Consider the following 71,670-nt stretch of genomic DNA (forward strand, 5'->3'; position numbering starts at 1 on the left):
TGAAGCTGGAATAGAACAGAAAATAGGAATGTTTAGCTGAACTCTAAGACCCCTTCAGGAAGAATGAAGGTTTTTCAAGTTTGGGTAACATACAAATACCAAAATAAATCAGGAAATTAAGAAAATTGGACAAGGAACAGTTGGTACAAGAAATTCAGAAAATGCCATTTTACTAGATTTATAAAGTAGCTGGTCAAGGATGTGAGGAATTTTTTTGGAACACCAAAGATGTAGAAAGAGGAAATCCTGTAACATCCTGGAATGAATTAAAGTGCAAAAGGAAGGAGTATAAAATTGGACCATTTGATCAGGGATTATTAATTGTTTGTTTGAGATTTCTGGTAGCTTCTAATTGACCTTTTTCTGAACTAGGATTGAATAAGGATCTTCTCTAGCATTTTAAAAACATTTTTCTTACTATCCTTTTCTATTTCAGTTTGCTGTCAGGGTTCCAACCGATGCCCTAATAAAAGCAGGAGCCTCAAACCAAATTTCAAGGAAAATTCAGTTGTTTATTAGGAGCGCCATGTCGGCATGGACCAAGTGAAGCCAACCATGACTTCCCTCCATTCACGCCTTGCCTCTGACCCTGTTCCCCCCACCCAAAGTGTGTCATCAGTCACATTCCCCAACGAAGCAATTTTGCTGGTCCTAGAAATCACTCCCTCTGTCAGTTACTGGTTTCTGTGGAAATGGCCTTGACTTTGGCCAGCTAGGATGTGTTTTGTTTTGACTGAGGTGCAAATTCCTCAATGCAGCTGCGAGGCTCAATTCCCCATCTGCCTGCCTATGGCAACTCGGGAGCAGGTCAGGAAACCTTCGCGAGTTGACATTTAGTTTGCATTCGTGGTCATTATATAAATATTAAAAACATGAATAAAATATCATTTAAAAGAGAGATATTTTATCAACTGTTAATCTCCCAAGTAGTATGACAGATTCAGTCACAGGAGAGAACAAACAGTTTATGAAAGAAGGAACTCAAATCAACTCTTAATATACTAATGTGGAATTTTTGTTCCTGAGTCCCTTGTCTTAGCTTAGCTTAGTTTAGCTTAGCTTAGCTAAAGTGGTGTGGAGATAAAGCACAGACAAACTGATCTGCAACGTTGGCCCTTCATCCCTGGTACGTCAAATTCATTTCATTTCATTCATTTTTCATTCAAAATTTTTAATGAAATTTTTAAGGGGTGGGAATAATGATTTTTTAAGGGGAACCGGGAGGACGACCAAGGGGTTTGTGGGGATGAACCCACTAGGGTCAGAGCTGAGCCCGGCACAGGGGGACGGTTTGGAGGGTGCAGGTTGAGGGATTGGGGAGGGGCTGGAGGACTATCCGGAGGAGGAATTTTCCATCAGCACGGTGAATGGGAGGGGCAGATATGGCGGGAGCAGGGCACCATATCATGTGTCGGGGGCTCGCACTTGCTATCTGAGAGCAATTGCTTGCCCTGGTCCCCAAGGCTCCGCTCGGACACTAGGTGGCTTAGATACTCAGGATCCGGGCCTTCAGCTGATGCTGTGCAACGCCAGGTCCGTGGTAAATAAGGCCCCCCTCATCCACGATCTTATTCAAGAGGGAGGAGCGGACCTGGCGGGTATTACAGAGACCTGGTTGGGCCCGGAGGGCGGCGTCCCTCTGGTTGAAATGTGCCCACCAGGCTTCAGAGCACTCCATCAGCCGAGGGCCCAGGGGAGGGGCGGGGGGGTGGCAGTTATTATTAACGAGGATCTGGGTCTGAGGGAGACCACTGTGCCTCAGATAGCCGGATGTGAGTCCCTCCTTGTAAGGTGGGGTCATGGGGTTCAGATGGGCTTGTTGCTTACGTACCTGGCTCCCTGCCGTGTGGCAACAGCCCTACCTGAGCTACTTGACGTGATAGCCACGGTGGCAGTAGATACACCCAGGCTTTTAGTCATGGGTGATTTCAACTTGCCATCCGTTGGTGAAATGTCTGAGGTGGCTCGGGAGTTCATGGCTTCCATGACGGCCATGGACCTGACCCAGTTAGTTCATGGCCCTACTCACAGGGGAGGTCACACTCTGGACCTGATTTTTGTCTCTGGCCAGTGGTTGAGTGGTCTTGTTATTGGGGATATAGACATGGAACTCTTGTCATGGACAGACCACTCACTCCTTCGCCTGGATCTTCGAACCGCTGCCCCCTGCTGCAGGGAGGCGGATCCAATTAGATGGATCCGCTCCAGGCGCCTGATGGATCCTGAGAGGTTCCAGATGGAGCTTGGGCCATTTCCTGTGGTTCTAGCACATGACTCAGCCGAGGACCTGGTAGCCGCCTGGGATCGGGCGGCTGGTGGGGCCTTGGACTGAGTCGTGCCTTTGCTGCCTCTGACCCGGTGCTGATCCCGTGCGGCTCCTTGGTTCACCAAGGAGCTGAGGGAAATGAAGTGCCGGAAAAGACGCCTGGAGAGCGGTTGGAGGGCCAGTCTTGCTGAATCTGATCGAACACTGGTAAGGTCGCATATTAAGACCTACCTAGTGGCGATAAAGACGGCAAAGTTTAATTACTTTTCTGCCTCTATTGCGTCATCAGGGAATTGTCCGGCCGCCCTGTTTAGGGTGACCCGCTCCCTGCTCCATCCGGGAGTGCGGGAGGATCCCTTGGAAGGCAGGGCGGAGGATTTTGGACAATACCTGTATGACAAAATCGCTCAGATCCGGGGGGATTTGGACTCTGACTGGGTAGATCAGGGCAGAGTGACAAGGAATAGTCTTGAGAATGTTATCTGGGAGGAGTTTGACGCTGTGACTCCCGATGATGTGGACAAGATTTTGGGGAGACTTAGTGCGGCCATATGTTTACTGGACCCATGTCCCTCCTGGTTGGTACTGGCTTCCCGGGAGGTTACACAAGGCTGGCTCCAGGGTGTTATCAACGCTTCGCTGAGTGAGGGCCACTTCCCCGCTGCCTTGAAAGAGGCGGTGGTGAGGCCTCTCCTCAAGAAGCCGTCCCTGGATCTGGCAATATTGGCCAACTACCGTCCTGTCTCCAACCTTCGCTTCATGGCGAAGGTTGTTGAGAGTGTGGTCGCGCAACAGTTTCCACAATTCTTGGAGGAAACATCTTATCTAGATCCATTCCAGTCGGGTTTCAGGTCTGGGCACAGCACGGAAACGGCATTGGTCGCATTGGTTGATGATCTCTGGAGGGTTTGGGACAGGGGTTGCTCCTCTGTTCTGGTCCTGTTAGATCTCTCAGCGGCTTTTGATACCATCGACCATGGTATCATGCTGCACCGGCTGGAAGAGTTGGGGGTGGGAGACACTGTGTTGCGGTGGTTCTCCTCCTTTCTCTCCGACCGGTCGCAGTTTGTGTTGGCAGGGGGGCAGAGGTCGACCTCGAGGCCTCTCATCTGTGGAGTGCTGCAGGGATCGGTCCTCTCGCCCCTTCTGTTCAACATTTATGTAAAGCCGCTGGGCGAGATCATCAGTGGCTTCGGGGTGAGATACCACCAGTACGCTGATGACACCCAGCTGTACATCTCCACCCCAGGCCACCCCAATGATGCCCTTGAAGTGATGTCCCAGTGCTTGGAGGCTGTGCGGATCTGGATGGGGAGGAACAGGCTCAAGCTCAACCCTTCCAAGACTGAGTGGCTGTGGCTCCCAGCATCCCGATATAGTCAGTTGACTCCATCACTGACTATTGGGGGCGAGTCTTTGGCCCCAACAGAAAGGGCTCGCAATCTGGGAGTCCTCCTGGATATGCAGCTGTCCTTGGAGGAACATCTGACAGCTGTAACCAGGGGGAGGTTCGCCTGATTCGCCAGTTGCGGCCCTTTCTTGATCGGGATTCCCTGTGCACAGTCACTCATGCCCTCGTCACCTCTCGCCTTGACTACTGCAATGCTCTCTACATGGGGCTCCCCTTGAAGAGCACCCGGAGGCTCCAACTGGTCCAGAATGCAGCAGCGTGGGTAGTGATGGGAGCAGCATGGCGCTCCCATGTAACACCGCTTCTGCACGAGCTGCACTGGCTCCCAGTGGTCTTCCGGGTGCGCTTCAAGGTGCTGGTTATCACCTTTAAAGCGCTCCATGGCATCGGGCCTAGCTATCTTCGAGACTGCCTGCTGCTACCGACGACCTCCCATCGTCCCGTGCGCTCCCACAGAGAGGGCTTCCTCAGGGTGCCATCAGCCAATCAATGTAGGCTGGTGACCCCCAGGGGGAGGGCCTTCTCTGTGGGGGCACCTACCCTCTGGAATCAGTTGCCCCCAGAGATAAGGAGAATCCAAGACCTTAGTACCTTCTGCCGTGCCCTTAAAACCCACTTTTTCCAGCAAGCCGGGCTGGCTTAAGAAGAAATTTTAAATGTTTTAATTGGTTTGTATTTTTAATTTTGGGCCAAATTTATATATATTTTAATTGTTTTTTAATATTTGTATTTTATGTTTTTTAATTCTGGCTGTACACCGCCCTGAGTCCTTAGGGGGAAGGGCGGTATATAAATTTAAAATAAATTAAATTAAATTAAATAAATTTATAATTTCCTGCAGTGAAAAGATACATCCAGTTTCCCATTGATCCTTGCTTATGTGGGAATCCTCCCCCGCCCTTACAATTTCTTAACCAGAATAGCTCCACCTCCTTCTCAAATGGTGTATAGGAAGGAGTAGAGTAGAGTAGAACAAAATAAAAAATTTATTTTTATAATAATATATTATTATTTTATTATTTTAAATGTACACTAATCAGCATACGTTAAAATGAAATTTTGTTGCATTCAGCTCTAAAAAAAATACCAGTATGCATATACCCACATATATAAACATATATGACACAGAGAAACATCACAGTCTAGTTCGAATGTATACATGGCCAAAAGAAAAAAAAAAAGAATCCTGCAAATTTAAAAGAGGCCATTTAGGACTCAAGGTGCAAGTGGAAATGTTTGGAATACCAGAATTAATTAAAGGCTTTACTGGAATGAAAGAGATCCTGGAAAAAACTGCAACAGGAGTCAAGGCACTACTCCTTGTTCACAAATTTCACTTGCAGTTCAAATAAAATAAGTCATCCCGCACCATTGAAATGGGATTGGAAATCTCAAGATGAATATGCCATCTCTTGTTATTACTCAGAATACATTAGTTCTTTTTTTAATTCTTTTTCCCCCCAGAATTGCTATACTGTTCTTACAGTTCTAAAATGGATTCTTAGCTGCAGGAGCGATACATGTAACAGCAAAGAAATACCTGCCAAGCCTTCAGCTTTGGAGTTTCCAAGTCCTTCCCACCTTCCCTCTTGGTCCTCTTGAATCCTGACAAATAGGCTGCATGTAAGGCCCGGGCCACAGCCCAGATGGTGTCGTAAATGAAATAGTTATCTAGACACAGGATCCGATCCATCATTTCCAGGGACACAGCCTGCAGTTCTTCTCTCTCTCTGCAGCGTCTCCAAACTTTCACAGAAAAAGCATCTTTGGGGTAGAAGCACCTAAAGGCTTTCTCTGCAAAATTATTTATGGACCAATGAAAATGGTCATCCGCATCATATTTTGTCATTTGATTTGGCTTCAAAACAAAGGAAACCATGCTATGGAGGAATAGAGCAGAACTATCAATTCCATATGTTAAATAAAGGGTTAAGTCCCAGAGCACTGTTGTCATGAGAACTTTTCCTGCAACAGGTTCCTTAATTCTTTCAAGCACCAGATATAGAATTACTATTCCTGCACTGATTGAATTCAACTCTGCAGCATAAAGAAAAGTGTTCACTTGCTTCCAGTTATGATACTCGTGAAACTTTATGGAGATTTTTTGTCCAGTTGGTGAAAAGGTCTGTGATACAACTGGACAAATGCCATTTTTTATCAGCATTAAAGTCAACGTGTTCATGAATTTCTGCCCCTGGTCAGTGTCTGGAGCCAGCAGACCCACCAAGGTCCACTTGAAATGGAGGAGAAGCTTGACCATCCCTGAATACTGGAATCCTTCTGCAGGGAGCATCGGGTAGAAGAAAGGAAAGGCAGCTTTATCCCTCAGAATCTGAGAAACAAAATTGTAACTAATCTGAAAAGGAAGGAAAAGTGGCATTTCATCTGAGAAGCATTACAAATATAAGACATCAATTCTGTCTTTAGTGAAGGGTTAGTTCCACTTCTTGTAGCAAAGACTTCTGTATTCCCCCATTGATTTGTGCATTGTTTCTCTCCCATTTGCTCCTTGAGTGTAGAATATTTTATCCTAGAAAAAGCTTCCCAAATCTGAACTGGGAACATGGCATGAGCAGATATATTTGCTTTACTCCTTCCCTCCCTTTGGGTAACCTGAATCAACATCCTTAAGACCAATCATTTCCATAACAAACTCTGATCTTCATGTACCTCTGGTTGAAAGCTGCATGGTTAAAACGGTCCTTTCCAGCAAAGACTCACCTGTGGGATTTTGTAGGTGCCCAACATGGATGATATCTGGATGGAGAAGCCGGTTTCAGCCCCTTCCAGAACAGCCACTGTGTTTCTCTGTCTCCCACAAGTGTAGTTGGGGACATTGGCCTCCCCGACTGAAAGCAGGTCCAGCAAAGCATCCGAAGTCTTTCTTGAATCAAAATAATTTTCATAGATATTGTAACCCAGGGTGATGTTGGGTAAGATATGGGAATCCTGGTTGATGTTCTGGATAGCAAAAAAGAAGGATAGGATTTTCCAGTATTCTGTCAATTCCATCCTGCAAGGATAATACATTAATCATACAGTAAACAATGAAAAGAATATTTTATTTAAAGCCTTTTTAGAAATACCTTTCTAATCAGGATTTGTCCAAGAATCAATCTGAATTGATTATACCAATCCTGAAAAAAGTGGCATAAACACATAACTTAACATATATATCAATAAAACCTATATTTTATTTCAAAAGCACTACATGAATAAGTGACAGTTGAGCAAGATTTCAATCAGAATAGAGCTGGAAGGAACCCTGGAGGTTTTCTAGCCCAACCTCCTTGTCAGGGCGGTGATTAATCCCATTCTGCCTCTGGGAAACTGCACCCTGATTAGAGGAGACGGATCGAGACTTTTCCTTGCGAGCACATTTTAAGAAAACAAACCCGAAGAAATATCTTCTAAGAAAACTCATTTATTTGTTATAAAGAAAATTAAAAAAAAATCTCACTAGCTAAGTAATTACATCTTGGCAAACGAGGTCTCCTGCCGGTCCAGCCAGATCTCTCCTGGCAGGAGAACAAAGGAAGAAGTGTGTGAAGGAATGTGGGTGGATGGACATGCGTAGTAGCATCAGAGATAAGGATTCTTGGCAAACTATGGAAAGTCTTATAGTTCAAAAATAGAGCTCAGCTGGTAAATAAAAAAACGCAGTGACACTCCTGCTCAAGATGGACACCCTATACCATTTCACACAAGTGGCTGTGCAGTCATATTACCAATGAATGTAAGACCCCACGTCCCCAATAAAATAAATGATTCATTTTCAGTGAAGGGAAGAAATATATCATTCTTGCAATATTTGTGTTCGTGTTGACCCATTAATTGGGGGGAAGGCAGGCATCGAAGAGAGGGACCATCCTTTCCTCTCTATCCACAGTCCATCACTGCTTCTAATATGTCAAGGAGAGAATGGCTGTTTGTTCCTCATAGTCAAGAAAACCAGAAGATTCCTGCTGGAAGATTGTACTTGAGAATTTCAAAGGAGAATCATCAGCTGCAGGATCTAAAATAGATCCCCAAAGGTGACAATGAAAAATATCTGCTGGTACTTTGGAATAAATCAAAAACAAAGTAGCTCTAATGCAATGCTGGATGATTGACGTACCCGAATACTTGTGTCAAAGGAGAGTTTTTGAAACTGAGTCTTTCAAACTTAGCCTGAGTTGCAGAGATTATACCACCAATGGAAACCTCTCCTGGTCTGTAACGATTCTTTGGATCCAATAGATCCCTCTGTAGAGTCAGGGAGCATTTGTTCTTAAGCATCCCTGAGATTTCCTGGAACCACAGTAGTAGCTGAAATAGCAACATGATTTGTGTTCCTGGTGGAGTGTGTAGTCCTGTGTGTGGTTTAAGCAAAGAGCGAGAAGACGTTGTGGAAGAAAATGTTGTATTTCAGACAGAATTTAGCCAAGACTTCACTTCTGAAGTCTACAGGAAAAGACAACTCCCTGCCTTCCCTGAAGATGATCTCAGCCTCACTTTTTCTCTCTCATTTGTGCACCCATGGATTTCCAGTGCCATGGCCTCAGCCATCAATGCTTTTGTGTGAAACCAAGGTGAAAACATATATTTGATATATGTTTGTGTCAAATCTAAAAACTTTGAGAAAAGTCTTTGGAGAATTAGCACCAAGACAACAACTAAATCTGTATAATTTGGATAACAGCAACACGAAGAGACGTCCCAGAGGAGATCCATTCTTTGGAGATGAGCTACTGAGGAGAACTTGGCTCCAAATGTCCTTAAGAGAGTATCTTCATGGAAACCATTGTCAAAAGAGAATTTCGGGATGTATGTAAAGGGTCACACATTGATCTTAATATATTTTGGTCTCTATTTGAAGTGGACGTTAGTTTTATTATCAAATCAGCCAAGGATCTACTGATGGAGCTTGGGCCATTTCCTGAGACTCTAGCTCACAACTCGATTGAAGACCTGGTGGCAACCTGGGATAGGATGGCCGCTGGTGCCTTGGATCAGGTTGTGCCTTTGCGGCCTCTGACCCGGCATCGAAGTTGTCCGGCTCCGTGGTTTTCTGAGGAGTTGAGGGAAATGAAACGCCGGAAAAGACGCTTAGAGAGTAGTTGGAGAGCCAGTCATTCCGAATCTGACCGAACACTAGTGAGGTCGTATATTAACGACTTAGTGGCGATAGCAGTGGCAAAATATAACTATTTTTCCGCTATTATTGCATCGGCAGATAATCGCCCAGCTGCCTTGTTTAGGGTGACCCGCTCCCTCATCTGGGAGCACAGGAAGACCCCTTGCAAGGTCGAGCTGAGGATTTTGCACACAATATCTATACGATAAAATCGCTCACATTCGGGAAGACTTGGACTCTGACTGGGTAAGTTCAGACGAAGTGATGGAGGCGAGTCTTGAGGATGTGATCTGGGAGGAGTTTGACCCTGTGACCCCTGAAGACGTGGACAGGTTACTGGGGAAGTTGAATGCAACCACATGTTTATTAGACCCATGTCCCTCCTGGTTGGTACTGGCTTCCCGAGAGGTTACACGAGGCTGGCTCCAGAGGATTATAAATGCTTCTCTGTGTGAGGGTTTCTTGCCTTCTGCCTTGAAAGAGGCGGTGGTTAGGCCCCTCCTCAAGAAGCCCTCTCTTGACCTGGCTATTCTAGCAAACTACCATCCGGTCTCCAACCTTCGCTTTCTGGCAAAGGTTGTTGAGAGTGTGGTGGCACAGCAACTCCCGCAGTATCTGGATGAAATTGTCTACTTAGATCCATTCTAGTCCGGCTTCAGGCCTGGTTACAGCATTGAAATGGCATTGGTTGCATTGGCTGATGATCTGTGGAGAGCTCGAGATAGGGGTTGCTCCTCTATCCTGGTTCTATTACATCTCTCAGTGGCTTTTGACACCATTGACCATGGTATCTTGCTGCGCCGGCTGGGGGGCTAGGAGTGGGAGGCACTGTTCTACGGTGGTTCTCTTCCTATCTCTCTGACTGGTCGCAGTCTGTGTTGGCAGGAGGGCAGAGGTCGACTTCAAGACACCCTATTTGTGGGATGCCGCAGGGGTCGGTCCTCTCACCTCTTCTGTTCAACATTTATGTGAAGCCACTGGGTGAGCTCATCCGTGGTTTTGGGGTGCAGTGCCATCTTTACGCTGATGATACTCAGCTGTACATCTCCACCCCAGACCACCCCAATGATGCCCTTGCAGTGATGTCCCGGTGCCTCGAAGCCGTGCGGATCTGGATGGGGAGAAACAGGCTCCGACTCAACCCTTTCAAGACTGAGTGGCTGTGGCTGCCGGCGTCCCGATATAGCCAGCTGATACCATCGCTGACTATTGGGGCGAGTCATTGGCCCCCACGGAGAGGGCTCGCAACTTAGGTGTCCTCCTAGACATGTGGCTGTCTTTAGAAGAGCATATGACAGCGGTGGCCAGGGGAGCTTTCTATCAGGTTCGCCTGATTCACCAGTTGCGACCCTTTCTAGATCGGGACTCCTTACACACAGTCACTCATACCCTCATCACTTCCCGTCTGGACTACCGTAATGCTCTCTACATGGGGCTCCCCTTGAGGTGCACACGGAGGCTCCAACTGGTCCAGAATGCAGCTGCGCGGGTGATATTGGGAGCGACATGGCACTCACATGTAACACCTCTCCTATACGAGCTGCACTGGCTCCCGGTGGTCTTCCGAGTGCGCTTCAAGGTGCTGGATCTTATCTTTAAAGTGCTCCATGGCTTAGGACCTGGGTACCTAGGAGACCACCTTCTGCAACCAATAACCTCCCACCAACCAACACGCTCCCACAGGGTGGGCCTCCTCAGGGTGCCGTCACTAAAACAACGTCGACTGGTGGTTCCCAGAGAAAGAGTCTTTTCTGTGGGGGCACCTACCCTTTGGAACAGGTTACCCCCAGGGATATGAATGATCCCAGAACTTCGTACTTTCCGTCGTGCACTTAAGACCTTTCTATTTCACCAAGCCGGGCTGGCATAAATCTCTTCTAATTGTTCTAAATCTTTATACTGAAGATTCTTAACTGATGAACCAAATTGGCTTAATCATCTTATATTCACATTTTATATGTATGTTATTTTAACTGTTCACCGCCCTGAGTCCTTCAGGAGAAGGGCGCTATAAAAATTAAATAAATAAATAAACAAATAAATAAATAAATAAATAAATAAATGTTCCTCTTTTGAATAAAGATAATAAATGTAGTATGCAAAACATGTTCTCTTTTATTTCCTCGATGTAGCTTACCAAAACCATAGCAAATATCCCAAGGATGATGACTTATTTTGATTACTTTGGTCAATAGTTGACTTTAGGTCCTCCTATTTGATTACTGTCATTTTTTAGAATGACAGTTCTATATTGGAGTGAAAAAAGTTTTTCCTTGCTTATGAAGATTGAAGCAAATCATAGAGTATGTATTGATGTTTAAATATGACATTAGCCCCAATTTCAAACTGTGATTTAACCTGAGGGACTTCCTCCAACATAAGACTCTATACACTCATATTTTTATTTATTTTTTTAAAAAAGATAATACTTATTACATTTTCCAACATTTAAAACACAACACAAATTTACACTCGTTACAGCTTTTTCATATTGGTAACAATATCCTTCGTAACAATCGTATTTACATAAATTTTATTTCTATACCTCATTATCCTATTTTACATCATCATTTAAATTATAATAACATCTACTCACAAATCTTATTATCCTCACTATTATATATTTCTTATAGATTTTACATTATATATTAGACTTTTTACAACTTATACCTTAAGTTTTACGTTTATTCTCAAGCTAGATATACCATCTATTCCAAATTTGGTAGTACTCGGTTTCTTCTCTTTCCTTCATTTCCATAGACAGTCTATCCATTTCTGCACATTCATAGATTTTCCATATTATCATTTGATCTGAAGGAGTATCAGGCTGCTTCCAATTCTGTGCGAAGACGATTCTGCTTGCCTATAGAATAAGTAATATTATATATTATAGTTTTTTACCCATTTTCACATCAAAAATACCCCCCCAAAATACTTCCGGCTTCAATTCTATGTTCTGTTCATTTATCTCTTCCAACCATTTTCTTATCTTAAAGCAATATTTTCTAGCCTCGGGGAAGGTCGACCACATGTGGTAGAACGTTCCCTGCTTGTAGCCACATCTCTAGCATTCAGGCGATCGGTTTAAGAACATCTTGGCCAATCTAGCTGGTGGCAAATGCCACTGATAGAACATTTTACAGAGGTTCTCCTTATAAGCAGCTGACATCATTAGTTTATAGTTTTTCTCCCATAATTTATCCCAATGGTCTAATTCAATACTATGTCCGAAATTTCTAGCCAAACTTATCACCGTCTCCTTCACAATTTCTTCTTCCATTTTAAATCTTAATACGAAATTGTATATTTTAGTAATCTTTTTTTCCCGTTTCTAGTAATATTTTGTCAAGTTCCAATTGTTCTCCACAGATGCCATATTGTTCTCGATCTTTTTTATATTTTGTTCTAATTTGCAGGTACGGCCACCAATCCATTTTTATTCCTTGTTTTTTTAGATCCTGATCTGATTTTAAATTTCCTTGTTCATCCAATAATTCCGAATACCCTACCACTTTATTTATGTCTAATAAGTTTGGATAAATTATTGCCTCCATTGTTGATATCCAAATTGGAACTTTCATGTAATGGTTTTTCCTAATTTTGTCTCAAATATTTACTGTATCAAAGCATTTCACACTAGATGCCTCTGGAAATATGTATGGGTTTTGTTTTTCCCTTCCCACAGGAATGTGTGCTATCCCAGTTGGAGATTGTGGCCCTCTAGCGTTAATACCCTTTTGTTATTTAATTGGACCCAATCTTTAAGCCATGTCGCTGCTTCCGCTTGATAGTATAATTCCCAATTAGGGAGGCCAAAGCGTCCTTTAGTTCTAGAATCCTGCAAAAGTTTAAGTTTTATTCAGGCTTTTTTCCCTAACCAAATAAATTTACCTATTATTTTATTTAATTGTTCAAAAAATGTTTTCCCCAATCTTATTGGTATTGTTTGGAAGAGATATAACAATTCGGGTAGTACATTTTTTTTAATTGTGGTGATTCTGCCAATTAGAAATATTTGTAGTTTTGCCCAATTATCTAAACCTTATTGTATCTGTTGTACTAATTTATCGTAATTGTCCTCTTTTATCGAGGAGCATTTTGCCTCATATTTTTAATTATTGTATTTTGAAAGTAGGAAAAAAATGATTAATACAGAAATAAAATATCAGTATGTGAACAAAGCAGTTACAAAAGTTAGGGGAGTTTGTAGATGTACTTGGTAGTCACTAGAGTTTATTGCAAAAATTCAGACAGAAAGTAACACAAAAATGATTGTGAGCAGTTGGATTTGTTCAAAATCTCTCTTAGAATTAGGAGTGATTTTCTAACATGACTTGAAAAATTATTGACTTTCCTGGGCAGGGTTGATGGGAGGGAGATTAAAATGTGATTTCTTTTTGGGTCAGAATTACCAACTGATATTTTAGGACATACCTATCCAAAGTTGACTTTTCTATTTTATTTTGACATCACATGTTCTTTTGTATTCAGATGTGGCCTTAGCAAAATAATGAAACACTTGGGCAGGAAGATGCACCCCAGAAGTCCTGCATTGGAGGCCAAGATGGAGAAGACCTGCACAGCCACCATGTACTTCCCTTTGGTGCTCAAGTAGGTGGGCAGGAAGGAGACCCAGACACTGCAGAAGACCAGCATGCTGAAGGTAATCAATTTGGCTTCATTGAAAGACCCAGGCAGATTCCTGGCTAGGAAAGCCACTGTGAAGCAGACGGCAGCCAGGAAGGCCATGTAGCCAAGGGCACCATAGAACATGGCAACAGAGCCTTCATTGCACTGTAGAATGATTTCTGCAGATTGTGAGTGCGTGTCAGACTCAGGGAAGGGGGGGAAAGCAGCCAGCCAGATGCTGCAGAAGACAACTTGGAGACCAGAGCAACAAAGGATGATGGAGTTGGCCAATCTCTTTCCAAGCCATCTCTGAACATTATTCCCTGGTTTTGTGGCCCAGAAGGCCAGCACCACTGTGATGGTTTTGGCCAAGACAGCAGAAATGGCAGCAGAGAAGATGATGCTGAAAGCCGTTTGACGCAGAAGACAGGTGACTCTCTTTGGCTGGCCAATGAACAAGAAGGGAGTGAAGAAGGAAAGCAGGAGACAAACAAGAAGGATATAAGAGAGATCCCGATTGTTGGCTTTGACTATGGGAGTTTCTTGGAATTTAATGAAGGTTCCCAAGACAAAACATGTGATCAAAGAGAGAAACAAGGCAATGGAAGTTAAGATGATCCCCAATTTTTCTTGATAAGAAAGGAAAGTCTTTATCTTGGGGTTACAGCGATTTTGGTTATTGTTTGGATGTTGATCTTCTGGACATTTTCTGCATTCTTCTGTGTCTGAAAAAGGGTTAGGGTAACATCTACTTTAAAGCTTGTTGCTTTCTTTAATGCTAAAATATCCTGTTCAAACATTGCCTGGGCCTTCCAACTGTTAAGGAAACTGTTAATGAATTAGCAGAGCAACCCTAGAGTAGCAAGGGCGTGCACATGAAAGCGATTGAGAGCAGTTGTGAATAAACAGCCAACACATAGATACACTGAGTTGTGTTTACTATTAGGAAATAGTAATAAGGCACAGTCCAATAAACAGTCCAGGTCATACACAGATAAAGCAGTAGATAGTAAAACAATAGTCCAGGGATATTCCAATAACAAAGTCTTCTTACCAGTCGTCGTAGTCATACACAATAAACAGTTGCAAAGAGTTGCAAACACAGCAAAAAGCAATAATGATATTGGCAAAGGATCAAAATACAAATAGAGGAAATAACGTACCAAAAGATAGAACTAAGACCAGAAAGCTTCTTATTAGGCATAGTGAATGGATACTATGAAAAAGAAACAACCTATTTAATTATACATATGATAACAGCAGCACGAATACTATACACGCAACACTGGAAGAGTAGTGATATACCAACACCAGATAAAGTAATCAATAAAATTATGGAATGTGCGGAATTAGATAGACTCACAAAGGAATTACAAAATAGGGAAGAACATGACTTTTACTTAGTATGGGAAAAGTGGTATAGTTGGTTGAAAGATAGGAAAGAGATGAAGCAATAGGAAGTATATAAAATGACCAAATATAATATGATGGAAACAAAGAACAGACATAGGTCAACAAAGATCAATATTAGATAGATAAAAGGGAACGACCAAATAAGGAAGAGTCAAAATACAAAGAGAAATGTATATTATAGTTGCGACAAACTGGACATGTATTGAAATGGATGTTTATATGTTTTTATGTTTTGTACGTTTCATTGTTCTGTTTAGTTTATACTTATAAATAAAAATTGGAGAAAAAAAAAAGCAATAATGATCAGCAAAGAGAAACAAACCATGTTTCAAGCTCCCTCTTAAAGACATTGGCTACAGAGCTAACCAATCAGGACACAGTATGATGCAATACAGCAATACAGTCTTAAAGCTATATTGAGGGTTTATATATTGCCAACTCAACAAGTTAGGTAATTATCATTTCCTAACAGAAGCTTAATTTAGCTTCTTCAAATGAGAAAGGGAGTGAACCAGTGGTGAAATCCGGCTGGATCTAGCTGGTAGGGCTGGCGGCGGGAGGTTCTGCCCACCCGCTGGGACATCATTACATTCCATTTTTTACCCTCTGCGCATGCACAGAACGCTCTGAGCATGTGCAGAAGAGGCATGAACGTTCACATTTCCGATCCGGTAGCAAAGGTAAGTGCATTTCACCGCTGGAGTGAACTCATAGCCTCAATGGTCTCTTCCAAGTCTGATCATTTTGAAAGGACGCCTATTTCCCTGATGAAACCAGTCATTTGTCACCAATGACAACTTGATCTTGAAGCCATTTTTTAAAAGGCAATTCCAGATTTTGTCCTGTTTTTACTGACTGAACGGGGATATTCTTATGGGTATTTTCCCCACGTTTTTGCCCCTCTCGTTCATGCCTGCATAGCAAGGAAGAATCATTTCCCTTTGGGCAAGCATTCTGAAGACGAAAAGACCCTCCAAAGATTTAGGCTTCCTCTATTCATTCCAACCAGAAGTGTAGAAGCAAACAAAATATGATATTTTCCCACTCCGCTGCTGGACCTGTTCAAAAAAAGACTTTAGCCTTTCACTTCTGTATCAATGGACCGAGTGGTAGGTTGCCCCCGGTTTGCACCGGTTCTATAGAACCGATAGTAAAACCGGTGGGAGGCTCCGCCCACTGACCCCGACATCATCAAAATGCTTCTGCACATGCGGAGAAGAGTGTGCGCGGCCCTACTGTGAACCGGTAGTAAAGGTATGTAGAACCCTGGTACACACACACACAAACCCACACATACAAAAAGAGCCAGGCAATCCTAAATTTAAGGTAAAATGAAGATAGATAATAATAGAGGGCTTCTCCCTGATAATGCTAAGCCATCATTAGTCCACTATCTTTTAATATTCTGCTCTTAGTTTAACCTCATTGGTCCTTTCCTATCACTCAGGAGGGAAACATATTTATTACAAGGAGATAAAAATTGCTAAAAAGTCTATCAAAATGCATTCATGGAAAATGTTGGGGCATATGGTCTTCCCAGAAAGGAAAGTTTGCCCTTTTCCTTTGGTGCCACCCACCTTCCATGGTGGAGATGGTTCCTTCAGCACAGGGAAGACAGTCGTAGCAGCAGATGGGCTTCCCTTCCTGAGCCACCTTCATGAATCCAGGATGGCAGCTTTCCCCACACCTGGAAGGAGGCAGTGGCTGGACAGAGGGAGGAAGACCATCCAGAAAATGAGTTATGATTTAATTTGCAGAAAGGGGCAAAAGAGGACGGGGTTGCTGATTTCCAGTTCAAGGGTTTGATTTTCTAAATATGAAACCTATATAAAGAGATTGACAATCTGCTTGTTTGAATGTTGCTTCCCCTTTCTTCTTTCTTTCTAATTCTTGTACATTTCCGTGTTTAATTTAGGCTCCAAATTTACATACTACTTTTCTCAAGGTAAAGGTTAATACTTCTTTTCCCTTTGGGGAAATAAAGTCGCTGTCAGGTTCGCCATTGTTGATGTTGTGTCTTTCTGAGTTCCTGCCATCAAAGGGGAAGGGAGGGGGAGGCATTTGGGGCAATCCACATCTGTGTAGCTAATGGTGGGAAATGGGGAGGGGGAAGTGACAACGGAAGAAGACCAGATCACCAAACCGGCTTGTACCAGGATCTTCAAGGCCGTTTCCCCTGAGAATGGAATGTTACCAGTTTCACACCTCAGAGTTTCTCAAAACATCATACTGGCATCACATTGGCTGACTGGGGGCTGATCATGAGGGAAGGGATTGGGAGTTGGAAAGAATAGCTTTGTACATTGTGCAGGAACACCAGATTCCGCCTGACTTTGCTGCAAACGGTTTCTTTCAGTAAAAAGTTACTTTGCTTCAATTAAATGGAGTCATGAGTTCTACTTTCCTGAGAGAGCAAACTGGGCCAGGATGACACTTACACCTATACTGGCTCAAACATACATTCCTTCACAAAAGATTTGTGAATAATCTCCTGAAATAGTTAAGAATATTTTATCACAGACTCTTTGATATCAAAGCAAAGATTTTGTCATGCATCTTGAAGAATGTTCCCCACCTTGTTCAGCTTGTGCATCTCTTCCATACTCTTTTGATTAACCATAAAGTGGAAATTCAGGGATCCTTGTTTTTCTAGGCTGCCAAACATCATTCTGCGAATTGATGTGTTGAGAAACAGCCAGTCAACAATGTCCAAGTCTGCTGTCAGGTCTCCCTTCTCATCCAGAGAGACTCCAGCTATGGATCTATTATAAAACTCAGAGTTTCCAAGGAAGGGATGAAACTGGTATAGAAAATGGGAATATTTAGAACTCAAATTACCTCTTAATATACTGATGTGTAACTTGTGAATGTGCTTCCGGCTTCTTTATCTTATCTTATCTTATCTTATCTTATCTTATCTTATCTTATCTTATCTTATCTTATCTTATCTTATCTTATCTTATCTTATCTTATCTCATCTCATCTCATCTCATCTCATCTCATCTCATCTCATCTCATCTCATCTCATCTCATCTCATCTCATCTTATCTTATCTTATCTTATCACCTTACCTTACCTTACCTTACCTTACCTTACCTTACCTTACCTTACCTTACCTTACCTTACCTTACCTTATCTAAGGTGGTATGTGTTGTGGTCCGCTAGCAGCCTGCAGAGCTGGCAGCGGAGTCGGACAGTGATGAGGCTGAGGAAGAACATGGGCCAGTCCTGGAGGCTGGGGAAGGCCCGGATGAGGGCTCTGCATCAGAGGCAGAGATGGGGCCAGGGCCATTGGGGAGTGATGCATGGACTTCGGAGCCTCCAGAGGCTGACAGTAGAGAGGTAGAGGAACAAGAGGAGCCTGTTCCTAGTGCACGTATGAGAAGAGCTGCCAGAAGGCAGGAGCAGCTAAAGCAGAGAGGACGACTCAGGAATAGGGCCAAGAGATGATTGGCCCCTCCCATAAAGTTTAAAAGACCAGCAACGGCTCTTGGCCTCTTTGCCAGAAAACAACCGTTGAGAGATTTGCTTTGTGCTTGGATATATTTCTTTCTCGTCAGCGTCTTCTGATCCTGAACTGTTGCCAAGAAAAGCCTTTGGCAGTTTGCCTAATTATCCCAAGGTCAGAGATAAACTGAAGGTGTTTTGAGGACTTTGCTTTCATTTAATTTGGAATACGCTGAGAATGAGTTAATTCTCAGCTGTTTTAATTAAATCTGTTTGTTTTTGGAACTGTTTTGCATTTAATATTAACTACGTGGGGCTGGGTCACAACAGTATGGTAGTAAAGGACTGTTTGTCCTTTACTACCATACCACCTTAGATAAGATAAGGTAAGGTAAGGTAAGGTAAGGTAACTGATCTGCAACTTTGGGCCTTCCTCTGTAGTATATCAAACTAATTTGGTTTTTCTTCATTTGTAATTTCCTGCACCAAAAGGATAGATTCAGTTTTCCAGATATCCTTGCTTGTATGTGTCAGGGTTCCTGTCAGGCCTGGAAGCCATCTTTTTCTTTGGATCTTCAGGCCTGCCAGTATGGGAGGTACCCGAGGCAAATTATTGAACAGGACAGGTCCACCTTCCTCTCTTCTGGTGGATGGATGGAAGAGAATGAAGTGGAGGCCATTCAGGACTCTAGATCAGGGGTATCAAACTGGATTTCTTTGAGGGTTGGATCAGCATTGTAGTTTTCCTTTGCTGGCTGGCTGGAGAGACGGGATAGTCGCCTCCTGCACTTGCTGGCCAAAATGGGGTGTGGAGGGGTGAATGACCCATTTTGGCTGGCAGAGTGTTGCAGGAGGCCGTCCAGGCTGAAAATGGGGCACAGGGGACGTGTGCACCCCCATGCCCCATTTTGGCCGCCAGAGGCAACACGGGCCAGTCGTTTGATATTTCCAGGCCGGCCCTATGGGCCAGATTTAAGCACCCCATGGGCTGGATCCGGCTGCAGCCCTTGAATATGATACGCCTGCTCTAGATGGAAGTGGAAACGTTTGGAATACCCAAATAAATTAAAGGCCTATCTTGACTCTGAGAGATCATGAAAAAATGCTACAAAAGTCCATGCCCAACACCTTGTACCCCAATTTCCCCTGCAATTCAAAAGAAACACGTGAGCCTCCAACATTAATATAGGTTTGGAGATACCAGGATAGACATGTAAGACTACATCAGAAAGATGTTGAGAAACAGGTTGACGTGTTGCTGCCTAGGAATGAGCATATAAGAGAGGTTAAAGACCACAGCCACATAGTTGGAACAGAAAAAGATTCAGAAGCGATCCCCTCTAAATTCTCAGGCTGTAAAAGAAAGCAGATTTGTACTTTCAGACTTGCAAGAGTATGTTAATGTAGCCATACGTATTGTAGCCATACAATAAAGAAGTATTGTGAGGTCTGAATCCTGTCTGGTATACCTAGGAAGGCTAAGAACCTGACTCTGCTCCTTTCTCTAATCCGGGTGTCTGCAACTCACGGCTCGGGAGCTGCATGTGGCTCTTTCATCCCCCTGCTGTGACTTCCTATTGGCTGAGCCCATCACTGGCTGGCCCCATTCCTTGCCCTCCCCTTCCAGTCCCTCCTCGCCTGGCCTGAGAGAGATGAGAAATGAGAGATGAGAGAGAGAGAGAGAGAGTCAGAGACAGAGACACACAGAGAGAGATACCTGTTTCCCACAGAAAACATTGGGGGCCCACAAAATCTGGGTAGGCGTGGCTGGGGGAGTGTCATGTGACTGGGTGGGAGTGAGTGATGTTGAGTTGGCCACACCCACCCAGGTTTTGTGGCTCCCAGTGTTTTCTTTTCTGTGGGAAATGGGTCCAAATGGCTCTTTGCGTGTTTAAGGTTGCAGACCCCTGCTCTAATCCCTTCACTGCTCCTTTGCAAGACTTGTCCAGTGATCTCAGGAAGCTGCTGGTGGAGGAAGGAGTTCGACCTATAGTTTGTTTGCATTACTCTGTTTTCTTTAACGTGACTCTAAAGGGGAAGCAGTCCAAAAATAGATCTTAAAAAATACATTCAGAGTCCATTACATAACCAGAAGCATTCATGAAACCACGGGAAGGGAGATAGCATTAAGAAAAGACCCAAGCTAACTCTTCCCTGAATCCATGGGGTATAAGGGGAGGAGGAGGGGGAGAAAAACTTTTGGCATGCAATGGCAAAAAGGTTAGCCATCCCTGCTATAATGCATAGAGCCAGAAGATTTGTGAGATTGTCTTCTCCCAAGAAAATCTGCCCATCCCACACAGTCTTAAAAGGAGGAGATACAGTAGTGGCCAAAATTGTGGAAACATTTTGGGAAAAGTGTATTTTCTAAAACTAGCTAATAACACCACTGTTTTGGGAGTAGTACCATAAAATTATATATTAATGGAAAGATAATTTAATCAAGAATGTAATGCAATAACTTTTAGGAAAGATTTGCTATTAGAATAGCAGTTACAGTATAAAGAAGAAAAGTGAAACACATAGAAAAAACGAGATATACAAAAATTATCACCATGTCAATTAATACTTAAGTTGGATAACCTTTAGCATGAATGATGGCCTTACAACGTCTTCCAATGGAGTGAACCAAGTCTTTTAGTTCTGCAGCTGTTATAATGTGAAACCAAGACTGAATGATTGCTTCTATTAACTGGGTTTTATTGCTGGGTCGCTTCTGACTAACAAATTTCTTTAGTCAGCTCCATAGATTTTCAATTGGGTTAAGGTCTGGGCTATTCCCAGGCCATTCCAGCAGTGGAATAGGATTATCTTGAAACTAAAAAAAAAAGTGGTTCTATTAGCCATCAAACCTCAAAATACACTTTCCCCAAAAGGTTTCCACAATTTTGGCCACTGCTATACTGCAAGTTCCCTCGTGTAGCCCTCTTGGGGACATAGCAAGCCTTGTCAGTGATGTGTGGATCAATCTGCCCCTGTTTCCAAAGAGAAGAGAGACATTAGATGGTAGTTGATTGAATGAGGAGAAAGGTGCCTAAACTGTGAAGACTGAATAATATTCCTTTTTGAAGCCAATTTAAAAGGAGAATACATTGCTAAAGAAAGGAATATAAAAGGGAGAGGAATAGAAACTTGGAATTTTGTTTATATAGTAGTCAAAACACCTGTGTTTTTTTTTTTCCAGAATAGCTATCCGGTTCTTACAATTTCCAAAGTGGATTCTTGACTGCAAGAGAGATGCATGGAACAGCAAAGAAATACCTGCCAAGCCTTCAGCCTTGGAGCTTCCAAATTCTTGCCACCTTGCCTCCTTGTCCTCTTCAATCTGGACACATAGGCTGCATGTAAGGCCCGGGCCACAGCCCAGATGGTGTTGTAAATGAAATAGTTATCTAGACACAAGATTGGATCCATCATGTGCTGGGGCAGAGCCTGTAGATCTTCTCGCTCTCTGCAGCGACTCCAGACTTTCACAGAAAAGGCATCCTTGTTGTAGGGGCACATAAAGGATTTCTCTGCCAGGTGTTTAATGAACGAATAAAGATGTCCAAACCCACCATATTTTCCCATCTGATTTGTCTTCAAAAGAAAGGAAACCATGCTACGAAGGAATGGAAAGGACAACCTGTGCTCTGTGAAATAAAGGTTCATGTCCCAAAGCACTGTTGTCACTATGATTTTTCCAGCAACAGGTTGCTTAATTCTTTCACTTACCACATACAGAATTGCTAGTCCTGCACTGATTGAATTAAACTCTGCAGCATAAAGAAAAGTATTCACTTGCCTCCAATTGTGATATTCTTGAAAATCTATGGACATTTTTTGAATAGTTGGTAAAAAGACCTGTGATATGACTGGACAAATGCCATTTTGAATCAGCATTAAAGTCAACGTTTTCATGAATATCTGCCCCTGGTCAGTGTCCGGAGCAATCAGACCAACCAAAGTCCACTTAAAATGGAGGAGCAGTTTAACCATCCCTGAATACTGGAATCCTTCTGCAGGGAGCATCGGGTAGAAGAAAGGAAACCCAGATTTATCCATCAGAATCTGAGAAACAAAATTGTAACTAATCTGAAAAGGAAGGAAAAGTGGTATTTTAATCTAAAACCCATGACAGGTGTAAGACACCGATTCTTTTTTTTCCTTCCATATGTTTTTATTTTTTATTCAAAACAAAGTTAAATTACCAAACTCCAAAAAATCCTGAGAAGACAAAAAAGAATAAGAAACACAAAATACAAAACAATCAAAGCATTAAAAAGCAGAAAAACACATATTATACGCATATTATGCCCTCTAGTTGAATACTGTTTAATATATTACTATCACATTAATTCCTATCCCTTGTGAAACTAGCTCTCCCAAAAAGTTTAAATTACTAAATCTATTTGCAACTTGTTGACCTGCCTTCTCTATGTTATATTAATGACAGAATCATTAGTAGAACAATAAGAGTGAAACAGAACAAAATTAAAGTTTCAAAACTCTCTGTTAACAAGCTGTTACTGTAATCCACTCGTAGAAAATTTATCACGGCATTTTATCGATCCTAAATAATCCCAAGAGTTATAAATAGATCATCCTGGATCAAATATCCATGTTTGTTTTTTTTAATATCATCTCTTGTCAATTGTTGTTTTATTAAATATAATAAATTCAGTCTCCGGAATAGGTCTATCTTCTAACCAAAGTGCAAGAAGAAGTAGTTGCCAGTTAACGGTAATAAATCCATCCAGTCTCCCTCAAGCTTCATAGAGGAAAGGAATTTGTTTTTCCCCCTTCCAGTCAAAGCTATGATGCTGAAGAAATGTACATACTTAAATTTCGAAAGAACAGATGAAATCCACATTACTGGTTCTCTAGCTGTGAGGCTATCTCTTAGAACAGGAACTGGATCAAAATCCTTTTGTGTATCTTTATCCAAAGATAAAGCTTCGGATGATAACAGTTTTTGAACAATCATAGTCTGATCAAGCTTTTGAAAGAAAAATCCAGCTAGAAGCTACCTATTTTACCACCCTCCTTTCTTAGGTTTCAGACACTGTTCAGTCATTTTAATCTTTAAAATTTAGGGAACAAAAAAAAAATACATTTTTCTTTTATATTTCAGTCCAAAGTTATAAGAACAATTCAATAGAAATAAACTCCAGATATTTTGCAAATTCAGAAATTACAGAATCCAATGGTGGGAGTCTAATCACTCTTCACCGCCCCCCCTCCTCCGAACACTGCCATTCTTTCCATATGGAAGGGACAGAGGTTATCCAGAACAACATATATCAAAAGAAACACAGAAACAAACAAAAAACAATTAGAATTGCAAGGGGTTGAAATAAATCAACATTCAACCACTAATCAACTTTTAAAGCAAAAAGCAGAAGAAAATAATAAATTTAAAAAGTGAAAATTAATACTCAGGCATGCTTAGAAAATGAGATCACTTGAAATGAAGTTGTATATGCCCAGTGATTTTAGGATTGCTTCGAGAGGGAATGGAAATCTTCAAGAATTCTTCCCCCCCCTCCACTTCACCACTGGGTCCATGATCACCCTGAAGTTGGATTCAATCACTCCTAAGTGCTCCCATTCAGTGGTGATTTTCAACCAGTTCTATCTGGTTCGAGCAAACTGGTAGCCTCGGTTGCGGGAGGCTCTGCCCACCTGCCCGGACTTAATCATGTCCCATTTTTGACGCTCTGTGCATGCACGCAGGTGGCGCATGTGACTGAAGCGAAGGTAAGAGAATACCATCCTTGCTCCCATTCAAAACCAGGGAATAGCCCTGCAGAAGAATCAGTTTTAGCAGTGAAATCAGCAGATCGTCACTAAGAGAGAAAAAACCCTTTTATCATGCAGCAGCCATCTTGGGAGGAAAACTTCTTTTACCACGCAGCAGCCAATTCTTTCTTTGATGGAGGGTTAGTTCCACTCTTTGCAGTGAAGACTTCTCTACACACCCATTGCTTTATGTATTGCTTCTTTCCCCATTTGCTCCTTCAGGGAACATTTTTTTTTTAATCCTAGGAAAAGATCCCCAAATCTGAACTGGAAAGGTGGCAAGGGCAGATATGCTTGCTTTATTCTTTCCCTCCCTTTGGATAATCTGAACCAACATCCTTAAGACCAATCATTTCCATAACAAACTCTGATCTTCATATACAAGGGAGGACCTCTGGTTGAAAGCTATGTGATAAAAGCTGGCCTTTCCAACAAAGACTCACCTGTGGGATTTTGTAGGTGCCCAGCATGGATGATATCTGGATGGAGAGACCAGTTTCGGTCCCTTCCAGGACAGCCACTGTGTTTCTCTGTCTCCCACAACTGTAGTTGGGGACATTGGCCTCCCCAACTGAAAGCAGATCCAGCAAAGCATCCGAAGTCTTTCTTGAATCAAAATAACTTTCATAGATATTGTAACCCAGAGTGATGTTGGGTAAGATATAGGGATCCTTGTTGATATCCTGGGTGGCTAAAACAAAGGATAGGATTTTCCAGTATTCTGTCAATTGCATCCTGCAGGGATAAGATATTAAACATACAGTAAACAATGAAAACAATATTTTATTTAAAGCCTTTTTAGAAATATAGTTCTAATCAGGATTTGTCCAAGAATCAATCTGAATTGATTATAGCAATCTTGAAAAAAGTGGCATAAACACATAATTTAACATATATATCAATAAAATCAATAAAATCTATATTTTATTTCAAAAGCACTAATTACCAATGAATATAAGATCCCCACCTCCCCAATAAAATAAATGATTCATTTTCAGTGAAGGGAAGAAATATATCATTCTTGCAATATTTGTGTTCATGTTGACCCATTAACTGGGGGGAAGGCAGGCATAGAAGAGAGGGACCATCCTTTCCTCTCTATCCACAGTCCATCACTGCTTCTAATATGTCAAGGAGAGAATGGCCGTTTGTTCCTCATAGTCAAGAAAACCAGAAGATTCCTGCTGGAAGATTGTACTTGAGAATTTCAAAGGAGACTCATCAGCTGCAGGATCTAAAATAGATCCCCAAAGGTGACAATGAAAAATATCTGCTGGAGCTTTGGAATAAATCAAAAACAAAGTAGCTCTAATGCAATGCTGGAAGATTGACGTACCCCAATACTTGTGTCAAAGGAGAGTTTTTGAAACGTAGTCTCTCAAACTTAGCCTGAGTTGCAGAGATTATACCACCAATGGAAACCTCTCCTGGTTTGTAACGATTCTTTGGATCCACTAGATCCCTCTGTAGAGTAAGGGGGCATTTGTTCTTAAGCATTCCCCAGATTTCCTGGACCCACAGAAGTAATTGAAATAGCAACATGATTTGTGTTCCTGGTGGAGTGTTTAATCCTGTGTGTGATTTAAGCAAAGAACGAGAAGATGTTGTGGAAGAAAACGTTGTATTTCAGACAGAATTTAGCCAAGACTTCACTTCTGAAGTGTACAGGAAAAGACAATTCCCCGCCTTCCCTGAAGATGATCTCAGTCTCACTTTTTCTCTCTCATTTGTGCACCCATAGATTTCCAGTGCCATAGCCTCAGTCGTCAATGTTTTTGTGTGAAACCAAGGTGAAAAGCTATATTTGATATATGTTTGTGTCAAATCTGAACACTTTCAGAAAAGTCTTTGGAGAATTAGCACCAAGACAACAACTAAATCCGTATAATTTGGATAATAGCAACAGGAAGAGAAGTCACAGAGGAGGTCCATTCTTTGGAGATGAGCTACTGAGGAGAACTTGGCTCCAAATGTCCTTAAGAGAGTATCTTCATGGAAACCATTGTCAAAAGAGAGTTTTGGGATGTATGTAAAGAATCACACATTGATCTTAGTATATTTTGGTCTCTACTTTAGTTTTCTTATCATGTCAGCCAAGGATCTACTGATGTTCCTCTTTTGAATAACGATAATAAATGTAGTATGCAAAACATGTTCTCTTTTATTTCTTTCATGTAGCTTACCAAAACCATAGCAAATATCCCAAGGATAAAGCCTTATTTTGATTAATTTGGTCAATAATTGACTTTAGGTCCTCCTATTTCATTATTGTCATTTTTTAGAATGACAGTTCTATATTGGAGTGAAAAAAGTTTTTCCTTGCTCAAAGCATTTCACATTAGATGTCTCTGGAAGTATGTATGGGCTTTGTTTTTCCCTTCCCACAGGAATGCATGCCATCCCAGTTGGAGATTGTGGCCCTCTAGCGTTAATACCCTTTTGTTGTTTAATTGGACCCAATCTTTAAGCCACATCGCTGCTGCCACTTGATAATGTAACTCCCAATGAAGGAGGCTGAAACCTCCTTCAGTTCTATTATTTTATTTAATTGTTCAAAGAAGGTTTTCCCCAATCATATTGGTATTGTTTGGAAGATATATAACAATTTGGGTAGTACATTCATTTTTATTGTGGCGATTCTGCCAATTAGAGTTATTTGTAATTTTGCCCAATTATCTAAATCTTTTTGTATCTGTTGTACTAATTTATCATAATTATCCTCTTTTATCGAGGAGCATTTCGCCTCATATTTTTAATTATTGTATTTTGAAAGTAGGAAAAAAATGATTAATACAGAAATAAAATATCAGTATGTGAACAAAGAAGTTACAAAAGTTAGGGGAGTTTGTAGATGTACTAGAATTTATTGCAAAAATTCAGACAGAAAGTAACACAAAAATGATTGTGAGCAGTTGGATTTGTTCAAAATCTCTCTTAGAATTAGGAGTGATTTTCTAACATGACTTGAAAAATTATTGACTTTCCTGGGCAGGGTTGATGGGAGGGAGATTAAAATGTGATTTCTTTTTGGGTCAGAATTACCAACTGATATTTTAGGACATACCTATCCAGAGTTGACTTTTCTATTTTATTTTGACATCACATGTTCTTTTGTATTCAAATGTGGCCTTAGCAAAATAATGAAACACTTGGGCAGGAAGATGCAGCCCAGAAGTCCTGCATTGGAGGCCAAGATGGAGAAGACCTGCACAGCCACCATGTACTTCCCTTTGGTGCTCAAGTAGGTGGGCAGGAAGGAGACCCAGACACTGCAGAAGACCAGCATGCTGAAGGTAATCAATTTGGCTTCATTGAAAGACCCAGGCAGATTCCTGGCTAGGAAAGCCACTGTGAAGCAGACGGCAGCCAGGAAGCCCATGTAGCCAAGGGCACCATAGAACATGGCAACAGAGCCTTCATTGCACTGTAGAATGATTTCTGCAGATTGTGAGTGCGTGTCGGACTCAGGGAAGGGGGGGAAAGCAGCCAGCCAGATGCTGCAGAAGACAACTTGGAGGCCAGAGCAACAAAGGATGATGGAGTTGGCCAATCTCTTTCCAAGCCATCTCTGAACATTATTCCCTGGTTTTGTGGCCCAGAAGGCCAGCACCACTGTGATGGTTTTGGCCAAGACAGCAGAAATGGCAGCAGAGAAGATGATGCTGAAGGCTGTTTGACGCAGAAGACAGGTGACTCTCCTTGGCTGGCCAATGAACAAGAAGGGGGTGAAGAAGGAAAGCAGGAGACAAACAAGAAGGATATAAGAGAGATCCCGATTGTTGGCTTTGACTATGGGAGTTTCTTGGAATTTAATGAAGGTTCCCAAGATAAAACATGTGATCAAAGAGAGAAACAAGGCAATGGAAGTTAAGATGATTCCCAATTTTTCTTGATAAGAAAGGAAAGTCTTAATCTTGGGGATACAGCAATCTCGATTGTTGTTTGGATGTTGATCTACTGGACATTTGCTGCATTCTTCTGTGTCTAAAAAAGAGCAAGAGTAACATCTACTTTAAATTGATCGCTTTCTATAACGCTAAAATACTCTGTTTAAGCATTGCCTGGACAGCCAACTGTTAAGGAAGCTTAATTTGGCTTCCTCAAATGCGGAAGGGAGTGAACTCAGGGCCTCAATGTTCTCTTTTAAGTCTGATCATTTTGAAAGGACATTTATTTCTCTGATGAAATCAGTCGTTTGTTACCAATGACAAGTTGATCTTGAAGCCATTTTAAAAAAAGTCATTTCCAGATTTAGCTATGATTTTACAGTCTAGGGCCATGATGACGAAGCTATTGCATGCATGGCCAAAATGGTACGCGAAGTCATGTGCCCAAAATGGCATGCGTGACCTTGCCTGTTTATCTTCCGGGTTTCTGGTGCACATACACACGTGACAATCAGTTGTCCTTCGCATGCACTGCAGTGCCAAAACCTGGTCTGTGCATGCACACTGGCCAGCTGATTGTCGGGTGCGCATGCATGCCAGAACCCGGAAGTTTAGCTTTTCCAGAGCGCAATCCCTTTGCGTGTGCAGTAGTGCCGAAACCTGGCCTGCATATGAGCACCAGCCAGCTACTCGTTGGCCATTCATGCGCACTAGAACCCAGAAATTTGGCTTTTCTGGAGCGTGATACTGATGAGCGTGCGCACATGAGGTTTCCGGGTGACCTTTTTGGCACTTGGTGCCGAAAAAGTTCGCTATCAGTGGTCTAGGGTCTAGGGTATTGTTTACTGTCTGGATAACAGGTGTTTTCCCCAGTTTCCTGCCCCTCTCATTCATGCCTGCTTCCTATTGGGCAGGCATTTTGAAGACGTTTTTGGAACTTTTGGTTTTTAAGGGAAATGTGGAGAATGGAAATTAATTTGAAACATTATTTGAAAGTGCCACCCACCTTCCATGGTGGAGATGGTTCCTTCAGCACAGGGAAGACAGTCATAGCAGCAGATGGGCTTCCCTTCCTGACCCACCTTCATGAATCCTGGATGGCAGCTTTCCCCACATCTGGAAGGAGGCAGGGGCTGGACAGAGGGAGTAAGACCAGTGGTGAAATCCAATTTTTTTTACTACCGGTTCTGTGGGCGTGGCTTGGTAGGTGTGGTGTGGCTTGGTGGGCGTGGCAGGGGAAGGATACTGCAAAATCTCCATTCTCTCCCCAGTCCTGTGGGAAAGATATTGTAAAATCTCCATTCCCACCCCACTCTGGGGCCAGCCAGAGGTGATATTTGCCGGTTCTCCAAACTACTCATAATTTCTGCTACCGGTTCTCCAGAAACTGTCAGAACCTGCTGGATTTCACACCTGAGGAAGACCATCCAGAAAATGCGTTATGATTTAATTTCCAGAAAGGGGCAGAAGAGGAAGGGGTTCTGATCCCCAGTTTAAGAGTGAGCTTTTCTAAATGTGAAGCCTATATAATCATTTTATATTGTATGTATTTTAATTTTGGCTGTTCACCGCCCTGAGTCCTTCGGGAGAAGGGCGGTATACAAATTTAAATAATAAATAAATAAATAAATAAAATATCCACAACCTGCTTGTTTGCATGTTGCTTCTCTTTTCTTCTTCCTTTCTGCAGTAATTTTTGTACAGTTCCATTTTTAGTTTAGGTTCTAAATTTGCGTACTAAATTTCTCAAGGTAAAGTTTAATACATTCTTTTTCTTTTGGGAAAATAAACTGAAACGTACCCTGGCTCACATATGCATACTTTCACAGAAGACTTGTGAATAATCTCCTGAAGTAGTTAAGATATATTTCTCACACACAGTTTTCTATCAATATAAAGACCCTCTTGTGTCTGTAGGAGGATGTTCCTCACCTTGTTCAGCTTATCCATCTCTGCCACACTCTTTGGATGAACTATAAACTTGAAATCCAGGGATCCCTGTTTTTCTAAGCTGCCAAACATCATTCTGTGAATTTTCCTGTTGTGAAATAGCCACTCAACAATGTCCAGATCTGCTGTCAGGTCTCCCTTCTCATCCAGATACACTCCAGCTATGGATCTATTATAGAACTCAGAGTTTCCAAGGAAGGGGTGAAACTGGAATGGAAGAGAAAATAGGAACGTTTAACTGAATAATCAGATTTCTATTCTAAGACCCCTTTGGGAAAAATGAAGGTTTCGGATTCATTTTCCAAATTTGGGAAATATACAAATAGAAAGATAAATCAGGAAATCAGGAAAATTTTACTAGATTTACAAAGTAGCTGGTCAATGATATGAAGACTTTTTTGGAATATCAAAGATGGAGAAAGAGGAAATTTGTTACGTTCTGGAATGAATTAAAGTCAAGACTATAAAATGCAAACGGAAGAAATATAAAGTTGGACCATTTGATCAGGGATTATTTATTTGTTTGACATTTCTGGTAGCTTCTAATAGTTTCTGAACTAGGAGTGAATAAGGTTCCTCTCTCTTGCACTTTTTATTATTTTTTTTCTTGATTTCTCTTCATATTTTATTTTAGTCTCTATTGTGGTTATTATATATTAAAAACATTAATAAGAGTTTGAATAAGGAAAAGCTGCCTAATTTATGAAGACCTCATACTATTTATTTATTTATTCATTTATTTTTTCGCATTTCTATGCCGCCCAACTCCCAAGGGACTCTGGCCGGCTTACAACAGAGATTAAAACAATGCAACAATATCTCATACAAAAGTTAAAAGAAGACATTAAAACATTAAAATGTTAAAACACTGTCATAAGTAAATGCCTTATTCTATAACAAGAGATATGTATATATGTACAGGATATTAAGAGTTAACTTATTCCTCCTCCATTAATGTATTCATATGTAATCACCCTCATCCTTGACTCCTCCCCTTTGATATAAATAGAGAGTGCTTTTACCTCATGCTTGCTTCTCACTGTAAATCTGACAGAATAAGTAGAATGCCTATTATGAATAAATACTTCTTTAACTGAAGAAATTACTTCTGAATTCATTATTGAGTCTGATCCTCAAAATATTGTAACAAACTGGTAGCAGAGGATGGTTAAACTGACTCAATAAAATACAATATGCCTAAGAAAGAAAACCTCAAGAATAAAAAAGAAAGACCCAATACCAGGGCAAATGATAAAGAAACAAAAACAGATCAAGAAATGATCGACGAACCAATAAATATAACAATCAAAGAATCTGAAGATAACACCACAGACATCGAAGAAACAGCAGATGAAACTGACAACCAAGAAGAGAACGAAATAAAAGACAAAGACCTCAGATCGGAGATACTGAGGCTAATAAAAAGTCAAAAAGATGACCACAAACTCATCGCGGAACTCCGAGGCTTCTTGGAAGAAAACGGAGCAGCGAGAGAAAAAGACATTGAAAAAGCCAAACCCGAAAATACAAAAATGGTGAGCGAACCTACAACGAAAGAAAAAATGACCAGAAGCAAGACCAGAAGTCCCGCTCAAAATTTTGAAAGGCAGCCATCTTTTCTTCAACCGGCAACAGAAATGAACACGGCTGAACCAATCAGAATGCACCATTCAAAAACTCTGGCGCGAAAAAACACAAAAAATAACAAAAAATATACTTATTCTTCTGAAGAATCAGAAACAGATACAGAAGAATCCTCCACCGAACTAGAAATCGAAACGCCCATGAGAAAACTATTTAAAACATTTAGCTCAAATCTAACAATTTCAAAAGAATCGATGAAAGCCCATAATACAAAAATACAAAAGAGACGAAGAAATAAACAGACACCTCTAAGCCTGCACGACTCGATCCGGACAACGATGATGACGACGCCTGAACCCAGAGGGCCCTGCGAACTTTCCCCCACACCACAAACGATCCAAAGAACAAAGTACCCCAAGCGAAAAAGCTCCAAAGAGAAGAGACGAACCACAGCTGCCAGCAGAACACCCAAGATCGAGCCGGAGACCGAATCATCAGAAGGAGAGCACTACGAGGGAGCTACAGCAAAGAGAACCTCTCCCAGCGGCTTCAGCAGAGAAATGACCAACGCGTATGCGCAGATGAACACAGAGAACTACAATGAACTTTATGAAGAAGGAGAACCTCTCAAGCTCATCAGCAGAATACCCACACCATTCTGCAATTTTCAACATCTACAGGATCATGGGCTACCCACAGTTGTAAGTAGTGGGAATAATAATATTGGGAATCTACCTAATGATTTCCCAAAACTTAGAATTGATGGCATCAACTTACAGGAATGGTGTCAACAAATTCAGGTTGTCTTTATGAAAGAAAATTTATTATTTTTTATAACCAATCCTCCCAAAAGACCTTGGAATCTAAAAATAGACTGCCTGCATCACAGAGCATTCTATTTAATAATTTCTAGCATATCACCTGCCATGTACTACAGTATTAAGCATAATCTTACTGTTTCAGAAATAATTCAATGCATGTTTAAATTGTTTCATAGTGAAAGTGTAGCAACAACCACTAGAATGTCTAAAGATTTCTTTTCAGCCAAATTAAGATCTGGAATCACCATAAGTGAACATTTAATATCCTTAAACAAAATCAGAGCAGAATTACATCTAAGAGGAGAAATAATATCAGAACAGACAATGAAAAGCGTTATCCTTAACTCATTAGATTCATCATGGGATAACTACATATCACACTTAGACTCAATCAATCTAGGATACTTATCCATAGAAAGTCTGTCAAATAAGTTAATAGCTGAAGATAATTTGAGGAAAAGTCGATACAATGCATACACAGAACACAGACAGGCAAAAAGAGTAGCCTTCCAAGAGAATCACCAAAAAACAATTGAATGTTACAATTGTGGATCCAGAAAACACTCTAAGGGAGATTGCCCCATGTTTCATAGGGAAAGACAAAACCGTGATTATAGGGGTAGATATCAAGACAGGCAATTATCTATTGATAGATACAGATATAGGGACTCCCCAAACTACAGAGAACACAGAAAGGATAGAGATAATTCAAGGGATAGAAAATCAGGATCATTAAATGGATTAGATAAACATAACAATGTCATCACACAAAATTCAAAAAATAATGCTTGGCTCATAGATTCAGGGGCGACCAATCATACAACAAATAACAAGAAAATACTGTCTTCATTCACAAATGATAAATTTATGATAAGAGTAGCCAATCAAGAAAATGTTCAAGTCATAGGGAAAGGAAATGTAAATATACCTGGTTTAGGTAAAATAGAGGGGGTATTGTTGATACCAGAAATATCACATAACATACTTAGTGCAGTGAAATTAAGCCAAGATTTCAACATAAATATAATCTTCTCTGGAGGAAAAGCAATACTAGAAAGGGATGGGACTAAATTGAATAGTGTGATTATCGAAGGGGGACTACCCTTTCTTGTGACAGAAGATAAATGGTTGCATAACATTAATGCAAACACTGATGACGACATTAACATAGACAGTGAACATAGTAACATCAATGACAATGAAGAACCCAAAACACACTATAATCACAAAGACACACCCACTAGTGATACACACAATAACAGAAGGCCCAATATAGGCAAACCAATTCATGATGAATGTGCACACATGTTGCATAGAAAATTGGGACATGCAAGTTTCCCTGTAATACAAAAAATGATTGAACATGCTGATGGCGTTAAAATAAAGGATTGTAAAAACTATTTGGAATGCTCAGTATGTAAATCCTCAAAACTCAGAACTAACCCAAAACCAAAGAGGGCAACAAGAACCTCTAACCAAATTTTTGATCTGGTACATATGGATCTGGTTGGCCCATTAACACCATCCATCACATACAAAAAAAGATATTTCCTAACTATTGTAGACGACTATAGCCGTTATGGATTTGTTTATACTCTAAAACACAAAGATGAAACTTTCCAAAAATTCAAAGAATTTTACAAACGTGTAGAAACACAACACAATATCAAAATAAAACAAATCATGACAGATAGGGGATCCGAATTCATGTCAAAAGAATTCTCACAATGGATAAAAGACAAAGGGATGCTACACTTCACGTCTAGCCCATTTTCTTCTTTTCAGAATGGTACAGCAGAACGAAAGAACTCGACACTGCAAACCATGATTAGATGTACATTAGAAGATGCTGGTTTAGGAAAACAATTCTGGTCAGAAGCATTACTATATTCAAACTATACTCAAAATAGGACCTGGTCTAGCATCCTAAATAAAACACCATATGAAGTGATGTACAATAGGAAACCAAAAATATCACACATGCACATATTTGGAGTTACAGCAGACGTACACATACCAAAACAATTAAGACGTAAGGGAGATAACGTATCCAGAAGGCTCAGATTCATGGGATACGAAACAGGCACAAAAGGATATAGATTCATTGACAGTAATAACAAATTCATAGTCTCAAGAACAGCAGTGTTTCATGAACAGGCCAACTGGTCTAAGATACATCTTAACGAGATAATCCAAAATACGAAATCAAACATTAAACAACAAGACAGAATAGAGAGAGAGAAACATGAACATAACACACATGATGACAAAAACAAAACATGGACAGGTAACCATACCAGGATAAAAACAGATTCATTAACCAAAAAGGAAGCAAGATATCTACACGATAATGAGAGCATACCAATAAGAACAATCAGGTGCAACAGAAACCAATTACCTAATAAGTATAAGGATTATATAATGTGTATGAATGACGAGATACCAACACCTAACACATACGAGGAAGTGTTGAAACTTCCCATGGAGGAGAGAGAAAAATGGGAATCAGCCATAACAAGAGAAATGAACAGCTTGCATGAATTAGGTGTATTCACACCAGTCCCTGCACCTAAGGACAAGACAATTATAGGCACCAGATGGATATTCAAAATTAAAGATTTAGAAGAGGGTAATAAATTATATAAAGCTAGATTAGTCGCACAAGGTTACACTCAAAAATATCCTGAGGATTACACTGACACATACTCTCCCACTGTAAGAACTGAAAGTGTTAAGACAGCTTTGGTCATAGCAGCTATACTCAACCTTGATGTCTTCCAATATGACGTACAGACTGCATACTTACATGCAAAACTCGATAAAGAGATATATGTAAGGGCACCACATAGCCAATGTACAAACAGAGATGAGACCTGGTTACTTAACAAAAGCTTGTACGGATTAAAACAATCCGGCAAGCGTTGGTATGAATGTCTAGTCAGCGTGCTTAAAAATATGGATTTCAAAGCCACAACTGCAGACAATTGTTTTTTTGTTAGAAGGGAAGGTGAATCATTAGAATTTGTGTTAATCTATGTGGATGATATTTTGTATATAGGCAAACATAAAGAAAAGAAAGACTTATTTGTATCCAAGCTAAGTGAACATTTCTCTTTAAAGTCGCTAGGAAAGGTAAACAAATACCTTGGAGTTCAAATCAATAAGACAAGAAAGGGATTCAGATTATCTCAGAGAGATAAAATTATAGAACTTCTGGAAAAATGCAATTTAAGAGATGCCAAACCCTGTGATACTCCTATGCAGACTGATTTTCTAAGGAATATGGATGAATCTTCTCCTGAATTCGAGAACAATACATTGTATAGATCAATTATTGGTTCTCTCTTGTATATATCTAATTGGACCAGGCCTGATATAGCTCTACCACTTAATCTATTATCTAGACATGTAAGTAAACCACTCATGTATCATTGGGAAGCAGTTAAACGAATACTAAGATATCTAAAGCACAGCATAGATTTCTGCCTACTCTTAGAACCCAATAATGTTAAAGAGCCTATTATCACCAGTTACGCAGATGCAGACTGGGCAGGTGACATCAAATGTAGAAAGAGCACCTCAGGTTATGTATTATTTTTAAATGATTGTCCAATATTCTGGTACACTGGGAAGCAAGATTTAGTAGCGACTTCCACAACAGAGGCAGAATACGTCTGTTTATCTAAAGCCTCAAATAATTTAGTGTGGTTTAATGATTTATTATCTGATATCTGGAAAAATCCAATACTACCATTTGTCATACATGAAGATAATAAGGCAGCTATTGAAATATCAAGATCTGACGCCATTGGTCAAAGGTCCAGACATATAGATATCAAATTTAAACACGTGAGACAATTATCTCAGGATGGATTCATTAAAGCAATCCACTGCGAAACCTCAGAACAAATAGCTGATATATTAACTAAACCTTTACCTTCTAAACAACACAAATACTTGACCTCAAAATTACAAGTACTATATATTTCTGAATCCGAATGCAATCATTGTTATATATCGAATCGGCATTTAGAGGGGGATTTGTCATAAGTAAATGCCTTATTCTATAACAAGAGATATGTATATATGTACAGGATATTAAGAGTTAACTTATTCCTCCTCCATTAATGTATTCATATGTAATCACCCTCATCCTTGACTCCTCCCCTTTGATATAAATAGAGAGTGCTTTTACCTCATGCTTGCTTCTCACTGTAAATCTGACAGAATAAGTAGAATGCCTATTATGAATAAATACTTCTTTAACTGAAGAAATTACTTCTGAATTCATTATTGAGTCTGATCCTCAAAATATTGTAACAAACACATACACTCCAATTTGTGGCTGGGTCTCGCAAGATCACTATAATGAGATCAACGGCCCCAGGCCTGCCGGAAGCGCCAGGTCTTCACCGCTTTCCGGAAGGCCAATAGGGTGGGGGCGGTCTGGACTTCAGGAGGTAATTGGTTCCAGAGAGCCGGGACAGCCACAGAGAAGGCCCTCCTCCGCAGGCCCACCAGCCGACATTGTTTAGCTGACGGGACCCGGAGAAGACCCACTCTGTGGGATCTTACCAGTCGCTGAGAGCTATGTGGTAGATATTGTTTTTGAAGCCAATTTAAAAGGAGAATACATTGCTAAGAAAGGAAGTGCAGAAGATAGAAGAATGGGGAATTTATTTATTTATTTATTTATTTATTTATTTGATTTGATTTCTATACTGCCCTAATCCCGAAGGACTCAGGGTGGTGCACAGCCAAACAATAAAACACATACATACAAAATTTTAAAGTAGAATAAAATCAAATTAAACAATTTTGGCCCCGACAAATTTAAAACCCCAAACTTTTAAAACCAATTTAAAATTGAATGTATAAAATACCAAAAGATATTTAAAAATTAAAAATCTTTTATAAAAGAGGGAGAAAATTAGGCCAGGCCCGCCTAAATAAATTGAATAAAATTCAATTTATTTTTTTACAGTCGGAATACATTTGTTTTGTTTTTTCCAGAGTGGCTTTACTGTTCTTACAATTCTAAAATGGATTCTTAGCTGCAGGAGCGATACATGTAACAGCAAAGAAATACCTGCCAAGCCTTCAGCCTTGGAGCTTCCAAGTCCTTCCGACCTTCCCTCCTTGTCCTCTTGAATCTGGACACATAGGCTGCATGTAAGGCCCGGGCCACAGTCCAGATGGTGTTGTAAATGAAATAGTTATCTAGACACAGGATCCGATCCATCATGTGTTGGGGCAGAGCCTGTAGATCTTCTCGCTCTCTGCAGCGTCTCCAGACTTTCACAGAAAAGGCATCCTTGTTGTAGGAGCACATAAAGGATTTCTCTGCAAAGTTTTTAACGGACAAATAAAAATGTTTATATCCACCATATTTTGTCATTTGATTTGTCTTCAGAACAAAGGAAACAATGCTATGAATGTATTTAAAAAAGGTCCCCTCATCTATCAGATAAAGGGTTAAGTCCCAGAGCACTGTTGTCATGAGAACTTTTCCTGCAACAGATTCCTTAATTCTTTCAAGCACCAGATATAGAATTGCTATTCCTGTACTGATTGAATTCAACTCTGCAGCATAAAGAAAAGTGTTCACTTGCTTCCAGTTATGATACTCGTGAAACTTTATGGAGATTTTTTGTCCAGTTGGTGAAAAGGTCTGTGATACAACTGGACAAATGCCATTTTTTATCAGCATTAAAGTCAATGTGTTCATGAATTTCTGCCCCTGGTCAGTGTCTGGAGCAAGCAGACTAACCAAAGTCCACTGGAAATGGAGGAGAAGCTTGACCATCCCTGAATACTGGAATCCTTCAGCAGGAAGCATTGGGTAGAAGAAAGGAAAGGCAGCTTTATCCATCAGAATCTGAGAAACAAAATTGTAACTAATCTGAAAAGGAAGGAAAAGTTTCATCTGAGAAGCATGACAAATGTAAGATACAAATTCTGTCTCTAATGAAGGGTTAATTCCACTTCTTGCAGTGAAGGCTTCTCTATTCTCCCATTGATTCATGCATTGCTTTTCTCCCTTTTGCTCTTTGAGTGTAGAATATTTTATTCTAGAAAAAGTTTTCCAAATCTGAACTGGGAACATGGCAAGAGCAGATATATTTGCTTTTCCCTCCCTTTGGATAACCTGAACTATCATTCTTAAGAGCAATCATTTCCATAACAAACTCTGATTTTCATGTACAAGGAAGAAATTAGTTGAAAGCTGCATGATAAAAATGTTCTTCCCAGCAAAGACTCACCTGTGGAATTTTGTAGGTACCTAACATGGATGATATCTGGATGGAGAGGCCAGTTTCAGCCCCTTCCAGAACAGCCACTGTGTTTCTTTGTCTCCCACAACTGTAGTTGGGGACATTGGTTTCACCATCAGAAAGCAGGTCCAGCAAAGCATCCGAAGTCTTTCCTGAATCGAAATAATTTTCATAGATATTGTAACCCAGAGTGATGTTGGGTAAGATATAGGGATCCTTGTTGATCTCCTGGATAGCAAAAAGGAAGGATAGCATTTTCCAGTATTCTGTCGATTGCATCCTGCAAGGATAATACATTAAAAATACAGTAAACAATGAAAAGAATATTTTATTTAATGCCTTTTTAGAAATATAATTCTAATCAGTCTTTGCCCAAGAATTGGTCTGAATGGGATACAGCAATCTTGAAAAAATGTAGCATGATCATATACATTATCCTATACATTAATAAAACCTTTCCAATTATATTTCAAAAGAACTAAACAAATGAATCACAGCTTTGAGCATTTCATGACAAAGTATTTGAACTTTTATAGAACCTAAGAAGGCTAAGAGAGCTCCCAAAACCTCTTACATACTGAAGATCTGTGATTACATATCTGGGATTCTTTCAATTTATTCTTTGTTTTATGATGCTCAGTGCAACTGATGCCTAATGGAATCTATTTATTGTTAACTTTGGCTTACTCTTGAGGTTGCCACAGTATCCTTTCAGTCAGCCTAAGATTTCAGACTGACTTTAAATATTCTCACTTTTTCTCTATAGTTATTCTTTTCAGTATTTAATTTTGGAGTTGTTTGACGTATTTTTATGTATCAAATATATGTAAGTAACATAAACCCATGCAAAGAATGTGAAGCTATCATTCTTAAGAAAGCCAATAAGTTACTGATTCCTGCACATGTTTGCATTTTGATGTCCACTGTCGAAAGTCTTTGACTGGGCACTTAATTTACATTTGAATCATTATCAGATTAAGGCATTATTAGTTCAAAATAGGAATCACAGACAAGGGCACACAATGAAAGAATAAAGTCTGATTTTTTAAATTCTTTCATATTATCAATAAATGTAAAACACTCTCCCCACCCAATAAAATACGGGGGAGGTTATGACATTTTCAGTGAAGGGAAGAAATATAGCATTCTTGCAATGTTTATGTTCATGTTGACCCCTTGATTGGGGGGGAAGGCAGGAATAGAAGAGAGGGACCATCCTTTCCTCTCTATCTACAGTTTGTCGCTGCTCCAAGGATGTCAGGAATGGTTGTTTGTTCTTCAAAGTCAAGAAAACCAGAAGATGCAGGCTTGAAGATTGTACTTGAGAATTTCAAAGGAGACTCATCAGTTGCAGGATCTAAAATAGATCCCCAGATTTGAAAGGGAACAATGGCTGCTGAAACTTTTGAATGAGTCAGAAATAAAGGGTCTCTACTACAGTGCTGGAAGATTGACTTACCCCAATACCTGAGTCAAAGGAGAGCTTTTGAAACGTAATGTTCGAAACGTAGCCTGAGTTGCAGAGATTATGCCACCAATGGAAAGCTCTCCCGGTCTGTAATGATTCTTTGGATCCACTAGATCCCTCTGTAGAGTCAGGAGGCATTTGTTCTTAAACACCCCCCTGATTCCCTGGGCCCACAGAAGGAGCTGAAACAGCAGCATAATTTGTGTTCGTGGTGGTGTGTTTAACCTTGTGTGTGGTTTGAACGAAGAGTGACATGAAGTTGTGGAAGAAAGCTTTTGTATTTTAGATCTATAGGAGAAAACACCTCCCCACGTCCTCTGAAGATGATCTCAGCCTCACTTTGTCTCTCTGGACTGATTTGTGCACTCACAGATTTCCAATGTCACGGTCTCAGCGCTCAATGCTTTTGTGTGAAATCAAGGTGAAAACATATATTTGATATATGTTTGTGTCAACTCTGAAAGCTTCCAGAAAAGTCTTTAGAGACTTAACAAAAACAACTAAATCAATATAATTTAGATAACAGCAACAAGAAGAGAAGTTACAGAGGAGGTCCATCTTTTGGAGATCAGCTCCTGGCTCCAAACATCCTTAATAGAATATTTTCAAGGAAACCAGGGTCAACAGAGAGTTTTGGGATATATGTAAATAGTCACACAAGGATCTGGTCTCTATTTGTAGCGGACTTTGTCATTATACTTTACTGTTTCTGATAGATGGTTGTCTGGTCTCTTCTTCAAAACCTCCAGTGTTGGGGCTAACTCATAATTTCCTAACGCAATTTGTTCCACTGATTAATTATTCTCACTGTTTCTTGTCTTGCCTTCTGGAAGGCTTTGGAAAATAGGTTGACCCCCTCTTCTTTGTGACAGCCCTCAAATATTGGAACATGGCAATCATGTCACCCCTAGTCTTTTTCATTAAACTACTGTAGACATACCCAATTCCTGAAACTATTCGTCATATCTCTTTCCACAGTCTCAACATCTTTTTTATATCGTGATAACCAACCACTGGATGTAGTATTCCAAGTGTGGTCGTACCAAGGCCTTATAAAGTGGTACTAATACTTCATGTGATCTTGATTCCATCCCTCCATTAATGCAGCATAGAATTGTATTGGAATTTTTTGCTGCTGTCGCACTCTGCTGGCTCATATTTAAATGATTTTCCACAAGATTCCTCTTACATTACTGCTATTGAGACAAATTTCACCTAATCTGTGCCTATCTTCTTCTTCTTCTTCTTCTTCTTCTTCTTCTTCTTCTTCTTCTTCTTCTTCTTCTTCTTCTTCTTCTTCTTCTTCTTCTTCTTCTTCTTCTTCTTCTTCTTCTTCTTCTTCTTCATCATCATCATCATCATCATCATTTTAGCCATTGTCTATCCATTGTAGGATGAAGGTCTCTTCTGCATGTTTTCAACCAATACGGTCCATGCTTTCTTTTCCCATTTGGGCCCGCAATACTTGCTGATGTCATTGATCCTTCTTATTTTAGGTAATCTGTACCTATACAATTGTTTTTTTCTTCCCTAAGTATAGAACTTTGCTTTTCTCTACATTGAATTTCATTTTGTTACATAGGGCCCAGTGTTCAAGTCTGTTTTTTCTCTACATTGAATGAAATTCAGTGTAGAGAAAAGTATAGTTTTATACTTAGGCAACAAAAACCAAATATACAGGTACAGATTAGGTGAAACCTGGTTCAACAGCATTAACTACAAGAGGGCTTGTGGAGTCCTAGTATACAGTCATGTAAATGTCGGCTGACGGCCCCTAGGGAGCGAGCCTTCTCTGTGGGCACACCTACACTGGAATCAGCTCCCCTTGGAGCTCCGGGTAGCCTCCGACCTTCGCTCCTTTCACCGTGACCTCAAAACATGGCTGTTTCGCCAAGCTGGCCTGGACTGAATGGGGTTTTAATGGGAATTTTAGTTTTTATTGTTGAATTTTAATTGGACTTGTTGTTGTTTATTGCTGTGAGCCGCCCTGAGTCTTTGTGGAGAAAGGGCGGCATATAAGTCCGATAATAAATAAATAAATAAATAAAATATAAAATATGAGCCACAATGAGCTGTGGCCACCAAAACAGCTAATGCAATCCTTGGTTGAATTAACAGAGGAACAGAGTCAAGTTCACAGGAAGTATTAACACTGCTATATACAACCTTAATAAGACTACACTTGGAATACTGCATCCAGTTTTGGTCACCACATTATAAAAAAGACGTTGAGACTATGGAAAGAGGGCAGAGAAGAGCAATTAAGATGATGAACGTCCTGGAGTCAAAAACATTTGAAGAATGGTTGGAGGAATTGGGTATGGCTAGTCTAGAAAAAAGAAGTACCACGGATGACATGAAAGCAGTGTTCCAATATCTCAGGGGCTGCCACAAAGAAATGGGGGTCAACTCTTTTTCAAAAGCACCAGAAGGCAAGATAAGAAACAAGGGATGGAAGATCCCTTCCAACTCTCTTATTCTGTTCTGTTTTGTTACTAATCAAGAAGAGAAGCAATCTAGAACTAAGGAGAAATTTCCTGACAATTAACCAGTGGCATGGCTTGCCTTCAGAAATTGTGGGTGCTGCATCACAGGAGGCTTTCAAGAAGAGAGTGGACAGCCATTTGTTTGATATTAACAAGTTAAAGGTTAAAAGAGAAAAATAAATCAAATTAAAACACAAGCAAACCCATGCTATTTATCAACTATAACAATATTACAAAGGCCACGGTATTGGTACTACAAAGCTCATGTTGTGTGGTCCTCAGGATCCAATTGTGTGAAGGGTTCTTTTAACTTATTAGAACAGAGGGAAATGATTTTCCTTTGGCTTCTGGCATTCCCAAACGGCGCCATCTTCTTAATCTATGGGTGATAATTTCTACCCTTATTTTTTTTTTCATTTTGGATTTCTGAAGGAAAGCAGATACAGGATGTCGCCTCAGCTCCATTACCTATAGTAACTTGAGATCATTTACCTTTGAATGTGGATGGTTATCATCGGTTCCTTGTGTATTCGCCTCTCCTAGCTTTTTGAGATGTATAATATGAGTGCAGTGCGACACAGTGGCTCAGTGGCTAAGATGCTGAGCTTGTCGATCGAAAGGTGGGCAGTTCAGAGGTTCGAATCCCTAGTGCCGTGTAACGGGATGAGCTCCCGTTACTGGTCCCAACTTCTGCCAACCTAACAGTTCGAAAGCATGTAAAAACTGCAAATAGAAAAATAGGGACCACTTTTGTGGGAAGGTAACAGCATTCCGTGCGCCTTTGGCATTTAGTCATGCCGGCCACATGACCATGGAGACGTCTTTGGACAGCGCTGGCTCTTCGGCTTTAAAACAGAGATGAGCACCACCCCCTAGAGTCGGAAACGACTAGCACATATGTGCGAGGGGATCCTTTACATTTAAATATGAATGCATCTCATTGTAGAATTGGATCTCTCTCAATATTATTTGGAGGGAGTCCAACCAGCACAAGTTCTTTAATAAACATCGCAGTAAGCCTTCATTATTTGCTTTCAGTCCTGTGATTGATTCATTGAACACCATGGATGTTAAGCAGATCTATTCCCCCCAAAGTGTTTCCCCCCCCCCCAGAAAACATTTAAAATCACAATCATGGAACAGCAGGCCACGGCAAATGGCCATAAAGATGAGCTTGTTGCCAAGCAACCAAATTCTATCATGTGATTGTTGGGCCAGGCCAACACTGAGTTCATTATACCCAGTGGAATTTGAGCCAAGAATCACACTGGGAGAAGAAACTGGGGTTCAGTACTTTATTTATGCACAGAAGTAAAGATCGACACTTGTGATCCATGTGCCAATCAAATGCATTTGATGATATTCAACAAGCTGTTTTTATATCTTAAAACCACATATACACATCACAATTCCTCGATATGTCATCACTTATACCTGATTATTTATTTGTTTGTTTGTTTGTTTGTGCCACTCATTTCCCCTACAATGTGACTCTGAGTAGCTTACAGGTTATAAATCAAGTAAAAAAGTAGTTAAAAGATTTAAGCAACACAGAATTTGTTAAGGTAATGATGATTTAATAGCTGACCAGCTGCTGTAAGGCTGTAAACCGAGATGATGCAATGAGAATGAGTCAGCAGGTTTATCACTTTAAGAGGCTGTCTATATAGGGGTGGCCATGTGAGGGCGTCTCTCTCTCCTCCTGTTCTATTTCCATTGTAGTTCTCCGTGTATTTTCTACCCGTGTGTGCTTCCTGTTATAATTGAAGGTTGATTGATTGATTGATTGCCTGGCTTTGCTTAGCACATGTGTGTGTGTGTGTGTGTGTGTGTGTGTATGTGTGTGTGTGTGTGTATAACTTGTAGATAAACCAGTGTTTGCAAAACCTCTGTGTACTGTATTTTGCTCCTGGGTTGTCTCAAAATAGTAGTCATACTGTGCACATTCTGACAGAATTAGAATATTATTATAAACCAAACAAAGAGAGCAAAGAGTTGGAAGTGATAGGGATGAGGTCTTCTTACCCCACCAGACAACTACAGCAGTGAGCATGCCCAAAGTCAGGTTTGATACCCTTCCGGAAGGCCAAAAGGGAGGGGAAAGTTCTCATGTCCACAATATAATCTTCTACAGGGATGGGACACAGTGGAAAAGGCTCTTCTCCTTGATACCCCACTGCTTCAAGTCCTTAGCAGACACTGTACATAGTTGGCCACTTCCACTGGTGCAAGTGGGCAAGTTTGTCCCATCAGGGAGCGATGGCTCCTCAGATACCCTAGAGCCATGTCATGTAGGGCTTTAAAGGTAACAACCAATGCTTTGAATTGGAAGCAAACCCATAACAAATGCAGCTCACACAATAAGGATGTTATACGTGCAACACTGGGAGCTCCCAGCATGTTGTGTGCCATTGCATTCTGCACCAGCTGCAGCTTCCAAATACTCTTGAAGGGTAATCCCATGTAGAATCCATTGCAGTAGGCCTTAATTAGTAGTAGACACTTAATTAGTTCTCCTCATCTGGATGTGGATTTTTTTAATATGCTAATGATGGTTTTTATCTCCAGTTCTTTTTCTGGTCAATCTTGACCACAAATTCCCATGTTACCTTTCCTTGTTCCAGTAATGGGCTCACTTACAAAATTATTGAGCACAATTACAAAGCCACAATTGGCTAGCTATACTAACACTTCGTATAACTGAAGCTAATTCATGGGTGTCCTGCAAAACCCCCTTGATCATTTGCTAAAAAAATTAATAGGCCAGTGCCTCAGATATAATAATTTAATCTCTATTTTATTTTGACATCAAATGTTCCTTTGTATTCAGATCAGGTCTTAAGAAAATAATGTAAGATTTGGGAATAAAAATGAAGCCTAACAGGCTGGCACTGGAGGCCAAGATGGAGAAGATCTGCACAGCCACCATATACTTCCCCTTTGTGCTAAGATAGGTGGGTACAAAGGAAACCCAGACACTGCAGAAAACCAGCATGCTGAAGGTGATGAGCTTGGTTTCATTGAAGGCCCCAGGTAGATTCCTGGCAAAGAAAGCCACCATGAAGCAGATGACAGCAAGGAAGCCCATGTAGCCCAGAGCAAGGTAGAACATGGCAACAGAACCTTCATTACATTGAAGAATGGTGCAACCAGTCTGCGAGTAAGGGTCCAAATCAGGAAATGGGGGAGAAGTGCCCAACCAGATGCTGCAGACAACAACTTGGACACCTGAACAAGAAAGGATGATGGAGTTGGCCAGGCTCTTCCCCAGCCATCTCTGCACTTTACTCCCAGGTTTTGTGGCCAAGAAGGCTAACACCACAGTGACTGTTTTGGCCAAGACAGTAGAAATGGCCACTGAGAAGATGTTGCTGAAGGCTGGTTGCCGGAGAAGACAGGTGGCTTTCGTTGGACGACCTATAAATAGGAAGGAGCTCAAGAAGCAAAGCAGGAGGGAGATGAGGAGGATGTAGGAGAGATCCCGGTTGTTGGCTTTGACTATAGGAGTTTCTTGGAATTTCATGAAGATTCCCAAAACTAATCCTGTTACCAAAGACAGAAATAAGGCAAGGGAAACTAGGATGATCCCCAAATTTTCTTGATAGGAAAGGAATGTTTCGACTTTAGGTATACAATAATTTCTGTTGATATTTGGATACTGATTTGCTGGACATTTGGTACATTTTTCAGCATCTGAAAAAAGTGAGATTAACATTTATTTAACTTCTGGTTGTAGATTATCAGATCTTCTCTTTAGACAGCAGTTTTCCTGACTGGTGGAATTCCCTATATGTTTATCCTCCCACCCATGTCAAAAGGGTGGGAGGGAGGGAGGGAGGGAGGGAGGGAGGGAGGAAGGAAGGAAGGAAGGAAGGAAGGAAGGAAGGAAGGAAAAAAGATCCAGTGTTGGATCCAAAGAATGGACCTGTTAAATAAATAAGTCCAGCTTTTTAGTCATGCAGCATTAAATGGAAAGGGACAGGAAGGGAAGGATCAGAAAATCTCTATTACTCCAAGAAAATGCCAAGAAAAATTGAGAGAGATATATTAAAAAAAAAAAATGAAGAGGAAGAAATGTTGTCTCCTAAAGTAAAGACATCATTGATCCCCTGTTTTTTTAATAATGTGTTCACAATTTAAATTCCAAGATTATTTTTATCACTCATTATGTAATACATTATTCATATGAAAAGATTTCTTTTCTTTTTCAAAAAACTCTTGTATGAACAATATCAGGATCTATGGTCTTTCCAAATGTCTGCCTCTTTTGTCTGGGGTCACTCACCTTCCATGGTGGAGATGGTTCCTTCTGCACAAGGATGACAGTCATAGCAGCAGATGGGCCTCCCTTCTTGAGGCACCTTCATGAAACCAGGAGGGCAGCTTTCCACACATCTGGAAGGAGGCAGGGGCTGAGGAGAGAGAGGAAGAAAATCTAGAATATAAAGTTATTTTCAGAACAGTGTCAAGGAAAGAAGGATTTGGGGATCTCCAGTGCAAGGATTAGCTTTGACTAATTAGAAACCAATAGGAATTCTGAAATTCATCAAACACATGATTGACTATTCCATCCCTATTTCTCTTTCCTTCTGATGTTTCATACACACCACATATTTAGCCTTTCAAATTACATTTAAACGTTAGATTTATCAGGGAAATGTTGGATGGACTCTTTTTCATGGCCAGCTGAATAAGAAGTTTGCATTCTTGACAGCCTGATCAGCTTACATGAAAACTCAAAGCAAGCCCCCTCCCACCCCAATAGTCTAATCCTGTTGTTGCACTTTCAGTGGAACAAAAATAAATATCAGTCCCACCTTATTCAGCATTTCCAACTGTGTGATACTCTTCTGGTCAATGGAAAATTTCAAATCCTGGGATGTCAGTTTTTCTAGACTCCCAGATTTAATTCTCTTGACAGATTTGTTTGGGAAAACGACCCAGTTCACAATGTCCAGGTCAGCTGTCAGATCTCCCTTTTCATCCAAATATACTCCTTCTATGGAATGATTGTGAAACTGAGAGTCTTGAAGGAAGGAATGAAGCTGAAATACAAAGGAAAAGAAGAATTTAGAAAGGACATTAGACATTCTTTGAAAATACCTTTGGTCTATGTTGGGAAGGATCTTAATATTTCTCTCTCTGTCTTCAACTACCAGGTTCTATTTTATTTCCAACTTGTTTAGGAAAGTATCAATGAACATAGGAATAATAATAGCTATAAACTAGAGCAATGGGTGTAAAGGTCAGAAGTCTTGGCATCTGGTCACGTTCCTCTTCCCAGTGTTTTATCACAGAAATACTAATATACAATTCTACTAAAGGCAAACAAACAATTATTTCTTCATTGCTTCATTCATATTAACCTAAAATTAATATACAAATATGAAAATGAAAAGCATATTTCAGCCATACAGCTTTTCCTTTAACCTGAGACTTATTTTGTAATTTTTTGCATGTTTTATATCATCACTTGCCCAGTTGAGTTGGGGAGTTACACATTTCCTACTTTCCCATATTGTTCTCTGGTGAAGACGAGTGACTTATCATGGGATTGATCACTGATAATTCAAAAATATTAATCCACATCATCTTTCTTTCTGCTGAAACTTTCCTTTCCAAGGTTGGAGAAAATTACCCGCATGTCTCCAACAGTCTAATGTGTGATATCACACTCTTTTCCTTTTTTATTGCATATAAAAGTGTGAGATAAAAGGATGGCTGAACAATTAAGATATCAATGTATTCACTTTGAAACACGTAAAAATAAAACAGGAAACTATTGCCAATACAAGGATCAAAGGGAATGGAAAGGAAAGTGAAGGAAATAGAAGGTTCAAATTAAATTGGAATTGACTTTCAAGATAATTTGATTTTTCAGAATAAGTAACCAAGGCATTCACTTCAACAACTGATTCCCACAGGCAGGAAAAACATGTCTAATGGAAAGAAAATACCTGCCATGCCTTCACTCTTGGAGCTTCCACCTTCGCCCCGCTGTTCCTCACTAATCTCTTGAATGTGGATATATGAGCTGAATTTAAGGACCTTCCCACAGCCCAGATGGTGTTGGAAATGAGGTAGCTGTCCAGAGCCAGGATCTCACCGATCTCCTCTTTCCTCAGAGACTCCAGTTCTTCTCTCTGTCTGCACCGTCTCCAAACTTTCACTGAAAAGGCATCCTTAGTGGATGAGCATGTAAATGTTTTCTCCAAAAAGTTAAATATGGATGTGACAATGATCTCAAAATCATCATAGTTTGCCCATTTGCTTTTCTTTATCAGAAAGGAAAAAATGCCAGCGAGGTGTTTCAAGGAATGGATACTAAACATAAAATCAAGGCTGAGATCCCACTGAGCTGTTGTGATCCAGACTTTATCTATAACATGCTTCTGAATGTGTTGAAATGTCCTTTGTAAAATTATCATTCCTGATGTGAATGAATTAGTCTCTGAACCATAAACAAAGACATTGACTTTTCTCCACTTATAATATTCTTTTAACTTTATATTTATGTCAGCAACATTTAGTGTAAAACTTTGATATAGAACTGCACAAATTCCATTGCTTAACATCAAAGAAGGCATTGTCCTCATGAAACTCTCCCCCTGGTCAGTTTTTGGAGCAACAAGACCAACCAAGGTCCATCTGAAATGAAGTAGCAGTTGGACAATCCCTGGATACTGGGCTCCTTCAGCAGGGACCATTGGGTAGAAGAAAGGAAACTGAGTTTTATCCCTCAGAATCTGGGAAGCAAAACTGTAACTGATCTGAAAGGAATGGAAGACGGTGGAACTTAAATGAAACAGCAAAGGAGCTCCAATTGAAAGTATCATGATTGCAAAGAGAAATCATTCAATGATTCCAAAAAAGACACACCTGGGGGATTTTGTAGGTACCCAACATGGTAGAAATCTGGATGGAGATGCCAGTCTCAGCCTCTTCCATAAGAGCCACTGTGTTTCTCTGCCTCCCACACTTGTAGTTGGGAACATTGGCCTCCGCATCTGAAAGCAGGTCCAGCAAAGCCTCTGAAGTCATTTCTACCTTGAAAAAATTTTCATAGATATTATAACCCAGGGTAATGTTAGGTAAGAGATGGCTATTCTGATTGACATCCTCGATGGCAAATAGGAAAGGCACAAATTTCCAATAAAATTTGGTTGATGATCTGCAGGTACAAACACATTGATGAAAATATCATTTAACTTTTCCCCCATGATAACACTTTTCATCCAATCAATCAATTGTTCCCAAAAATTGCAATCCAGAATGTTTTGGATTGCATCCAAAAATTGCATCCAAAAGAAGAAAAACAATAGAAAATTATGCAGTATTTCAGACTTGGCTAAACTAACACCACTTCAATTTCATGTTTTGATTTTCAAGTATTTATTTCATATTTGATGGACTGTCTTAATAAAAGTGGTTGATACACTCTCATGGCTAAAAAGACCTATTTACTATTAGCTGTAGTATATACTAGATGTTATAAATATTTTTGAAGTCAGATCAACAGTTTAGAAGAACTGCGAATGGCTCCCCCATGGATGACATTCAGAAGTTTGTAAAGACCAGGTTAGTCTCCCCACATCTGTGGCAGAGTGAAGTTTGAACCCTTAATGAATTGTTTTTTTTAATAAAAAGTTTTTTATTTTAAACACATTAAAAACCAAACATAATACAACATTTATAGAATAATAAACAAAAAAATTAAAAAAAATTAATATCACTTTTCTTTTCAGTTAGGTGAACCCTTAATGAATTGTTATTGTTGTTTTATTTTTGTTGTTTCAGGGGCAGGTTTATTTCTATTTTTTCTTTTAATTATAAGCCACCCAGAGTCACACAGCCTATGAATTGCATAACTAAATAAGCAAATCCACCAACCACCCAATATAATATTAAAAAAAAAGATTGCTACTTCTATGGCGTGAACTCAAGAATGAGGATCAGAGACATTTACAAAATTCATGAATGTCTATGTTCTTAACTGGGACTCTTTTATCCAGTGGTAAATTTTGATGTGGAAAAACAATGATGGAATGATCTCATCTGCAATGCAGAGAGAATACTTAGCATCCCTCTGTGTTTGGGCCAGTGTCCCCCACTGAGAAGGGAGAGGTCAGACTCTCCCTCTCTGCCCACAGTCTAATTCTGCTGATCGGGTGGAAAGAAAAGTGGGTGGGGAAAATATTTCGATTGATTTCTGATATTTGAAAGCTTGAAATGAGCTTCCTCGCCAGCAGTGTGCAATAGGGAACTCAAGGTAGAATCAGAAAGTAAGTTAGTAAATGGGACAGATTGAAGGGTGAAAGAAAACATCTTGTGTTTTGGATTGGTTGGAACTCTAGACTTTCATTGAATATGAAGGGTCTACAGTGCAGTGCAGAAAGATTGACTTACTTGGAGAAAGCTGTTGAAGGACTTCTATTGAAGCTTAAAGGTTGAAATGCAGCCTTCATTGCAGAGACTATGATGCTAATGAAATAATCTCCTGGCTTGTAATGTTTTTGCGGGTCCACTTCACCCTGTTCCAAATTCAGGAGGCATTTGGCTTTGTGCATCCCCCAAGCTCCCCATGGCCACAGAAGCAGTGCAAAGAGAAGCAGCAGCACCATGACTTATGTTCCTGACTGAGGTGTCTCTATTGCACGTACGTTTGTAACAAAAAGGATGAGAAGAAGTGTTGGAAGAAACCAAAACCTCTTCCAAGACAGAAGCTCTCGATCCAGACCAACTTCAGTATAGGGAAACACACATAGTCCCTCCTTCCCTGAAATCAATCCTAGATTATCTCTATGTCCAGAGCCACTGATGCACCCAACATTTGTGACATAGACTCCATTCAACATTGCTTTTGAATCTGGCACCATCACTGAAACATTTCTGACATGTTTGTGCTAAATTTTCTGAAAGGTTGCAGAAACGTCTCTATGGACTGAACATAAAGACAAGAAATAAATCACTGTGATTTAAATAATTGCAAGAGAGATGTCACCTCCCTGAACCCCGAACATGTCAGTAGACAGGTGTTCAAAGGGAGAATTCACAGATGTGGCTCCAAAACAGGGTTTTGCCCCAAATCTTTTCAGTAGAACTTTCAGAGAACTCAAGATCAAGACAGTCTTTTAACTTGGCCACGAGGAGTACAGAGGTGGGTTTCAACAGGTTCTGACCAGTTCTGGAGAACCGGTAGCAGAAATTTTGAGAACTGGTAGTAAAAAGTCTGACTGGCCCTGCCCCCATTTATTCTCTGCCTCCCAAGTCCCAGCTGATCAGGAGGAAATGGGGATTTTGCAGTAACCTTCCCCTGAAGTGGGGAGGGAATGGAGATTTTACAGTATCCTTCCCCTGCCACACCCACCAAGCCACGCCCACCAAGCCATGCCATGCCACACCCACCAAGCCACACCCACAGAACCAGTAGTAAAAATCTTTGAAACCCACCGCTGGAGGAGTGGCATATAAATATGGATTTAATTTGGCTTTTTTTCTAGTTAAATTTACCTACAGCTGTTTAGGTAATTGTGAATCCCATTTAAAGGTGTGCAATCACTCCCTGTTTGGAGATAGTCAAATGTCGAGAGCAGAAAAACAATATTTTCTAGTAAATTTAGTAATCTTACTCACCATCATTATGTTTCCCCTCAAATCCAGCAAAATTTGTTGGATTTAATTAAATTTAAAATTTAATTTGTTTTTGTTTTAATGGTTGGGGCCAAATTATTTAATATGTTTTTAAATGGTTTTTTAAATTTTATATATGTATTTGTTTTTATCTTTGGCTGTACACCGCCCAGAGTCCTTCGGGAGAAGGACGGTATAAAAATTTAATTAATAAAATAATAAATAAATAAATAAAAATCTTGAGAAGGAAGCCTTTTGCTCAGTATGAGCAGATCAGCACTTTGGCTTCAGATACTGCAAATCTAATTCAACTCTTTCCTTGCTTTGCTTTTCCCATAAAGCTGAGAAGCCATATTTATATTTGTAATTTATTTTACAACTATGGCATTTTTATTCAAAAATTATATATCAACTTTGAAACCACTGACACAATGATTTAAAATTCAGCGTCATTGAAAAACACACACAGACTTGCACAAAGAATCTTACTTATATCTTCAAGAAGAAATGATAGTCAAAGAAAAAAGGATTTGGTGCTTTCCCCCTTAGTTTTATTATTTTTAAACAATAGTGAAGTATTAAATTCTATTTTCTGGAAGAATAATTGATATTTTGAGTAACGTTCTACCCAAAATCCATTTAATTTATTATTTTGACATGATGTTCTTTTGTACGTATATCGGGTCTCAGAAAGTAATGTAGCAATGAAGATTTATCTCAGCAGGTCAACGTTGGAAGTCAAGCTGGAGAAGACCTGCACAACCAACATGGCCACTGCTGAAGGTGATTAGTTCAGCTTCATTAAAGGCCCAAATAGGTCTTTTGAGGGAAAAGCCACTGCAAAACAGAAGGCTGTCATTTAGCTCATAATCATCTCTTCAGCATGATCGTATAGGTGAAGTCAGAGAAGGCGACAGAAATTCCAAACTGCAGATAACAACTTTGAGAAGAAAACTAGATCAGAGCTCTTTGTCTTACATTTAAATCCCCCTTTAAATTAATTTGAACAGACATCCGTTGCAGCTCCTTCTTGTTTTATAACTTCATTAGAACATGTGCTGTCAATTTTATCAAGCATTTGACCCATTTTGTCCAAATGCTTAGCTGAGAAGGATTCAAAAGCTTTTACTAGGATTTCTGCTCCATTTTCTTAATCCTTTGGCTCTAGTCTTGTGTCCAGTTTTCAAGATCTCCTTAGCCTTAAAATGACCTCCCGCAAGAGAATATAAGTCTAAGTGCTACTGCTATCTTTTAAAGGAATCCAGTTTACTAGAGAAGAAGAAAACAACAACTCACCACCCTTCCTGGACATCCTGATTAGCAGAGATCACAATGGCAAACTAGGAATGCAAGTCTACAGAAAAACCACCTGTACTAATCAGGCAACTACCAAAGCAACAACACAACCTCCCACAAGAGAATCTGTGTAAGGACTTCATTCAAACAAGCTCAAACACACTGTGCAACCAGTGGTGAAATCCAAATATTTTTACTACCGGTTCTGTTGGCGTGGCTTGGTGAGTGTGGTGTGGCTTGGTGGGCATGGCTTGGTGGGCGTGGCAAGGGAAGGATACTGCAAAATCCCCATTCCCTCCCCACTCCTGGGGCCAGCCAGAGGTGGTATTTGCAGGTTCTCTGAACTATTCAAAATATCCACTACCGGTTCTCCGAACCAATCAAAATTTCCACTACCAGTGCCAGGTTACTGGTGGCACAGTATTGGAAGAAGGAAGATCCACCTACTATTGAGGAATGGACACTAAAAGTCGTGCATTTGGCAGAGATGGCTAAAATTTCAGCATATCTTAAAGACCATTCAAACAAAAGATACATAACGGAATGGAGAAGATGGATTGACTATATTCAAAACAAGTATCAGATTAAGAAGATTCATATAGCTTATGAGTGAAATATTTTTCATTTTTAGCTTATGTTTATAGTGTTTTAAGTTATAAGGAGTTAAAGACCTAGAAAGAATTTGAAGTCAACAATTTGTTAGCATATTTTAGTTTTATGTTTGTGGATTCTATACCCTGTGCTTGTTCTGGGAAGACAAGGGAGGGGGGTGGGGGGAAGGCTGAGGGGGGATGGGTGGGGGAAGGGCGGGGGGGGGGAAGAAAATGTTTGTATTTCCTATAAAACTTTTCAATAAAAAAAAATTCCGCTACCGGTTCTCCAGAACCTGTCAGACCTGCTGGATTTCACCCCTGTGGGCAACCCAGAACAGCCAAAAAAGGAAATGGAGCATCTATACAACACATCCCAACAAAATGGATACCCACACAACTTTATCAAAAATACCCTGACCACTCAACCCAATACAGCACAACCAACACAAACCCTAACAAGAATTACACTGCCATACATCAAGAATATCTCAGCAACCACCAATAGACTCCTACAACCACATGGAATCAGCGTAGCATGCAAGCCAACTAAAGCTCTTCAAAACATCCTAAGCAAATCAAAAGACCCAGCAACTTCAAAAGAAAAAAAAGGGAGTCATCAACAACATACAGTATAAGAATTGCAACAACCACTATGCTGGACAAACAGGCAGAAGACTGGCAAAACGCATCCATGAACAGCAACTGGCAGTCAGAAGACATGACGAAAATTCTTTACTTTCAGAACCTACAGTAGTGGCCAAAATTGTGGAAACCTTTTTGGGAAAAGTGTATTTTCTAAAACTAGCTAATAACACCACTTTTTTTGGGGGGGAGTAGTTCCATAAAATTATATATCAATGGAAAGATAATTTAATCAAGAATGTAGCGCAATAACTTTTAGGAAGGATTTGCTGTTAGAATAGCAGTTACAGTATAAAGAAGAAAAGTGAAACACGTAGAAAAAAACGAGCTATACAAAAATTATCACCATGTCAGTTAATCCTTAGTTGGGTAACCTGCAACATCTTCCCATGGAGTGAGCCAAGTCTTTTAATTCTGCAGCTGTTATAATGTGAAACCAAGATTGAATGATTACTTCTGTTAACTGGGTTTTACTGCTGGGTCGCTTCTGAGCAGTGGTGGGATTCAAGTAATTTAACAACTGGTTCTCTGCCCTAATAATTTCTTCCAACAACCAGTTCATCAAACTGCTCAGAAAGTTAACAACCAGTTCTCCCGAAGTGGTGCGAACTGGCTGAATCCCACCACTGGGTGGTGGGTGGGGCCTCTTGCCGGTTTCTTGTGAACCGGTCTGAACCGGGGGCAACCCACCACTTATGGTGCCCAAAACTGGATTCAGTATTCCAAGTGTGGCCATACTAAGGTCAATGTAACTGCAAACACCACATGGGACATACAGTACACTATCTCCTCACATACAAGATGGAAGGGTAGAGGATTTGTGCATGGGGACCATATTATGTAATGTATCAGCCATCTCTTTCTGCTCTTATGAAAGATGGACTACATCAACCATTTAGGTTGATCTTGACTGTGGGATTACTAAATGGGAGACTTCACAGGGGCTACCAACTGCTGCAACTCCCAAAAATGTGGTCCTGGGAATGTATAACATGAATTAACTTTAGCCTAGACTCTGTGCTCCACATGAAGTTCACATGCAGCTTCAAATGCAAAGGTCAAGTTTGAAAAGTTGGCAGAGTTTCACTGCCAGTTCGCTCCCTGGGTGCTCTTAAATCCCAGCTCTAAGCCTCAGTGGCCCAGAAGACACTTTGTCAATAACTTTGCACCAACTTCTTCAAGCTTCATTCAAAATATTCTCCCCTGCTGTTTCTTCCTAATGTTTATGGTCTCAATTATGGACTACTCTCCTCAACTCAAAGCAGAAACCATCTTGATCCATAGCAACAAGCAAAGCAAATTACTATAATTGGATAATTATAAGGAGAATGTGCTGAATTCTGCCTAGAGAAGCGTCTGCAATGTGCTGAATTTTGCCTAGTGAAAAACATATTTATGTCAATTCCCTGAAGTGGCTTAATATGCTAGCAGCAGGTCAGCAAAGAGACAGCTGAGTTTGGCCTGCCTTTTCCCCCCCAAGAAGTAAACTTTCAAGAACAGAAATAAATTTTGCAACATCATAAAAAGTAATCAAAATATTATTTTAATGTCTCAGATTTCACACTGTTTGTGTTGCAATGGCGGAACCTGGAAATTTAGATTCCAAACACATTGCTTCTCTCCTGTTTGCTGGGAAGAGTGACATATTTAGAGTTTTGTAAGACTTTAAATGCTGAGAATGACATTTTGTATGGTCTTAATAAAAATATCCCATGAAAATATTTGGAAACTATTTTGGAAATGTTACAATGTTTCTTGAAGGACCCCAAAATGCCTTCAGTGGTACCTCGAAGCATAAAGTATCCATATTAAATTGGGTTCCCAGAAGCCAAACAAAATTTAACCAGACAGAATTTTAGCTACTATATTCTATTTCAGGGGTTTCCACGGGAAGGTCAAACATAGACAAGATGGTTGAGAGAGTGATGTTATATAAGCCACGCCCCTTTGGAAAGTGCATTTTGATTCATGTAAAGCATCATATTACTGCCATCTTGCCCATTCTCTCCCACATACTTGGGTGCCACTGTTCTGTGACCCCATCCAGAGCACACCTTTCACCCATGGCCCCACCTAACCATGATTGAAAGAGCTATAACTGGCTGAGGTCACTCAGCAAGCTATGTTCTTAGCCATGATTTGTAATGCACCATAGCTGGTTCACATAACACAACAGTAGAAACAACTACTATAAAGCATTCAATATGGGGCTGCTTTGAAAGATTAGTTAGAAGCTGCAGTTGGTGCAAATTTGTAATTATGAATTGGAAGGGACCTCAGGGATCAACTCAGTGGTGGGTTGCTACCAGTTCGCTCTGGATTGGGCGAACCGGTAATGATGGCGGTGGGAGACTACGCCCACCAGCCCGGATGCTTCTGTGCATGTGCAGAAACATTCCGCATGAGTGCAAGCGTGCACCTACCCATGAGCAAACCAATAACGACTGGTTTTGAAACCCACCCCTCGATCAACTAGTCCAAACTCTAGCTTAGTGGAAGATCTAAGAGCTTTCTTAGGCTTTCAGAAGATAATTATCCATGCCTGAGAAATAGGAAAATACCAGAAATAAATACATTTGGATCAGGGGTGTGTTTCAAAACCTGTAGTTACCAGTTCGCTCATGGGCACACGTACGCTTGTGCACTCACACGATACTTTTGCACATGCCACTGCTTCCCTCCACCGCCGCTACCAGTTCGCCCGATCCGGGGTGAACTATTAGCAACCCACCACTGATATGGATGAAGCTCAAAGGTGCTTTTTCAAAAGGCAACTGGACTGTTTTCTCCTTGAATAAAAGAGAACAAAAGGTTATATTTCACACCCAAGAAACTTCATCAGTTGTGATGATGGGGTGTGTGTGTGTGTGTGTGGAAAGATAGGTGCGGACAGTTGTGACTGGATGATGGGGGGGATGGAAGAACAGGATCTGACCAGATGGTGGGGAGGGGATGGAAGGATTGTATTTCTTTGTAGTCATGCCACAAACCATCCTTGCTCTCCTTGGCCTCTCTTTGGCCTTCAGTAACATTGACCATGGTATCCTTGTGGCCCCACTATGAGGTTTGGGGCTGGCCAGCACAGTCTTGTGCTGGTTTGGCTTCTTCATCCATGCCTTGTCCCAACTGGTGTTGAGCGGGAGTGAGGGATCTAGCCAACAGCTACTCTTTTGCAGCAGGCCGGGGGCCTGCTACTCTCTCTACTCCGTTTTAACATCTGCATGAAACCAAAGGGTGAGGTCATCCATCTCCATGGGTTGAGGAATTATCAGCATGCTGACAATATTCAAGTTTATATCTCCACCTCACGACAATGTTGAAAATAAATAAAGCTAACATTGCGGGTGCAGAAGAAACAGCTACAGTATATTTAAATTTATTTGAATAAATAAGGGTATGATTTCTTATAGACACCTGGACATATAACCTAAGACCATCTTTTGTCTCTAGGTGATGTTAGACAACCTTCAAATGTCCTCACTCCCTACACCTGAGGGGTGTAATCCAGATGACAAGATCTTCAGAGCTTTGGTGTGTTTGTGTGTGTCTGTGTGAAATAAAGCCTTTTCCCACCTTACATTTTTATTTTATTTTATTTTATTTTTGGATTTATATTCCGCCCTACTCCTGAAGGACTCAGGGCGGTGAACAACCAAAAAGATAAAACACACAAACTACAAAATTTAAAAGACAATATAAAAACCCATTAAATAATTTGGCCCAAAACAAATTAAAACACCCTTAATGTTTTAAAACAAATTTAACATTTACAATTAAAAGGGAAGTTAGGCCAGGCCAGCCTGTTGAAATAAAAAGGTCTTGAGGGCACGGCGGAAGGTGCATAAATCCAGTATCCTTCGTATCTCAGGGGGGAGCTCATTCCAGATGGCAGGTGCCCGCACAGAGAAGGCTCTCCCCCTGGGGGCCGCCAGTCGATACTGTTTGGCCGACGGCACCCTGAAGAGCCCTCTCTATGTGAGCATCCTGACTGGTGAGAGGCTACTGGTGGCAGAAGGCGGTCCCATAAGTACCCAGGTCCTAAACCATGGAGCGCTCTAAAGGTGGTAACCAAAACCTTGAAGCGCACTCGGAAGACCACCGGGAGCCAGTGTAGCTCGCGAAGGAGAGGTGTTACATGGGAACGCCATGTCGCTCCCATAACCACCTGCGTGGCTGTACTCTGAACCAGTTGGAGCTTCCAGGTGCTCCTCAAGGGGAGCCCATGTAGAGAGCATTACAGTAGTCCAGGCAGGAGCCTGGACTACTGTAATGAAATATTTCCATTTCTGAAGTATCATTCTGATTGATCATTAACTTGAAATTTACGGGTCCCTGCTTTCTAAATTTCCAAGCATCACTTTTCTAAGTGATTTCAGAATCAGCCAGGTCCCAATTCTCATATTTTATCGTTCATTCATTCATTTGTTCATTCGTGACCATCCCAGTTTTGACACCCATTTCAACAAGTAACTCTGGATGGTAAACAATAAAAAAAATCAATTTAACACAATAGAAAAAGAAAAATAAATAAATAAATAAAGCAGCCCAAAATATTATAATCCATACATATATGCTTAACCAGGAAATGGAGTCCTTCACACACTGGAATTCCAGTTCCAGACACATAACTAGGTTTTCAAGATCTTCCAAAAAAACTAACAGAGTGGGGACTATCCAAATCTCCACAGGGAGAATGTTCCAGAAGGTTGGTGCTATGGCAGAAAAGGTACACCTCCTGGTCACTACCAATTGACATTCCCTGGCTGACAGGACCTGGCCCACAACCATCCTACCAGATCGAATTCGGAATTTATAGGATTGGATTACGATTGGAGTGCCCTATATCAAGTTCATAGTTGCGAAGCCGTTTTATAGACATTAAGATTGATGGAGCCTAATTTCTTAATCACATTTTGGACTTTTTTCTTTTTTCTTTTGTATATTGGAGAGATTAAAGCCCTTTGGAGCGACAAGTTTTTACTATATTGATCAGGGGAATTTCCACTTCCTTGATAGGTGATAATGTACATTTGATTTTAAAAGTTTTAAACACTATAATTTTGGCGAGACAATAAAGCAAAAAGATGCTTGCTATATGGATTTTGGAAAGTTAACTATGGATTAAGTGGCTGGAAGGATTTGGAATGACAATTGTTTGATTGTTCTAATAAGACCTTGAATGCTGGACACAAGAGCCAGAAGATTGAGAAAATGGAGCAGAAATCCTAGTGGAAACTTTTGAATCCTTCTCAGCCAAGCTTTTGGACAAAATGGGTCAAATGCTTGATAAAATTGACAGCACGTGTTCTAATGAAGTTATAAAACAAGATGGGGCTGCAATGGATGTGTCTGAAATTGATTTGAAAGGGGATTTAAATGTAACACAAATAGTTCTGGTTTGTTGTGACCTAGGCTCACTTAGTCATTACAAGACACAATTAGTCCCAAACAAAACTATTTTATTATAACAGCTGAGAATTACTTCATTCCCAGCTTAGTCCAAATTAATTCCAAAATAAGTCCTTCAGAAAAAGTCCTTCGGGCTTATCACAAACCTTTATCTTCTTTGGCACCCTGCCTAAGGCCTTGCTTGGCAAAGCCCCACAAAGTTCAGAAACAAGAGACGCTGACTGGAAACAGATTTAGCAACGTTGCTTTCCTACAAAGAGCCCAAGAGCCTTTGCTGCTCTTGTAAGCCTTATGGGAGGGGCCAATCATCTCCTGGCCTTACTCCCGAGTCATCCTTCTGGCAGCTCTGCGCATACATGCACTAGGAACAGGCTCCTCCTGTTCCTCTGCCTCTCTGCTGTCCGACTCTGGAGGCTCCGGAGTCCATGCATCACTCCCAGATGGCCCTGGCCCCATCTCTGCCTCCGACGCAGAGCCCTCGTCCGGGCCTTCCCCAGACTCCAGGACTGGCCCATATTCCTCCCCAGCCTCCTCACTGTCCGACTCTACTGCTAGCTCCACAGGCTGCTGGCGGACCACAACATGGTCTAGTTTTCTTCTCAGAGTTGTCATATGCAGCATTTAGTTTGGAACTTCTGCCCTCTTTTCTACTCTGTCATCCTGAAGAGATGTTATGATTATGGAGCCCATGGCTAAATGCCAGACCTATGTTTTATAGGGGCTTTTCCTTCAAAGGAAGGCAGCATTGAGTTTGGAACTTCTGCCCCCTTCTCTGACTTTGACCTATACTGTCACCCTGATGAGACAGTTGTGGGCTAAATGACAGCCTTCTGTTGTGTAGTGGCTTTTTCCTCAAAGGCTCTGTCTGGGCCTTCCATGAAACCAATCTGATCATCTTCAGTGTGCCGGTCTTTTGCAGTGGCCATGATGGTTGTGCAGGTCTTCTCCATCTTGTTGGAGTGTTGGCCTGCTGGGATAAATCTTCATTTCTACACTATTTTCTGAGACCTGATATGCATACAAAAGAACATCATGTCAAAATAATATATTAAGTGGATTTGGGGTAGAAAGTTCCTCAAAATCCTCCTCCTCCTCCTCCTCTTTTAATGACCCCATAATCCCTTGCTATGGAGTCTGGGCAACTGAATGGAGCTGAGTGTATACTGCCCAGATGCCCTTCCTATCACCAATGTGGAGTTTTGTTCAGCAGATATATTCTCATTGTGCCCAGAGAGAGAAATATCTGCCTCTATCTAGGATCGAACTCACAGCCTCCTGATTGTGAGACGAGAGCTCCACCTCTAGGCCACCGCACCACTCTGGAAAGTTCCTCAAAATATCAATTACTAATTCCAAAAAACAGAGTTTAATGCATTACTATTCTTTAAAAATAACAAAATTAAGAAAAAAAGCACTAAATCTTTTTCTTTGTTTGACTATCATTTGCTCTCGAGCATACAAATAAGATTCTTTGTGTGAGTCTGTGTTGTATTTTTGAATGACCCTGAATTTGAAATCATTGTGTTAGAGGTTTCCATGTTGACATATAATTTTTGGATAAAAATGCCCTATTGCAAAATAAATGCAAATATAAAGATGGCTAGTCCAGCTTTATAAGAAAAGAAAAGAAAAGAAAAGAAAAGAGAAGAGAAGAGAAGAGAAGAGAAAAGAAAAGAAAAGAAAAGAAAAGAAAAGAAAAGAAAAGCAAGAAAAGAGTTGAATTAGATTTGCAGGATCTGAAGCAGGGATAGGCTCCTGGGGGATCGCCGGGGTTCGGTGAACCCCCAAATACCACCCTGGCTGGCCCACCCCATCCCGCCCCTCCCAGGAGTCTCCATGCAGCCCATTCATCATTCCAGGTAAGTGCAGGGGCCGCATGGAGGGTCTGAGAGGACAAAAAATGGGCCTACCGGAGGTTCTGGAAGTCCAGAAATGGGCCTGTTTCCGGCCTCCAGAGGTCCTCTGGAGGGGAACCTGGGGGAAGCTGTTTTTGCCATCCTGGAGGCTCAAGGAAAGCCTCTGGAGCCTGGGGATGGCGAAAAACACCTTCCCTGCTGTGGTGCAGGTGGCCAACTAGGCCACGCCCACCATGGCCATGCCCACCCAGCAACGCGGTAGTGAACCCGTGGCTAAAGAGTTATAAGAGCCTTGGTGGCGCAGCAGACTAAAGTGCTGTTAACTAGCACCAGCTGCCTGCAATTACTGCAAGTTTAAATCTCACCAGGCTCAAGGTTGACTCAGCCTTCCGTCCTTTCGAGGTAGGTAAAATGAGGACCCGGATTGTGGGGGCAATAAACTGACTTTATATAAAAAAGAACACCTCTTAGGGGGGCCCGAAAGCCCTACTAAGCAGGTATATACAAAAGTATGAAGGCCATTGCTTAATGCATTGTAAACCGCCCTGAGTCTCCAGAGAAGGGCGGCATATAAATTGAACCAATAAATAAATAAATAAATAAATAAATAAATAAATAAATAAATAAATAAATAAATAAATAAATAAATAAATAAATAAATAAATAAATAAATAATCTGAAGACCACCCTTGATCTAAAGTCAAAATGCTGATGCAGTTCATACTGAGCCAAAGGCTTCCTTTTCTGGAATTTGCTGGATTTGAAGGGAGGCACAATGAAAATTAGTTAGATTGATAGGAAATAATTTTTCTACTGCCCACATTTGATTATCTCCAAACAGGCGGTAATTGCTCACCTGTAAATGGGATTCACGCCTACCTAAATAACTATAAGTAAATATTCCGAGAATAAATGCCAAACTAAATCCATATTAATATATGGATTTTGGCCATCTATCATGGCCAAGCTAAAAGACGGTCTTCATCCTGAGTTCTCTGAAGGTGTATTACTGGAAAGATTTGGGGCCCATTTCACTGGCGCATCATCAAAGTTTAGAGCCACATCTGTGAATTCTCCCTTTGAACACCTGTCTACTGACATGTTCAGGGTTCAGGGAGGTGACATCTCTCTTGCAATTATTTAAATCACAGTGATTTATTTCTTGTCTTTATGTTCAGTCCATAGAGACGTTTCTGCAACCTTTCAGAAAATTTAGCACAAACATGTCAGAAATGTTTCAGTGATGGTGCCAGATTCAAAAGCAATGTTGAATGGAGTCTATGTCACAAATGTTGGGTGCATCAGGGGCTCTGGACATAGAGATAATCTAGGATTGATTTCAGGGAAGGAGAGACTATGTGTGTTTCCCTTGACTGAACTTGGTCTGGATCTAGAGCTTCTGTCTTGGAAGAGGTTTTGGTTTTTTCCAACTCTTCTTCTCATCCTTTTTGTTACAAACGTATGTGCAATAGAGACGTCTCAGTCAGGAACATAAATCATGGTGCTGCTGCTTCTCTTTGCACTGCTTCTGTGGCCATGGGGAGCTTGGGGGATGCACAAAGCCAAATGCCTCCTGAATTTGGAACAGGGTGAAGTGGACCCACAGAAACATTACAAGCCAGGAGATTATTTCATTAGCGTCATAGTCTCTGCAATGAAGGCTGCATTTCAACCTTTAAGCTTCAATAGAAGTCCTTCAACAGCTTTCTCCAAGTAAGTCAATCTTTCTGCACTGCATTGTAGACCCTTCATATTCAATGAAAGTCTAGAGTTCCAACCAACCCAAAACACAAGGTGTTTTCTTTCACCCTTCAATCTGTCCCATTTACTAACTTACTTTCTGATTCGACCTTGAGTTCCCTATTGCACACTGCTGGCGAGGAAGCTCATTTCAAGCTTTCAAATATCAGAAATCAATCAAAATATTTTCCCCACCCACTTTTCTTTCCACCCGATCAGCAGAATTAGACTGTGGGCAGAGAGGGAGAGTCTGACCTCTCCCTTCACCTCACTCCTGCGATGAACTGGACTGTGGGGGACACTGGCCCAAACACAGAGGGATGCTAACTATTCTCTCTGCATTGCAGATGAGATCATTCCATCATGGTTTTTCCACATCAAAATTTACCACTGGATAAAAGAGTCCCAGTTAAGAACATAGACATTCATGAATTTTGTAAATGTCTCTGGTTCTCATTCTTGAGTTCACGCCATAGAAGTAGCAATCTTTTTTTAATATTATATTGGTTGGTTGGTGGATTTGCTTATTTAGTTATGCAATTCATAGGCTGTGTGACTCTGGGTGGTTTATAATTAAAAGAAAAATAGAAATAAACATGTCCCTGAAACAACAACAAATCCACAACAATGGTTCATTCACTAGAAGTTCAAACTTCACTCTGCCATACAGGTGTATGGGGAGACTAACCTGGTCTTTACGAACTTCTGAATGTCATCCATGGAGGAGCCATTCGCAGTTCTTCTAAACTGTTGATCTGACTTCAAAAATATTTATAATTAGAATATACTACAGCTAATAGTAAATAGGTCTTTTTAGCCATGAGAGCATTTCAACCACGTTTATTAAGACAGAGATAACAGTCCATTAAATATGAAATAAATACTTGAAAACCAAAACATGAAATTGAAGTGGTGTTAGTTTAACCAAGTAGGAGAGTGATTTTGAAATACTGCATGATCTGTAATTTTCTACGGTTTCTTCTTTTTCTATGGTAATGTTTTGGAACATTGCAAATTTTTTGGAACAATTGATTGATTGGATGAAAAACGTTACCATGGGGGAAAAGTTAAATGGTATTTTCATCAATGTGTTTGTACCTGCAGAAAGACACCCAAATTTTATTGGAAATTTGCACCTTTCCTATTTGCCATCGAGGATGTCAACCAGAATAGCCATCTCTTACCGAACATTACCCTGGGTTATAATATCTATGAAAATTTCTTCAAGGCAGAGATAACTTCAGAGGCTTTGCTGGACCTGCTTTCAGATGGGGAGGCTAATGTCCCCAACTACAAGTGTGGGAGGCAGAGAAACACAGTAGCTGTTCTGGAAGAAGCTGAGACTGGCATCTCCATCCAGATTTCTACCATGTTGGGCACTTACAAAATCCCACAGGTGTGTCTCTTTTGGAATCATTGAATGATTTTTCTTTGCAATCATGAAACTTTCAATAAGAGCTCCTTTGCTGTAAATGAACAGCAAAGATTTATTAGGGAAATGAGAGGAAATACATTTTGCTTTTTTCATTTAAAGTTCCACTGTCTTCCATTCCTTTCAGATCAGTTATAGTTTTGCTTCCCAGATTCTGAGGGATAAAACTCAATTTCCTTTCTTCTACCCGATGCTCCCTGCTGAAGGAGCCCAGTATCCAGGGATTGTCCAACTGCTACTTCATTTCAGATGGACCTTGGTTGGTCTTGTTGCTCCAAAAACTGACCAGGGGGAGAGTTTCATGAGGACAATGCCTTCTTTGATGTTAAGCAATGGCATTTGTGCAGTTCTATATCAAAGTTTTACACTAAATGTTGCTGAAATGAATATAAAGTTACATGAATATTATAAGTGGAGAAAAGTCAATGTCTTTGTTTATGGTTCAGAGACTAATTCATTCACAACAGGAATGATAATTATACAAGGTGGCCTTCAACTCATTCAGAAGCATGTTGTAGATAAAGTCTGGATCACAACAGCTCAGTGGGATCTCAGCCTTGATTTTATGTTTAGTGTCCATTCCCTGAAACACCTCGCTGGCATTTTTTCCTTTCTGATAAAGAAAAGCAAATGGGCAAGGTATGATGATTTTGAGATCATTGTCACATCCATAATTAACTTTTTGGAGAAAACGTTTACATGCTCATCCACTAAGGATGCCTTTTCAGTGAAAGTTTGGAGACGGTGCAGACAGAGAGAAGAACTGGAGTCTCTGAGGAAAGAGGAGATCGACGAGATCCTGGCTCTGGACAGCTACCTCATTTCCAACACCATCTGGGCTTTGGGAAGTTCCTTAAATTCAGTTCATGTATCCACATTCAAGAGATCAGTGAGGAACAGGGGGGTGAAGGTGGAAACTCCAAGAGTGAAGGCATGGCAGGTATTTCCTTTCCATTAGACATGTTTTTCCTGCCTGTGGGAATCAGTTGTTGAAGTGAATGCCTTGGTTACTTATTCTGAAAAATCAAATTATCTTTTTTTTTTTTAAAAAAATATTTTTTTAATTTATATTTATATGCTGCCCTTCTCCGGAGACTCAGGGCGGCTTACAATGCGTTAAGCAATAGCCTTCATACTTTTGTATATTTTATATAAAGTCAGCTTATTGCCCCCACAATCTGGGTCCTCATTTCAGCTACCTTAGAAAGGATGGAAGGCTGAGTCAACCTTGAGCCTGGTGAGAATTGAACTCGCAATAATTGCCGGCAGCTGGATGTTAAATGCTGCCTTAGTAGGAGGCATTAGCCTCCTACGCCACTCAGGCTCTTGAAAGTCAATTCCAATTTAATTTGAACCTTCCATTTCCTTCACTTTCCTTTCCATTCCCTTTGATCCTTGTTTTGGCAATAGTTTCCTGTTTTATTTTTATGTCTTTCAAAGTGAATACATTGATATCTTAATTGTTCATCCATCCTTTTATCTCACACTTTTATATGCAATAAAAAAGGAAAAGAGTGTGATATCACACATTAGACTGTTGGAGACATGCAGGTAATTTTCTCCAACCTTGGAAAGGAAAGTTTCAGCAAAAAGAAAGATGATGTGGATTGATATCTTTGAATTATCAGTGATCAATCCCATGATAAGTCACTCGTCTTCACCAGAGAACAATATGGGAAAGTAGGAAATGTGTAACTCCCCAACCCAACTGGGCAAGTGATGATATAAAACATGCAAAAAATTACAAAATAAGTCTCAGGTTAAAGGAAAAGCTGTATGGCTGAAATATGCTTTTCATTTTAATATTTGTAGATTAATTTTAGGTTAATACGAATGAAGCAATGAAGAAATAATTGTTTGTTTGCCTTTAGTGGAATTGTATATTATCATTTCTGTGATAAAACACTGGGAAGAGGAACGTGACCAGATGCCAAGACTTCTGACCTTTACAACCATTGCTCTAGTTTATAGCTATTATTATTCCTATGTTTATTGACACTTTCCTGAACAAGTTGGAAATAAAATAGAACCTGGTAGTTGAAGACAGAGAGAGAAATATTAGGATCCTTCCCAACATAGACCAAAGGTATTTTCAAAGAATGTCTAATGTCCTTTCTAAGTTCTTCTTTTCCTTTGTATTTCAGCTTCATTCCTTCCTTCAAGACTCTCAGTTTCACAATAATTCCATAGCTGGGATATATTTGGATGAAAAGGGAGATCTGACAGCTGACCTGGACATTGTGAACTGGGTCGTTTTCCCAAACAAATCTGTCAAGAGAATTAAATCTGGGAGTCTAGAAAAACTGACATCCCAGGATTTGAAATTTTCCATTGACCAGAAGAGTATCACACAGTTGGAAATGCTGAATAAGGTGGGACTGATATTTATTTTTGTTCCACTGAAAGTACAACAACAGGATTAGACTATTGGGGTGGGAGGGGGCTTGCTTTGAGTTTTCATGTAAGCTGATCAGGCTGTCAAGAATGCAAACTTCTTATTCAGCTGGCCATGAAAAAGAGTCCATCCAACATTTCCCTGATAAATCTAACGTTTAAATGTAATTTGAAAGGCTAAATCTGTGGCGTGTATGAAACATCAGAAGGAAAGAGAAATAGGGATGGAATACTCAATCATGTGTTTGATGAATTTCAGAATTCCTATTGGTTTCTAATTAGTCAAAGCTAATCCTTGCACTGGAGATCAGCAAATCCTTCTTTCCTTGACACTGTTCTGAAAATAACTTTATATTCTAGATTTTCTTCCTCTCTCTCCTCAGCCCCTGCCTCCTTCCAGGTGTGTGGAAAGCTGCCCTCCTGGATCCATGAAGGTGCCACAGGAAGGGAGGCCCATCTGCTGCTATGACTGTCATCCTTGTGCAGAAGGAACCATCTCCACCATGGAAGGTGAGTGACCCCAGAGAAAAGAGGCAGACATTTGGAAAGACCATAGATCCTGATATTGTTCATACAAGAGTTTTTTGAAAAAGAAAAAGAAATCTTTTCATATGCATAATTTATTACATGAGTGATAAGAAATAATCTTGGAATTTAAATTGGGAGCAAGTTATTAAAAAACAGGGGATCAATGATGGCTTTTAAAAATACTTTTTAAAAAGTATTTCTTGCTTTTCATTTTCTTTATTGGTTAATCTCTATCAATTTTTCTTCGCATTTCTGGAAAAACTGAGAATTTCTGATCCTTCCTTCCACTTCCCTTCCTTTCCCTTTCCATCTAATAATGCATGACTAAAATGCTGGACATTTATTTAACAGGACATTTATTTTACGTCCAACACTGGATCTTCCTTCCTTCCTTCCTTCCTTCCTTCCTTCCTTCCTTCCTTCCTTCCTTCCTTCCTTCCTTCCTTCCTTCCACCTGCCTTATTTCCTTTCTTTCTTTCCTCCCTCCCTCCCTCCTGGCATGGGTGGGAGCCTAAATAAACAGGGGATTCTACCAGTCAGGAGAACTGCTGTCCAGAGAAAAGATCTGACAATCTACAATCAGAAGTGAAATTAGTTGTGAAATGTCTTCCTTGCCAAAAATGCAGCCTCTGAAAGCAGTCATAGCTCATCCTGGGAATGTGTGAGATGCAATGTCATTTGCCTTTGGCACTTTTTATTCCTTGTTGTACTGCTTAAACTTCCCAAATCATTGCTGTATTCTGCTTTTCTCCACCCCTATTCATTTACCCCATCACCAGCTTCTCTCCAAAAATGGATGTGATTGAAAAACATGCTGTGCAGTAGATGTTAATCTTAATCCTAACAACTGCCAAGCTTAGTAATGGAAATTCTAGTCCCAGCTGTGATCCTAAATTGAGGACTCCATGTATACGTCTAATGGAAGAACATGCTTTACAATTCATGTTAATCTCACTCTTTTCAGATGCTGAAAAATGTACAAAATGTCCAGCAAGTCAGTATCCAAACATCAACAGAGATAAATGTATATCTAAGGTTGAAACTTTCCTTTCCTATCAAGAAAATTTGGGGATCATCCTAGTTTCTCTTGCCTTATTCCTATCTTTGGTAACAGGATTAGTCTTGGGAATCTTCATGAAATTCCAAGAAACTCCCATAGTCAAAGCCAACAACCGGGATCTCTCCTACATCCTCCTCATCACCATCCTGCTTTGTTTCTTGACCTCCTTCCTGTTCATTGGCCGGCCAATGAGAGCCACCTGTCTTCTCCGACAACCCGCCTTCAGCAATATCTTCTCACTTGCCATTTCTACTGTCTTAGCCAAAACAGTCACTGTGGTGTTAGCCTTCTTGGCCACAAAACCTGGGAGTAAAGTGCAGAGATGGCTGGGGAAGAGCCTGGCCAACTCCATCATCTTTTCTTGTTCAGGTGTCCAAGTTGTTGTCTGCAGCATCTGGCTGGGCATTTCACCCCCATTTCCTGATTTGGACACATACTCGCAGTCCGGGGAGATCATTCTTCAATGTAATGAAGGTTCTGTTGCCATGTTTTACCTTGCTCTGGGCTACATGGGCTTCCTTGCTGTCATCTGCTTCATGGTGGCTTTCTTTGCCAGGAATCTACCTGGAGCTTTCAATGAAGCCAAGCTCATCACCTTCAGCATGCTGGTCTTCTGCAGTGTCTGGGTTTCCTTTGTACCCACCTATCTTAGCACCAAGGGGAAGTATATGGTGGCTGTGCAGATCTTCTCCATCTTGGCCTCCAGTGCTAGCCTGTTAGCCTTCATTTTTATTCCCAAATCTTACATTATTTTCTTAAGACCTGATCTGAATACAAAGGAACATTTGATGTCAAAATAAAATAGAAATTAAATTATTATATATGAGGCACTGTCTGATGGGGGTAAGAAGACTTCATCTCCATCCCATCCATCCCTTAGCTCTCTTAGTATGGTTTTAGTATAGTTTTTAATAATATTCTAATTCTGTGTTGTTTTAATCTTTTTAAACTATTTTTTTATGGTTTTATAACCTGTAAGCCACCCAGAGTCAACTTGTATGGGAGATGGACTGCATAAAATGTAACGAGTAAATAAAGTCAGATAGAAGTGATGAAATTTCAAGAAATTCTGATGTGTATATGTGGTTTTAAAAAAATAAAAACAACTTGCAATGTCAGAAGCATCCATCTTTACTTCTGTGCAGAAATAAAGTACTGAACTCCAGTTTACTCTTCCAATGTGATTTTGGGTGAAATTCCACTGGTATCATGAACTCAGTTTCTGGCATTTACTTCCGTCTGCGGGTGAGGCGTCAGAGGCGGCCCGGGAGTTCATGGCTTCCATGACGGCCATGGACCTGACCCAGTTAGTTCAAGGCCCAACTCACATAGGGGGACACACTCTGGACCTGATTTTTGTCTCTGGTCAGTGGTTGAATGATCTTGGTAGAGGGGACCTAGACATCAAACCCTTGTCATGGACAGATCATTCGCTCCTTCACTTAGACTTTCCTACCGCTTTCCCCCACCGCAGGGAGACGGAACCGACCAAATGGTTCCGTCCCAGGCGCCTGATGGACCCCGAAAGGTTCATGATGGAGCTTGGGCCATTTCCTGAGACTCTGGCACACGACTCGACCGAAGAGCTGGTGGCCGCCTGGGAGAGTGCGGCCGCCGGAGCTTTGGACCGCGTCATGCCTTTGCGGCCTCTGACCCGATGCCGATCTCAATTGGCTCCTTGGTTCTCTGAGGAGCTGAGAGAGATGAAGCGTTGGAAAAGACGCCTAGAGAGCATTTGGAGGACTAGTCAATCCGATTCCGACCGGACACAGGTGAGGTCTTATATCAAGACCTACCTAGTGGCGATAAAAGCGGCGAAATCTAACCATTTCTCCGCTCTTATCGCATCTGCAGAGAACCGCCCAGCCGCCCTGTTTAGGGTGACCCACTCCCTTCTTCGGGGGGGAGTGCGGGAAGATCCCTTGCAGGGCCGCGCTGAGGATTTTGTGCAATTCCTGCATGATAAAGTCGCTCGTATTCGGGATGGCTTGGACTCCGATTGGATGAGTCCAGGGGAGGAGACAGGGGCAGGCCTTGAGAATATTATCTGGGAGGGGTTTGATCCTGTGGCTCCCGAGGATGTGGACAGGGTTCTGGATAGGATTAGTGCCGCCACATGTTTATTGGACCCGTGTCCCTCCTGGTTGGTACTGGCCTCCCGGGAGGTTGCACGAGGCTGGCTCCAGGGGATTATAACTGCTTCTTTGAGTGAGGGTGCCTTTCCCGCCGCCTTGAAAGAGGCGGTGGTGAGGCCCCTCCTCAAGAAGCCTTCCCTGGACCCGGCTGAATTAGCTAACTACCGTCCGGTCTCCAACCTTCGTTTTGTGGCGAAGGTTGTTGAGAGTGTGGTGGCACGACAACTGCCTGGGCACCTGGATGAAGCTATCTATCTAGACCCGTGCCAGTCGGGCTTCAGGCAGGGGCACAGCACAGAAACGGCATTGGTCGCGTTGGTGGATGATCTCTGGAGGGCTCGGGACAGGGGTTGCTCCTCTGTCCTAGTCCTATTAGATCTCTCAGCGGCTTTTGATACCATCGACCATGGTATCATGCTGC

At 40.8% G+C, this 71,670-nt stretch overlaps 5 protein-coding genes across 5 annotated transcripts; 1 reads left to right on the forward strand and 4 right to left on the reverse strand.

The window, feature by feature from the left end:
- Window positions 1-5,178: 5,178 nt before the first annotated feature.
- On the reverse strand, window positions 5,179-6,689 carry LOC148115883 (vomeronasal type-2 receptor 26-like). Its single transcript, XM_087885260.1, has 2 exons — window positions 6,399-6,689; window positions 5,179-6,033 (listed from the first exon to the last, which is right to left on the reverse strand). Exons 1-2 carry the CDS (start codon window positions 6,687-6,689, stop codon window positions 5,179-5,181), a joined length of 1,146 nt encoding a protein of 381 aa, XP_087741386.1.
- A 4,469-nt stretch (window positions 6,690-11,158) lies between these two features.
- On the reverse strand, window positions 11,159-40,186 carry LOC132711848 (vomeronasal type-2 receptor 26-like). The gene is made up of 10 exons (XM_087885261.1): window positions 40,040-40,186; window positions 38,569-38,808; window positions 37,395-37,619; window positions 29,883-30,107; window positions 25,400-25,527; window positions 24,507-24,798; window positions 21,544-21,861; window positions 17,411-17,635; window positions 16,413-16,539; window positions 11,159-11,656 (listed from the first exon to the last, which is right to left on the reverse strand). Exons 1-10 carry the CDS (start codon window positions 40,184-40,186, stop codon window positions 11,616-11,618), a joined length of 1,968 nt encoding a protein of 655 aa, XP_087741387.1. The 3' UTR covers window positions 11,159-11,615.
- Window positions 13,016-15,746, reverse strand: LOC132711676 (vomeronasal type-2 receptor 26-like). Its single transcript, XM_087888242.1, has 2 exons — window positions 15,692-15,746; window positions 13,016-14,147 (listed from the first exon to the last, which is right to left on the reverse strand). The coding sequence occupies exons 1-2, from the start codon at window positions 15,744-15,746 to the stop codon at window positions 13,252-13,254; spliced, it is 951 nt and encodes a 316-aa protein (XP_087744368.1). The 3' UTR covers window positions 13,016-13,251.
- A 5,143-nt stretch (window positions 40,187-45,329) lies between the features above and the next one.
- On the reverse strand, window positions 45,330-46,826 carry LOC148115884 (vomeronasal type-2 receptor 26-like). The gene is made up of 2 exons (XM_087885262.1): window positions 46,820-46,826; window positions 45,330-46,227 (listed from the first exon to the last, which is right to left on the reverse strand). The coding sequence occupies exons 1-2, from the start codon at window positions 46,824-46,826 to the stop codon at window positions 45,332-45,334; spliced, it is 903 nt and encodes a 300-aa protein (XP_087741388.1). The 3' UTR covers window positions 45,330-45,331.
- Window positions 46,827-63,512: 16,686 nt separating this feature from the next.
- LOC132711849 (vomeronasal type-2 receptor 26-like) lies at window positions 63,513-70,222 on the forward strand. The gene is made up of 6 exons (XM_087885263.1): window positions 63,513-63,673; window positions 64,805-65,096; window positions 65,848-66,072; window positions 67,277-67,504; window positions 67,927-67,960; window positions 69,019-70,222. Exons 1-6 carry the CDS (start codon window positions 63,513-63,515, stop codon window positions 69,912-69,914), a joined length of 1,836 nt encoding a protein of 611 aa, XP_087741389.1. The 3' UTR covers window positions 69,915-70,222.
- The last annotated feature ends 1,448 nt before the right edge of the window (window positions 70,223-71,670 follow it).

This window comes from Pantherophis guttatus, chromosome 2 (assembly GCF_059756535.1).
Source record: "Pantherophis guttatus breed Tessera chromosome 2, ASM5975653v1, whole genome shotgun sequence".
Classification (NCBI taxonomy): domain Eukaryota; kingdom Metazoa; phylum Chordata; class Lepidosauria; order Squamata; family Colubridae; genus Pantherophis; species Pantherophis guttatus.

Bases quoted from the DNA above. Each gene is read 5' to 3' on its own strand.
- LOC132711849 (XM_087885263.1), top strand. From the start codon at position 63,513: ATGCACAAAGCCAAATGCCTCCTGAATTTGGAACAGGGTGAAGTGGAC. The intron at 65,097-65,847 runs GTGTGTCTCTTT...TCATCCACTAAG, and splicing joins GCACTTACAAAATCCCACAG to GATGCCTTTTCAGTGAAAGT. The intron at 66,073-67,276 runs GTATTTCCTTTC...TTTGTATTTCAG, and splicing joins CAAGAGTGAAGGCATGGCAG to CTTCATTCCTTCCTTCAAGA.
- LOC148115883 (XM_087885260.1), bottom strand. From the start codon at position 6,689: ATGGAATTGACAGAATACTGGAAAATCCTATCCTTCTTTTTTGCTATC. The intron at 6,034-6,398 runs GTGAGTCTTTGC...CTTCCTTTTCAG, and splicing joins GCACCTACAAAATCCCACAG to ATTAGTTACAATTTTGTTTC.
- LOC132711676 (XM_087888242.1), bottom strand. From the start codon at position 15,746: ATGAACGAGAGGGGCAAAAACGTGGGGAAAATACCCATAAGAATATCC. The intron at 14,148-15,691 runs GTCAGTAAAAAC...ACCCTTTTTCAG, and splicing joins CATAAGAATATCCCCGTTCA to ACACAGAAGAATGCAGAAAA.
- LOC132711848 (XM_087885261.1), bottom strand. From the start codon at position 40,186: ATGCCTCCTGACTCTACAGAGGGATCTAGTGGATCCAAAGAATCATTA. The intron at 24,799-25,399 runs GTACGTCAATCT...TTATCCCTGCAG, and splicing joins CCTTTGACACAAGTATTGGG to GATGCAATTGACAGAATACT. The intron at 16,540-17,410 runs GTGGGGAACATT...CCCTCTGTCCAG, and splicing joins AGATGCACAAGCTGAACAAG to CCACTGCCTCCTTCCAGGTG.